At 44.2% G+C, this 72,089-nt stretch overlaps 1 long non-coding RNA gene and 1 pseudogene across 1 annotated transcript; both read left to right on the forward strand.

Moving 5' to 3' along the window:
- Positions 1-14,200: 14,200 nt before the first annotated feature.
- On the forward strand, positions 14,201-36,301 carry LOC134482397 (uncharacterized). Its single transcript, XR_010058437.1, has 5 exons — positions 14,201-14,361; positions 28,492-28,589; positions 29,852-29,944; positions 32,819-33,037; positions 34,092-36,301. It is a non-coding gene; the product is annotated as an uncharacterized LOC134482397 (long non-coding RNA).
- On the forward strand, positions 18,341-19,599 carry Rpl21-ps23 (ribosomal protein L21, pseudogene 23; annotated as a pseudogene).
- Positions 36,302-72,089: the final 35,788 nt, after the last annotated feature.

Consider the following 72,089-nt stretch of genomic DNA (forward strand, 5'->3'; position numbering starts at 1 on the left):
GGATCACTCTCTGTCATGTTCCACATTTGTGTTTGTACCGTTTAAAGTCTTCTCTGTTTTTTTTTTTTCTTCCACCACAAGTATGTGAACTCCGTCAAAGTGCAGACTTCAACTTTATCACGATTCTATCTCAGCCCATCCCCCAAACAGTGCCTGCCATACAGGACTAAATAAATAGCCATGGAAGGTATACACAAGTGATTAAGGCAAAGAGACACGAGATGTTTGTCCGACTCCATCTCCAGCCTGTGAAACAGGAGTAATTTATCAGCAGAGTGTGGCCATGTCGGCTTTGTCTCACGGTCTCGCTAACACATCAATTCATCTCCAGGCAACATCAACAGAACCCAGACCAAGAAAACCACTGAACTGAGAATGATGGACTGTTCCCAGATGTTTAATGTTCATATTTGCTTTGCGACTTGATAATTTATTTGCCCTTCCTTTTACTCTTGCAGAACAAAAGTTTTCAGGGAAGAAGTATTGTAACGCAAGAATGTCAGTTTTGAACATCCTTTACAATTACCTAGACAGTTTTGAAAGGAAGAAAACAGTTGCTGGATTTTGGTCACAGAGCACTGGAGAGTTCTGCTGACTTGGAACTGAAGAACTGAGGTAATCAATCAGAACCCACTGAGGAACCCTTGGAGGCCTTCTATGCTTTTCAGATAAGGATGCTGAGATGTACGATGCTTGAAACTTGTCCAGGATGCTGGATTCCAGTAATGTGGACCATAAACCCATTTACATCAAAACCGAAGAGTTTATTTTTCAACTCTTGTCAACACCGAGACTTGTATAAAATATTAGTCAGTTTAGTGAAGGAAAACTGGTGACTCATATGTTAGAATTACATTATCAATTATCATTATGAGTTTGTTAATTTGATTTCTTAGCTCCCCATATATGCTTACTGATTGTTCTTCCCTTTATAAATGTTTACCATTCTCTTTTGATGACGTACCTATTGTATTCATCTTTTAACTCTTAAATCATCATGGTTTTTCCTGTCTGTAAGGATTGTTATTATGTAGATGGTCATGTGCCTTCTACTTTGGCTTCTGATTGGGTTTTGATACTTTAATGAATAGATAAATAACCTTGATATATATATATATATATGTGTGTGTGTGTGTGTGTGTGTGTGTGTGTGTGCATGTGTTATGTGTATATGTATATGATGTATATACAAGTGAACTAGCTACAGAGGGAAGGTTTGAAATCCCCCTACTACAGATCAGAAGTGGCTGTTTGTATCATCATCTTTCATTTTTGTTGCGTGGGAGCATAGAGCAGCTCATCCTGAGGCTTCTTCTGCTATCAGATTATGTGGGGAAGGCTGGGTGAGGCAAGATGTCTCACCAGTATTGGTCCTACCTTTGGTTTCAGTTTACCACTTCAACCAGTCACGAGACTGCCTCATTTGTGGATCTTGCCTCACTGCTATTTCCTGACCATAGCGAGCAGAGGTAGAAGTTCCTGTGTTTACATTTTTGCTGGTGACCTGTTGTGCTCAAGTCAGATGACTGACATTTGCTCAGGTTTTCCTTTCTTTGAATCATTGTCTTGCAGGACTGTGTCCCGTAGAGCTCTCTGATGTAGGTCACTGTGTCACTACTTAGCTTAGCAGGAGCCCTGGACACCATACTCTTCTGGCTTCAAAGTTTGAGTCATGGCTATTCAGCTGCCTGCTAAGGGTCAGGGAATTGTGATCTGGATACGTTCTACTCTGCACGGCTGCTGTTTCCCCTCCAGGCTCAGATCTGAGCAGGGTGTGGCCCTTCCCTCATTGCTCCACATGCCACGTGTCAGGCTCAGACCCCACTTTTTCCAGTCTGGCTTAGAAATTTAGAAATGATGTCTTGTTTGATGAAAAGATAAACACGAGGAGACAAGTCCCTGAGTAAATAGAATCTCTTCCCTAGAACTTTAAGGGAATCTGGAGACCTGAGGTCAGAAGATGGTCAACCATTAGATGGGTGCATAAGGGCATTTTTCTCATTCTTTCTCTTCTGAAATCTACCCCAAACATTTCTCATTTAGACTAAGTTGAAGTTGTATTTTGAGATAATTAATAATGTGACTATCATTACTAAAACTAATATACTAATATGTATACAAAGGCCTAGATTAAGTCATTTGACTTTATACAGGTATCCAGTCACACCATTGTCTTTAGCCAGAGCTCTCTGTTGCCTGTCTGACATGCATCTACTTGGACTTGAATATTCTAGAAATATCTGCTTCATAACCCTAAAAGAAATATCCAATAGTCCCTTAATTAGATGGCTAATACCAGGAATGACAGGTAGTATCACTACAAAGAGGGGCATATGATGTTTCTGACTATGATGTCCCAGATCCTTTGTCTTGGATTGAGTCTTGCAGAAGCAGTGCCACCAGTGTGGGGACCAAAGACAGAGTCCCTGGAGCCAGAACACAGTACAAGCTTCTTTGTAGTGAACTGCACCATTTTCTTATGCCTAGTACTCTCAAGAGGGGTGTGGCCCTAGGGGAAAGGAAACAACAGATTAGATGAGGGTGCAATCATAACCAATCACAGTTGAAGCTGTGGGCTAACTATCCTGCCTCACTCACCCTAAATTAAGAAGCACCCAAGGAATTGAGACCTCCTTCTGCCTTTGGGAACCTTGCCTATGCTGCCCAAGAGAAAAAGTAGTACATTCTCTTCCCTATTCTGAGAAGTTCCTGTAAGATGTGCTCCTTGGTCAAAGTTGTGTAGTGAAGCAGGTATACGCTGGCTCTCTGGTGAGGGGTGACTTGGGGTGGATGAGGAGGAACATCTTCATGAATCAGTGAAGGCTCACAAATGCTATTAATACTTGTTTGGTTGAAAGGCCAGCCCGGACATGGGTAAGAGACTGGGTGGGGTGGGAAGATGACATCTGCCTCACATTCATCCTGGGGGTACAGTGTTTACCTGCTAGGTCAGAGAGTCCTGCCTCAGTGGTACCAAATGTCTGAGCCTCACAATGGATGTTAGGGCTCCAATTCTGTTCTTACCCCCCAACTTCATATGTTGACCCTCTAACGCCTGGAAGTTTGACTTTGAAGATATAAATAGTTGAGCTAAAGTAAGATCATGCTGAAGTAAGGTGGGTCCTTATTTAATATGTCTGACAAACAGGGGAAACTTGGACACTGAGGAAGAAGAGCAAATGGAAGTTGGAGTTAGGCTGCCGCAACTCAGGAAACTCAAAAGTTGGGAGCGACCCATCTACACCTTGATCTTAGTCTTTTAGACTTGCAAACATTGAAGTCTTTGGTGTTAAAATCACCCTGTTAGTGGTACTTCAGTATAGCAACCCTAGTAAAATAATACAAAGACTCGGGGACAGAGAATGATAAACAGTTGTTTGAAAGAAAGCATAACAGTTATCTTGTTCTTTAACTACACTTTTTTTTTTTTGTGGAATGAACTTTGTGTGAGATAGAAAACTATACAACTGTAGAGATCCAGTTTGACATGACTATAGTCATCTGGGTTGTAAAAGTCACTTAGCTTTACATCCCAAACCCTATAAAACTTTTCCCTGGGGTGCTGGGATCCTATCCAGATTCCCAACATACCTCTGTTAATTTCTTAATTAACTGCATTCTGTGAGTCTTGGATCTGCTCACATCTTTCTCTTGTCTTAATACCTTCTGTCTTGGGATCTTGTTCTCATATATCTGATTTTCCTTCCTTTTCCTTTTTCCTTTCCTTTCTTCTTTCTCTTCTTTTCTCTTCTTTTCTTTCTTTTTTGGAAACAAGCTCTCTCCAAGTTGTCCTAGCTGTTCTAGAATTTACTACATAGTCCAAGCTGTCCTCAAACTCAAAGATCAATCTGCCTCTGCCTCCTGGGTATGGGAATAAAGGTGTGTTCACCACCATGCTAGACCCATCTCTTTTTTTTTTCTTTTTAATTCAAATGTCTTCCTAACCAACAATATAGGTCAACAATATAGTGTCAAAAGGTTACTTCCCTCCCCCTGGTCCTCATGGGCTAGATCTCTTAGACCATCGAATACCTTTGAGTATGAAGGTCATTGCTCACGAACACAAAGAATATCAAGCCTTACCAAGAGGACTCAACACTGAAGTGGGAAGCATGCTCCTCAGAAGTCCTGCTGCCCTCGTGGTACTTGAGCTGACTCTTGCAGCTCTGGGAATCTCTTACCCCAAATTACTATCTCTATTTTAACCTCAAGGAATAAAATCTGTCTCCTATGCTCCTACAGCTATTTTTTTTCTCTATCCTTCTCTATCCAAGGGTTTCACTTTTTGCTTCAGCCCCATCAAAGATACGTCAACTAGATTGGCCTTTCCAAAACCAAACTGGCATCTTCTCCCTTGGCAGCACAAACTTCTCTGAAGCCAGTAACTAGGACAGCAAAGTTAAGTGTACATGAGAAGTAAACTAACCTTGACAGCAGATGATATAACTGCTCCAGTGGTTGTGTTTTCTTAAATTCCTCAGCCCCAGTGAGACTGGTCATGTAGCCTTATAAGTCTGTCTTTGGCCAGCAGGCTATGAGCAGATACTGCATGTTGCCTTGGCCCACAGAAGTAACTACAGTATTTTCTACCAGCTCCTCTTGCACATTTTTGTCTGCTGCAAGAAGAATATGTTCCAAAGAGAGCCCACTGCTTCAGCCTGTAATTTAAAATAGAGAGAGGGCAAGTAGAGTAGGCCCATAACCACAAAAGCGTAAAACTGGAATCTAAAGTCACAGCAAGGGTGAAGAGTGGTTGGTTTGCAAGTTATATGGAGGTCATTCTAGGGTTGTTTATTTAGAAATCCATGTCTTCTATTAGTTTGGTTTCTATTGCTGTGATAAAATGTCCTGGCTAAGGAAACTTATAGATGAAAGTGTTTATTTGGTCTTATGGTTCCACAGAGTTAGAGTCCATGGTGGTAGAATGAAGGCATGGTGAGAACTCACATCTTTAACCACAAGCAGGAAGCAGAGAGAGAGTGACTGGGAATAGAATGTGACTTTGAAATCTAATAGCCCTCACACAGTGACACCCTTCATCCAACAAGGCTAGACCTCCTAATCCTCCCAACAGCACCATAAACTGGAGGCCAAGTATTCAAATATCTAGGCCTATGAGGAGGGGCATTCATGCAAACCACCACAAGTAAGTAAGTAAAAGCAAGCTCCAAGTGACATTAAGGAGCTGCGGTGTGACCATGGAGAGGGAGCCCTTGGCAGAAAAACAGAAGTCAAAGCCATGAAATGGACACAGTCTTGGTATGCCCAAAGGACAGGAGACAGGTGAGAAAAGCTCTTGTGTAGAGAAAACACGAGTGCAGGAGAAATGAATGGAGAACTCCCTGGAGAATGGGAAAGCCACCATTGGCCTTTCAATAGTCAAGCCAAGAGGTTCATTCATATGTTTATGGCATTACTGGGGCAACTGTGAGTGAAATGGAGCCAGAGCTCCTGGAGAATAGACAGTGGATCTGGACAGGAGAGGGTGGTGTCTTGGACTGGGATTTTAGCAGTGATATTGGAAAGAAGCAACTTGGTTTGAAACATAGTTAGTCAAAGAGCAGGGTGATAGGTTGGATGTGGGGTTTGAAAGAGAGACTGTGTTGTCTAATGTCTACATTTGCAATTGTAAGCAGATGGTAAACAAACACTACTTACTGGAATAGGAAAGGACGAAGAAGGAACTCCTGGTTGGGGATTTAGCTCAGTGGTAGAGCCCTTGCCTAGCAAGCGTAAGGCCCTGGGTTCGGTCCTCAGCTCCGAGAGAAAAAAAAAAAAACTCCCTTTGCAGGGAGACATTTAAGCTTTGGTTGTGGTTACATTTGAGATATGCAAGAATCTAGATCAGATCTTGTCTTTTTTTTTTTTTTAACCAGGGACCACCCTCTGGAACTATAAAAAACCTCCCCAGGTAATCAGATCACATTTAGTCTAGGGTTCCCTCTTTGCCAGATAAGAGGATCTACCTCAGTGATGAGGAAAAGGAAGAGCCCACAGTCTGTAAAGCTAGGAGTACAAGATCTTACGGAGGGAGAGAGACCAGATGGAGCAGCATTGTGGGTGCCCTGGGTCTCCCAGGTACTATCATGATTAACGCCCAGACAAAGGAAGAGAAAAAGCTTCCAAGATCAGAAGAAAGCTGGTGCTGGGATGGATGGATGGATCCAACTCTGTTCTGCTAAGCAACTCATAGGGCCCTTATCTTGGTAGCTTTAAAAAAAACAAACAAACAAACAAACAAAGAAGCAAACACCCCCAAACCAAAAACAAACTGGATTAGTTAGGGTTTAACTGCTGTGAACAGACACCATGACCAAAGCAACTAATAAGGACAACATTTAATTGGGGCTGGCTTACAGGTTCAGAGGTTTAGTGCATTATCATCAAGGTGGGAACATGGCAGCATCCAGGCAGGCATGGTGCAGGAGGAGCTGAGAGTTCTACATCTTCATCTGAAGGTTGCAAGCAGAATACTGGCTTCCTGGCAGCTAGTATGAAGGTCTTAAAGCCACAGTGACTCACCTACTCCAACAAGGTTACACATACTCCAACGGGCCACACCTTCTAATAGTGCCACTCCCTGGACCAAGCATACGCAAACCACCACACAAACAAACAAACAAACCCAAAAATTCAGCACATTTCTCACTCAAGTTACCTGTGGGCTGCAGTATGGATACTGGCGTTCAACATTTCCTTCCTTCTGCCTAATAATAAAACGGGGCTTAACAGGATAGACTACAGGAGAGGAAGAAGAGGTGAGACTAATCATGTAAGGCTCCTAAGGACTTTCCAAAGCAGAGACATCTGTTTTTCCCCCACTCATTTTCCATGTCAAAGGCTAGAACGTGCCCCTCTCCACAAGGACAAGCACTGAGTAGCTGAAGCTGATACAAAACACAACAATATGGTGCTCCGGAAGGCTAGAAACAGTAACTCAAGAAACAGGCCATGTCAGCCCCACAGAAGACTGTTGAAAGGTTGAGATGCTGTCAAAGAGGTGACTAAGGCAGAGGTCCTGTGGCCTTTGGAGCTGCCAGTGTCAATGTGCGTTGTGTGTGCCCGAGTCACCCACTGGGGCTCTGTCGAGAGTCTGCTGCCTAAGAACAATTTTCCTACCTCTACTCACACAGTGGAGTCTGCTTATGTCTCAGAGGTTCTTGAGAGCCCAGTAATCCAATGTGTCTAGCTAGGAAAGCATGAGGTTACCTCACTCTTTATTTGCATGGGTATAATTGCATGCATGTTCTGTGAAGGAGTTTGAGCATACAGCAATGATTACAACTTGGGACAGAATTAGAGTTTTCTACAGACAAAGGGAAGCATTGAACAGTAAGCTTGCTCTGAGGAAGTCTCTGTGTCTCCAATTTGTCAGGTGATCCAGAGCCAGGCTTAGCACTTCCCTGGATCCAGCTCTGCTTGTGTGAGAGGACTAGGTACACGGAGGAGTTGGTGAAGTTTGGCACCAGTGATGGATGGTGTGAACTGTCACGCTGGCGCCATGTACCCTCCCCCTCTTTCTATCTGTGACAGAGGACAAAGACAGAAATCGTTTTGATGATGGGCAAAGGGAATCTGACAAACCTAAAGTTACCACCAGGTCCATATCTAGTCAGATATTTAAAAAATTTCTAAAGGATTTTTTTAATTTCATTTAATGTTTAATTTCATATGAATGTTCTGCCTACACATGTGCTTGTGTCCTATGTTCATGGCTGGTATTTGAGAGGTCAGAAGATGGCACTGGACTCCCTGGAACTGAAGTTATAGTTATGAACAGCCATGTGGGTGCTGGGAACCAAAGCTGAGCTCCCAGCAAGAACAGCGCATGCTCTTAACTGCTAAGCTCTCTCTACAGGCCCTAGTTGAATATCTGACTTATTTTATAGTCTAGAATATCAGGGTTGATAAGATAGTAAATGTATTTGAGGTTAACTAATTTTTAAGAACTGGTAAAGTTAGGCATGATAATTTGTATACACTTGGCCCAGGGAGTGGCACTATTTGGAGGCGTGGCCTTGTTGGAGTAGGTGTGGCCTTGTGGGAGGAAGTGAATCACTGCAGGCAGGCTTTAAGACCCTGATCAGCTGCCTGGAAGCCAGTCTTCTAACTGCCTTGGGAAAAGAGGTGGACCTCTCAGCTCCTCTATCCTCATGTCTGCCTGGATGCTGCCATGCTCCTGCCTTGATGATAATGACTGAACCTCTGAACCTGTAAACCAGCCACAATTAAATGTTGTCCTTATAAGAGTTGCCGTGGTCATGGTGTCTGTTCACAGCAGTAAAACCCTAAGGCATTGGGCATCTCGGTTTTATGTCGAGGAGCCATATAGGCCTAGAGACACGATATTCTTTGATTTTGTTTCCTACCCTTTAAAAGCATAAAAAAATATCCTTGGACTATACAAATAAATTGGCCATATTTAGTTTATAGGCTCCAGGTTGGAGCTCAGTGGGGAAGTCAGGGAAACACTCACTCATCAAATGATAACTTACAATGTCAATCCTTGGTGGTCAAAGATTTAATCAATCAGGCTTATATGATGAAATGTCAATGAGAACCACTAAATAACAGAGCCCATGAAGCCTCTGAGTGGACAAACACATCCATGTGGCATGTGTCAAAGTTACAAAGGCAGAAGCTCCTTGGGATCTTACCCTATGTACTTCTTTATTTTACTGTTCGGTTGTATCCTTTATAATGAATTATGATCCTAGTAACAGTATTTTCCTGAGGGCTGAGCAAGTTCCTGAAATGGGAGCATTTTACAAGTCCTAAAATGTGTATCTAAGTCAGAGAATAAGTGTAAAAAGCCTAAGAGGCGGTTTATGATTGACAGCTTAGATACGGTCAACCTGTAGGACTAAGACTAACTCTGAATCGTTAGTGGCAGAATTGATCTGAACAGTTGGAAAGGTAGGTACCCAGAAAACCAGAGGCTAATGAAGTCTACTCCATCTTTTACATGAGAATTAGCTGGATGTTAACTCTTCTCTCTTAGACAGGCCATCTCAAGTTTCCGATGCTCACGTTTGAAGGATCAGAACGGTGGCTTGCAATTTTATCCTACCCTTCCCTGCCACTCGCCAGAAATTCTAGTTGGTGAAAGTCCATCTCCAAATGTTACACTAGAAGTTCAGCATACTTCTCTGTGAGGACATAATACACACTGAGAAAAATAATAATTGGTAGTTTACCACTTAATTTTCATCCCTTCAAATCCATGTATTATAGCTATGTGTCATATATATATATATATGTATGTATATATATATATATATATATATATATATATATATATATATATATATATATATACACTATTCCGTTCAGGAAGCTAGCTGGTGGAGTCTATTTCATCTTCCTTATTGCTTTGATCAGCTCAGTCCTGGATGGATTGCAAACCGTACCTGACAAAACACAAACTTCATAAATCTATGCATCCATCACCCTGAAATTCAGCTAAGGATCCTTAATTATAACCCAAAGAACGCAACCTTCTGTGGAAAAGGCGCAATGCTTATTGGGAAGTATTGCATTCAACCAGGAGTTCTGCCAAACGACTCATTCTGTCCTTCCTTAAGCATCCAGCCACACTGAGCGTCTTATAGGTCTAAGCCCTGTCTGCCTGTGTGGCCAACACACCTCTTGATCCCGATCAGGACCTGTGCTCTGGATTACTACATGGACTGTGTCAGGTTTTATTTTTAAAAAATCACATCATAGTACAGCTCTTATTAGAGTGCAGTAAACTTTAAAACAGATTTTTATTTTTTCACACGAACTGTCAAGCCAGTCTCCTCATCTTATATTTATGTGATTGACTTATGAAAGTCTAAATATGGGATTCTGCACTTAGCCCAGTTGGCTTTTCGTTCGCAAGATTCAATGAACCATTTTAATTTGTCAAAAACATTTTGAATTTTTATTCAAATGTGCCAGGATAGGATATTTTGGGCAAAAATGCATTAGCTGATTGACAAAGACTTCAAGGTCTTTTTTTTTTTTTTTTTGGTTCTTTTTTTCGGAGCTGGGGACCGAGACTTCAAGGTCTTTGATATTTGATCAGTGTGTTCAAGACATTTTTCTTCAAATTCTCAACCTGTACCATGCAAACAACAGTTGCTGGCCACAGTGGTTCTCCAGGACTTGCAAGATGGCTAGTTTGAATCGAAGTGATCTAGGAGCATGAAAAACACACCAGACTTCAAAAACCGAGGATCAAAGTAGAAAACTATAAAAGACTTCATTAGTAACTTTCACAAATATTTATTACATATTGGATGTGGCACATATTACATGGTATGTTTTAAGTATATATGGTCAAATAAACAGGTTATTAACATAAAATCGTCTTCATCCATGTGCTTGCTAACACATGGCTGCTAAAGTTTATAGTACTCTGTGCTTGACATAATTACTTCTGTTGGACTGTGTTACTTTAGAAGTTCAAGAGGTCCTTAGCTCCCTTCTATTGTAATCTGATAATTACAGTAAGCCAAAATTTTTGATATGAGGCCCAGTATTTGGTGTATGGACAAAAAAAGGAATATTGAGCTGTTAAAAAGGACCATGATATTGATAACCGAAAGGGACAGAAAAACAAAAAGGGTCAACCAGGCAGGGAGAGGACTCTCAAACTGAACAGCGATGTCTGCCGTTCCTATATGCTACATTATGTTACTGCTGCTGATGTTTGAGCAGAATGAAAGTTTATCTCTGTGCTTTATACAGGTCTTTTCTCCCAAACCTATCCAAGAGGGGACGTCTATTGTCCTGATCCAGCTTGGTGGCTGCTTTGCTGAACCCACCATCCTGTCCCAGCAAAGGAAGAGAGAAGTCTCATTTTTTCTGTGCTTCCTATTTTCCTGTAGTAAATCCTGCCTCTCCCTGGCATCAGTAACAGGTACAGACCTCAGAACGTCTTCAGCTGAGGTCCTGCCATTCTGTATTTTCTAGTCTTCAAATGTCACTTGACATGCGGGGGCAGAAGCAACAATTTTAAAGACCACCACCTTCCTCCTCCTCCTCTTCCTCCTCTTCCTCTTCCTCCTCTTCCTCCTCCTCCTTTTCCTCCTCTTCCTCCTCCTCCTCTTCCTCCTCCTCCTCCTCCTCTTCCTCCTCCTCCTCTTCCTCCTCCTCCTCCTCCTCTTCCTCCTCCTCCTCTTCCTCCTCCTCCTCTTCCTCCTCCTCCTCTTCCTCCTCCTCCTCTTCCTCCTCCTCCTCCTCCTCTTCCTCCTCCTCCTCTTCCTCCTCCTCCTCTTCCTCCTCCTCCTCCTCCTCTTCCTCCTCCTCCTCTTCCTCCTCCTCCTCTTCCTCCTCCTCCTCTTCCTCCTCCTCCTCTTCCTCCTCTTCTCCTTTTCTTCCTTCCTTCCTTTCTTTCTTCTTTCTTCCTCCTCCTCTTTTCCTCATCTTATTCTTTTACCTTAGCAGTGTCCTTGACTCTACTCTAGAGAAGGAGTTCAGTCAGCTGTTAACAAGTTTAGGTTCTATATCCGTGTCTCAATAATCTGCTGATTGAAATATTTAGGAAAAAAATATAGAAAGTTCCAAAAGTACAACTCTGAATCCATTGCTTGCCAAACACCATGGCGAATTAATGCAAATGAAGTAAGTGATGTCCAGGCAACTCTTGGAGCTGCTCACTGTCATTACTTCACAGCTCCTTTCCCAGCTCCTTCATCACTCCTAGGAATGTCATTCATCTCACAGCTCACCCTTATGCTATGTCTGCCTCTAACAGTTGCTTTTTATTGTCTGGCTTTACCAGAAGAGGGATGAACAAACATCTACAGGCCCCAGCTAGAGCACCAATGGCAGACAAGAGAAATGATTACTCTAAAGTCCAACTTAACAAGCCACTGAGTTTATTGGGGTTGCAAACAAGAGTATGGGTGAGGGGTTACTTACAAGAACATGGATAACTCCAAGGCAAGTACATCATCAAAAAAAAAAAAAAAAACAAACCCCAATAAGGGTGAGGACTCAAGAAAACTACAACTCTGGAGCTCCTTGCAAGACTTGTAGGCAACTTGACAAGCCAGATTGTCCTGTCTCTAGTAACTCTTATCATTTATGTAGCTTTGGGGAGGCGCCTTATGAATCTTGTACATTTCAGGAATTTCCCAAGACTTATGAGTTGTTGACTTCATGAACCTTGTTAGTTTTGCTTATTTCCTGAGTATGTATCTATCTATCTATCTATCTATCTATCTATCTATCTATCTATCTATCTATCTATGGATTTTTCAAGAGAGGATTTCTCTGTCTAACCCTAGAACTCATTCCACTGACCAGGCTGGTTTTGAACTCACAGAGATCCACCTGTGTCTACTTCCCTCTCCTGTGTCTGCCTCCCGAGTGCTGGGCTTACTACTTCCTAAGTCTTAAGATGGAACTTTTCAGTTGAGAGGAAATTGCTATGTAACACCTATGCACTGAACAGGCACAGAGTGTCACTGTTTTCTAAACAATATAGTGTAAACTCCATGTCCATAGCGTAACATTCATAGTGTGTTAGTAAGTATAGTAATTATAAGTAATTAGACATGATTAAAAATATGTGGAAGGATGTGTAACTTACATACATACATACATACATAAAAACATACATACATACATACATACATACATACATACATACATACATACATACATATGTAGAGATGAAAATCTTCTATCTTACATAAGAAACTTGAGCATCTGAGGATGTGAGTACCTGCGTTGTTTCTAGAACCAAGTTCTGTGGATGAAAAGTGAGACCTGTGTACATTCCTAGGTCCTTTCACTGGGTTGGGGCCAGGTAGACATTCACCATCGATGAGAGTCCAGACTATACTTACTGAAGTTAACTAGCAGCCTCCACACCTCTAGGTTGAGTTTCTAAATTATGAAGGCAACCAGGCTGACTTTTACACAGATGGCTCCAGTGTTTCCTCTAACTGAATTCCAATGCAAATAGGTTTTGCCAAAGTGGGAGCTGAGAGTGTGACAGGGATTTCAATTGGCATCCTGAGGCTTTGACAGCCCCAGACATCTGTATTCAGTACTCGTGACGTTTCAAAAAAAAAAAAATGAATCCGGGTTGGAAGTCAGAGCATCTTAAATAAAACTCTGAAGCTGGAGTGTTCCTTGAAATTCGAAACAGTGAGTTTCTGTTTTTCAAGGTAACTGTGGCAAGTCACAGTCTCCAGGCCTGTGGTGTTTACTGCCGTATCTCTGGGCAGAGGCATACGGACACCATCAAATCATACAGGGATTGTTTATGACTTCTCTCGTCATCTGTGTCTTCTCCCCTTTAGGGCTTCCTGTTTACAAAGCCAGGAAGAAGTATATTCTCTAGACAGTGGAAGGATGTTGCCATAGTCTTTGTCAACCTGACACAAAATTTGACACACTTGGGAAGAGTAAATATCAACTGAGGAATTTCCTCTATCAGGTTGGCCTGTGGGTAAGTCTGTGGGGACATTTTCTTGGTTTCTCCTCAGTAAGGGAGAGGCCACCCCCACTGTGAATAGTGTCATCTCTGGGCAAGTGGGCCTGGGTTCTATTAGAAAGGGAGCAGAACAAGTTAAGGGGAGCAAGCCAGTGACCAGCATTTCCCTGTGATCTCTATTTCAGTTTCTGCCTCCAGGCTTCTGTCCTGCCCTGACTTCCCTCGGTGATGGACTGTACCCTATAAGTCAGATAAACCCTTTCTTCCTTTTGGTTATGTTATTTAGACAGACACAGTTGTATAGTACATATGTGTGTGCATGCATGTGCATGTGCTCATGTGTCTGCATGTTTGTTTCTGTGTGCATGTGCTCATATATACGTGTGTGTGTGTGTGTGTGTGTGTGTGTGTGTGTGTGTGTGTGATAATTTGATTTCCACAGAGGTATAAGAATTAGCTGAATGCAGAGGTTGCAAAAGGGAAATATTAAGGTCTTATGTTTGTTGCTAAGAGATGGAACTGGAAATGAAGGGGACAAAGAATAGAAGCAGAGAGCAAGTCTCATCCATATTCCAAGTTCATTTATAATTCACCTCTACTGCTCACCCACTAGAGTTATGAACCGTGATATCTAGTTAGTGTTAGCCCAAAGCCATGCATTTATTTCAGCTTACTTAAAACAGTGAAGTTAATCATTTACAATGCTGTTTTCCCAACTAATAAAAGGAAAAGAGAGCGCAGAAACAGCATGGGGTCTAATGACAAGCACAGATGACTCTAATGACAAGCACAGATGACTCTCGGGCCCAGCAATTGAAGGAAGTGGTGCCTGCCACTGCTAACAATACAAGGAAACCAGCTTATGCATGCTTGCGCTCTCTATGGCCAAAGAAGTCAGCACTGCACCATGTGCAGGGAAATCTGAGGTAGGAGAATGATGAAAGAATTCTTCCTTGCTTAAAAGCTATGGTCTCTACCGAATCTCCGTGAGCCACTTTCCCATTGCTATGGCGAATAACACAAGCTAAGTAACATATAAAAATCATCTATCTACCTCAGAGTTTTGGTGGCTGAAAACCTAAAAGCATGGTCCAGTTTGGGTATGTATCTCATAGTTGGTGGCAGCAAGGCAGAAGTGAGAGCATGGGTGCTCATAAGGGAGAGAGAAAGCGCAGCATGATCCTGTGGTCAGGCCTGGGCTTCTATTACGATTAGAGAATTCTAGTGAGAATTCAGTTGCCTCTCCAAACAGACACCATAAACCCCTGTGAAAGTAGCAACACTCAAAGCCAAAAGTACTTCCAGGAGCTCATCCCTCTGGAGGTCCTACCTCCTGCTAGTATTGTCAAGCAGGGGGCTAAGAACATGACAGTTTGGGGAACACACTTAAACCATGTCCAAACCATGGCAACACCCCATAGTCTCGACATTTATTTTAATGCTACAAAGTTTTCTTAACTTTAAAAACCTTTACTCATTTATGATTTCCTATAGGAATATGTTGTGTGTTGAACCTATTACTCATACCTACTCCTTCTTATTGTCCCTTTCAACATCCTTCCTCTCTGCCCTCTTTATCCCCTAGATAATTTTATTTCTATTTCATCTCTCTCTCTCTCTCTCTCTCTCTCTCTCTCTCTCTCTCTCTCTCTCACACACACACACACACACACACACACACACACACACACACACTTTTACAGGCTATCCAAAATCTAGGTACCACAGATAAGAGATAAACACATCTCCTTTTGAGCTTAGGATATGTAGGAGCCATGCATAGTGGTTCATGCTTAATCACAGCACTAGGGATGTGGATGCAGAAACCATGAGTTCAAGACCAGCCTGGACTATATAGCAAGACCCTTCCTTAAGGCAGGGGAAAAAAACTGTAGAAAAGTAACAGTGACCCAAACTCAACTGTAGTTTCATTTTATTTTTGTAAGGAAAATTGCACACAAAGATACTACTTAGGAAAAACTTGAGTTCGCTCACATTCCTGAGGTGGAATCTAGATAGCTTTTATAAACTCTAGTCTACTCTGGTTGCTGTTTTTGGCCTACTTTCCTTGCAAGCAAGAAAAGACTTTTGGAAGTCCCTCAGCCCATGCTGTTTTCTCTGCTTACCAATGTCTAATTCAGGAGACCAGTTTTAGCCACTCTGGACAGGTTCTTGAAGGAGGAGCCAGGTCTCCCATGTTCTGTAATGACCAGGTTTTATTGAGGCCCAAACTGGCCCCTGTTAAATTACTGTGTGCCTAGCCAGGATCCAGTTTCTCACTGACAGGGATCACAGTGTGAGTTGCTTATGAAGTCATAGGTTTGTTTGCCTCTTGGTTTGGAGTGGGCTTAGGACTGAAAGAAAGACCTTTTAGAAACGAGTGATTGACCGAAAGTTGACTCGCATCTTATTATAAATATGTTCAGTGGCTTTTTCTTTCCTACTGAACCTCTCATCTGATAAATGCAATCTAAAACAAATCAGGTAAAACTAACAAGCAAGCAAACAAACAAAATGGCTGGGCCCGATTCATTAGAACCAATCCCACCTCTTCTGTGTTTCCCTTCTCAGTTTTCCTTGCTTTGAGCCTAGTCTTCAGGGATGACTGAATTCATATCACCCTAAGAAAGCCTTTGCGTTGCTCTATAAGTTCCATAGTGTTGGTAATCTTTGAACCTGTGTAATGACAAAGACTGTCCTTCATCAACATCCAGTCATGTTCTTTGAGCCTTATTCTTGTCTGAGCTTCAACTATGGCCTCTAAAGACTTGTGTGTACTCTAGCCTAGTTTCTAACAGTTTAAAACCTTGTCTCAGAGATCCTGGACCCATTGCCTTAAAAATCTCAAGGCTACTAAACAAGCTTTCTGCTCATTCAATAGAAAAATGAAAAAACCAGGCCCATTCCCTAGTCTTTATAGGAGGCTGGGAACCTGTCTTCATTCAGCTCCAGCCAGCAAGCACACATAGGTTTGATGTGGCTAACCCTGCCATAGTTGTTGCATGAACCATAGGCTACAGCTTGGGTCTAGATTGTCCTCCAAGGTTCCTGACTTAAGGGCTTTCCCCCATGTTGATACCATTGGAAAGTGGACAACTTTAAGAGGTGAGACCTAGCAGGAGCTCTTAGGTCATCAGGGGTGACCTCCCTATAAGAGTCTGTGAGATAACTGTCCTGTTCCTCCTCCTCTTTTCTCCTTCCAGGCCCCAAGAAGATGGGTGGTGTTCTCACTCATTTTCCCCATAATACTCTGCCTTTGTATAGGTCTAAACGATAGGCCCAGTTCATCACAGACCAAAACTCTTGGCCATCTCTGTGCAACTCAGGTGAACTCAGCTCAACCTGGACTGTTTTCCTGCAGAAGTAGTTTATCACTGACTAAAATCTTCTTAGTACTTCAGTTGTGTCCAGCCTTAATTCTCTAGACAACATGACCTGGCTACTGTCCAAACCCATTGAGAATAGTGACTACATCTTATTCATTTCATTGTTTGCATGGTTATTTGTACATAGAAGTACATATGACTTCTCAACAACCAACTCCAGAGGGAATGGGACAGTGGCAAGACAGGGAGATAAAATTTATATAAACGACAACCTTTGTCTTTCCTGAAGCTGAAGTCATGGGACTGAGATATTCATTTGCACAAACTCAGGCTCACAGAGTCTTAGTTACTATTCTACTGCTATGAGAAGATACCATGACCCAAACAACTCTTATGAAAGAAAGAATTTGGTCAGTTTTACAGGGTTAGCCTGTGATCCCTGTGGCAAGGAACAAACAGGCATGGTGCTGGAGCAGTAAAGAAGAGCTTCACATCCTGATCTTCAGGGAAAGAAGGAGGGAGAAAAGGAGGGAAGGAGAGAGGGAGGAGAGAGAGAGAGAGAGAGAGAGAGAGAGAGAGAGAGAGAGACTAGGCCTGACACAGGGTTTTGAAACCTCAAAACCCAGCCCCAGTGATACACCTCCTCTAACAAGACCACATTTCCAATCCTTCCCAAATAGTTCCACTAACTGATAACCAAGCGTTCCAATATGGCAGCCATTTATGGAGGCCATTCTCATTCGAGTCATCAATTGTTGTATCAACTTTTTCTAGACATGTTCCTTTTAATAAATACTTAGATGAAATTAAATCTCTTTTATTTTATGTAAATGGATATTTTGTCTGGCATATGTCTGTCTACCACGTGTATGCCTGGTGCTGATCAGGCTAGAGGAGGGCCTCATTGGATTCCCTGGAACTGGAGTTACAGGTGGCTGTGAGCTTCAGTATGGAGCCATCTCTCCAGTCCCTTCCAGATTGGTCTTTGTAATCCATACCTGAGGTATTGGTAGTTCCTCTCCATGACAGTTGACAAGGGTCCTACAACTCTGTATCCTTGGTTCCTTGATTGTGCATATCCCACAAATGTACATCATACATAAGCAAATACTATACATGTACACACAAACACATGTTACACACATGCCCACACACCACACACCCACATTTAAATCTCTTCTCTGATTTAATTTTTTCTTCTTCTTCCTCTTCCTCTTCCTCTTCCTCTTCTTCCTCTTCTACTTCTTCTTCTTCTTCTTCTTCTTCTTCTTCTTCTTCTTCTTCTTCTTCTTCTTCTCCTCCTCCTCCTCCTCCTCCTCCTCCTCCTCCTCCTCCTCCTTCTCCTCCTCCTCTCCCCCTCCCCCTCCCCTTCCCCCTCCTCCTCCCTCTCCTCCTCCTCTTTCTCTTCTTCTTTACTTGCTCTTCTCTTGAATCATACAATTTTGTAAAACATTAAACAGTGCTTAGGTTCAAACCCACAGGGGTGGTATTTCCCAGGACCTACACATTTACAGAATTATTTATTATTTTTATTCATTCATGTATGTACAGGCGTATATATGTACACACATATGCAGAAGCCAGTGGTCAAACTTCCGTGTTTGCTCCTCTTTAGTCATCATCGGCCATGTTTTGTTGTTAAGACAAAACTCTCATTGACCTGGTGCCTCTAGTTTAAGTAGACATGCTGGTCAGCAAGTCACAAGGAGGTTCCTGACTCTGCCTACCTAGCTCTGAGATTACAAGCACATACCACCAAGCCACACTTTTTAATGTGGGTTCTGGGAATTGAACTTAGGTCCCATCTTCCCAGCCCCGAGAAGGAACTATTAAGGTGAGAACACTATGGTATTTTAATGAATGTCTAGAACTCCCATGATGTAGAGCGCACTGCCTTTTAAATTCCTACAAATTCATGAGCACCTGCCGTGCCAAGAAAAGAGAGACATTTTAGGAAGGGGTGCTCCATGGCACCATGCTCTAACAGCAACCTGGGCTGTCTGGGCCAACTCGGACAAGGGAGGCCTTTGAGAGCCCAGATGGGCGGACAATCGATGGCATCTTTACAGGGATGTAGCTGGAGTGAGTTTCAGTGAGCCCAGGACTTTTGTCCTCTGGCATCATTTCCCTTCTCGATGGGCTGTGGTTCAAGGCCTTTTTATTACACACACCTAAGCAACTTCTGCTTGTTCTCATTGTCTTCTTTTTTCTTTTATTAAATAAACTTGTCTTAAAGTAGAATTGTTGTAAACTTCCCCCACAACCCCACCATGATAATTTTAAAAACAGCTACCATGACTTCAAAATGCTCCTTATGGCTGCCCCAGGGCAGCCATCTTCCAGTAACTCGCCAAAATGACAAACACAAAAGGAAGGAAGAGAGGTACTCTGTATATGTTCTCTAGCCCTTTTAGGAGACATGGAGTCATTCCTTTTGCCACATACATGTGAATCTACAAGAAGGGTGATATTGTAGACATCAAGAGAATGGACACTGTTCAAAAAAGAATGCCCCATTATTGTTACCACAGCAAAACTGGAAGAGTCTACAATGTCACCCAGCATGCCCTGGGCATCATTGTAAACAAGCAAGTTAAAGGCAAGATTCTGGCCAAGAGGATCAATGTGCGGATTGAGCAGATCAAGCACTCAAAGAGCAGAGACAGCTTCCTGAAGCGGGTGAAGGAGAGTGATCAGAAGAAAAAGGAAGCCAAAGAGAAGGGCACCTGGGTTCAGCTGAAGCTCCAGTCTGAGCCACCCAGAGAAGCCCACTTTGTGAGGACTAACAGAAAGGAGCCTGAGCTGCTGGAGCCCATTCCATAGGAATTCATGGCCTAATGGACAAAAAGGAAATAAAGGACTGGGACTGCAAAGTGTTTTCCTTTAAAAAAAAAAATGCTCCTTATGGGCTGAATTTGTCCCTCTTCCCAACTCATATGTTGACATCCTAATTCCCAGTACTCAAGAATGCAATTAGTTGGAGAAGTCAAGGTCCCTTTGAAGAGGTAACTGATGCAAAATGAGCTCATATTCATGGGTCCTAATCCAAATATGACCTTATAAAGAGAGGTGGCCAGGACACAAATGCACACAGAAGGAAGACCTCATGAGAACACAGGGACAAGACGGACATCTGCAAGCCAAGGAGACAGACAGGCTCTTGAAGAAACAACCTTAAAAACAATAATATCATCTTGCTCAGACTTCAGGGCCTCAGAACTGAAAAACCTGTTCCTGTGGTTTAATCTGTCCAGCCTGTGGTATTTTGTTATGGCAGTTCTTGCAGCCTGATACATGTCTCTGAGAAAAAAAATTATTTTGTAGACACAAACTACTCCATGAATGGATATATTCAAAGCCAGGAGGATGAACTGGAGACTGCAAAAATGAGGCCTTTTTAGAGTCCTAGATGATGCTTTTGCTTTTTTGTTATATGTTTGTAAAACTGTTGTATAAAAAAGGTACCCTGGACTGGGTACATGACTCATCGGTAAAGTGTTGGTTGCATAAGTCTGAGGAACTGAATTCATATCCCCAGCACCCACATAAAAAGTTGGGTGTAGCAGCACGTGTCTGTCATCCTGGTACTGAGGCAGAGCCAGGGGCTTGCTGAACAACCAGGCCAGCCAAGCTGGTAAGTCCTAGATCCGGTGAAAGACCACATCTCAAAAAAGTAGGGTGGGAAGCCACGGACATCTGACAATGACCCCTATACACAAGAATACACATGCACACACATGGGTACATTCATGTGCACACATCTGGATATATAACACACAAAATACATGAAGGAGGAGGGGGGGAGGAGAGAAGAAGGAGGACCAACTATATGGTGAAGAAGTCACAAATCTACAATCCTAGCCCTTGGGAGGATGAGACAACCGGGTTGAAAGTTAATAACCATCCTGGGCTATATAGCAAGACCCTGTTCCATAAAAAAGAAAAACAATAAAGAAAAACAGTGTAATGATGCAACTGTCTATTACTGTGGAGCAGAAGTGTTTAATCCTGCCCTACTAAGGACAATTATGCTGGGAGATGTGCCGCCATGATTGCTGAGGTTTAGTATCCATCTCCAGAATCACTGGATAGCTGCCTGTGTTAGGCATCCGGCCCTCAGCCCAGGGACTTCTAATGAGTGCCTAGGGTTGGGAAAAAAATAGTTGGAAACCAGTTAATTAGAGAAAACTCTGACAATTAAATGTTTGCAAAGGGAGTCATTCTGTTTTATATTTCCAAAGATCCAACAGCACACGCCGCTGCCCATTGCTCTAGCACTGTGAATACACTTCTCACTCCAAGTATAGCTTCCTACCTCCTGCCCCTCGGTCACTGGGGAGCTGGTTGATAATGCCCTGTGGAGCGAGAACAGAAGCCACTTAGTGATGTCTTCGCTACTGATCAAGGCAAGTTACAAGTTTCAGGGCAATGCCTATGCGAAGAAGAAAGTCCATTTGGAGAGGGGCGCTTTGCAGCCCACATCCCCCTAATTAGCAACCCTGCCCTGTTGGCTTCCTTTGGTGGAGCTGGGGTGACAGCCAGTTCCCTGGAACTTGGCAGCCAGTGAAAGCCTATGGGTGCCAATTAGCTTGAGTTGCCTTCAACCCCGAGCTACTTAATGGTGGCTTTTTAATGTTTGTTGGTTTTTCATTAAAGATTGATCTGACTCTGTGGATTTCTAATGTCCTTTTATTTGGTAAATCAATCTTAGCCTGGCAGTGTCACATACACAGGAAGACCTTGGCTGGAAGTGACTTTTGAAACTCAGCTCTCAGTTGCAGAAGAGGGACGAAGGGAAGGATGAAGGTGAAATGGGAGGCGGGGCTCTCCTCCACAGTGTGGAACACCCAAAAGACCCCGAGTTCCAGCTGCAAGAGAGGGTGGCACTAGGTGATCTTACACAGCTGCAGCAAGGACAGCCATTGGAATTCTACCCTTTTCTATGTGGCGTTGCAGTGACTATTGTTAAGAAAGGAAAATGAGGAACAGATCAAGAGATTTGGCAACTGTACACTCAAGTTTCACTTCAACCTTGGTCTCTAGCAACCAGGATGGTAGAGACGTTAGTCAAAAGCGTTTACCTGGTCTCTTGAATATTCTGATTGGCTCAGCCAGGCAATCCGCCTAAACAATTGGATGAGGTCCCTCTGGGATATCTCCAGAGGATTCTCACCCCTGGCCGGGCTCCCACCTCTAATTTATCTTGTACGTAACAAGATATCCTGACAACAACTTTTGGCAGGAGCTAGTGAGGGAAGGACTTGTTAACAAGCCTGTCTGGTAACCTGCTCCCGGTGCAGCTGTTCTGTGCTCTATTAGAGCCAAGGGTGTTCAGCTGTGGAACCCTTGGCTACCTGGGGCTCATGATCCAAGGAGGAGAGACCCCTGTGAACGTGGCCAAGAGAAGAAAAATAGTATGATCCATAATCTCATCTACCAAAGTATGGCTCATTTTGAATATACATATATATGTATACACACACACACACACACACACACACACACACACACATATTTGGGCAACATTCAAAGCTGGAAGTTTAGGCACTCCACCCCAATAGGAGCAGCAAGTTTTTATATGTTCAATATGGGGGCAAACAGGAGGAATCTGATTGGCCACTCTGGGTTCTTGCCATAGGTGAATGGACTTGACATAGCATTTACCTTATTTGGATATGACCCAGTGTTATGTTCTCTCTTTTTTTAAAGATTTATTTATTTTATGTATATGAGTACACTGTAGATGCCTTCAGACACACCAGAAGAGGGCATCAGATCCCATTACAGATGATCGTGAGCCACCATGTGGTTGCTGGGAATTGAACTCAGGACCTCTGGAAGAGCAGGCAGTGCTCTTAACCACTGAGCCATCTCTGCAGCCCCCAATGTTATGTTCTTAATTATAGAGCTAACCAGTGGGTTTACTCTGTGTGACTAACTGAGGCTATTTAAAGCCAGTTATGAGGAATATTTTCAAGTAAGTTAGAGGTCGAATACACAGGAAGTCTTGTTGAGAAGCATTTACTCAGCTCACTGGGTGATCCTTGTTGTTTTTTTTTTTTCTCACGATTTTGTCATTCTAACTGGAGTGAAGTTATTTCCCACACAGTGTGTAGACATGTGCAACCACTTAAGACTCTGAAAGAGATAGAGTTTGACAGGGAGACTATGATGCTGACAGGAAGGTGATGGCAAGAGACATGAAATGCCCTCAACTCTGGAGCCCCACCAGCAAGGTCCCTGAAGCAAACCAACCACGGTCAGGTAAACCAAGCCAGTGGTCCTCGGTCTCCTTAATGTTGTGATTCTTTACCCCTTTTCCCCATGTCGTGCTGACCCTCAACCATAAACTTATTTTCATTGCGAATTCATAACTGCAATTTCCATTGTAATGAAAATGTGTGATACTCTGGGTATCTGTCATATGACTCCCGTGGAACGTTAACCTATGAAGGAGTCACGACCCACACGTTGAGAACACCTGCTTTAAGTGGGCTTTTCATGCGGCTCCTCTCTGGAATTTTAAAGGGATGCCTCTCTTTCCACACAAGAACCCATCATGCTGTCTTTGTTGCTAACCTACCCCAAGGCCTGATCACACCTGCCCAGAGATGACTCTCTCTCTCTCTCTCTCTCTCTCTCTCTCTCTCTCTCTCACTAAAGCTCATCCTAAAGTGTTAGCTTTCTTCTCTAAGAACTTGCTCTCCCACAAGAACTATATCACTTGTTGCCTAGACTCAGAAATCTCAGACCTGGATGAGGAAAGGGATCTGGAGATGAAAAACAAAGTCCCAAGGCTGTGGGGGTGGGGGTTGGAGATGGGGTGTCCTGTGGAAATACCCAAACTCCCTACCCTCCTCTCTAAACATGAGCTTGTGCGGGCCATTTAAGATTCAGACTGTAGATCCCGCATACTGTTGAAAAGTGAAGGCCGAGCTCTCTCTCACCTTCATGGGTTCAGAAGCTGAGGTCAAAGCTGAACAAGAGAGAGGTTGCTAACAGTTAGAGAGGATGCGGTTCGGTGTGCCAGCCTGACCCCGGCACCTCCTTCCTCATCTGTGAGACTTACTTTCTTAATCATCAGCTTCGCGAATCCAATCTCTTTGCACCGCTTCATCGTGCTGGGCATTCTCAACTGTGTGCAAGAACATTTGGTGGTAAATATCTGAGTGGGAGAAAGGTTTGGTCTTTTACAAGTTAATAAAGTGCCTTGTTAATTGGCTTTTAATTATCTCGTTTTAATTATCTCTCATGACCAATGCCGCAATGTTGCAGAATTCCAAAGGTTGCTCATATGTCTCAAGTCAGATGCTAGAACCCAGCCCTTCTACCTAAGTTGGATTCCAAGGCATCCTATGACTGTACAGAACTTGAGCCACAGTCACCCTGCTCTGTTCTTAGAAAGTGGTCAGGATGAGGCCCCAGCTCTTAGCTAATGTGGGCCCTGGGCCTGATGTACCAGAGCCCACCAGGTTGTATATGGAACCAACTCTGTAGCCTCAAAGGCTCCTGAGATGTTCCTCCACTTGGATGGTCATGAATAAAAGGGAGGATGCTGGGAAAATCGAGGAATTTTCAACGATCACTAAAGACTGCAGACACTACCTGTGCATTATAGTGGCTCACGTATTCGAGTACCTAAAATAAATAGAGAAAGGGCAGCCGTCACCCACAGGAGACATAGGGTATACAGTCTGTGGCATGGTCTCAGGGGAGCTGCATTCCATTCTGGTCACAAACTAAGTTTGGCTTTAGGTCACCTCCTTCTATGTTGTAAGTTCGGCCTAAAGGTTTTTTTCTGTGTCTAGTGAACCTCTTGGTATGAAAAGATTCCTGTAACTGGACTTGTAGCTGAATCCCAGTCAGTCACAAGTCAACTACTGGAGTCCAGTTCCAGTAGGAAGGAGCTAAGGCCAGTCAGCCTGGTCAGTGGCTCACTTTGTTTGCTGTCCTCCTTTGATATGCTGGGCAGGGCCCTTCTGGACCTCTCTTTGTCAGTGAGTACTATTGTCTAATTCTGGAACGGCAAATAAAACTAATTAAGATCTGTGAAATTAGATTTGCGGTAATTTTATCTTCTAATTATGCAGTCTCTTTAGCACTTAATTCTGTTCAGTCGAATAAGAGGGACCCAGCGTCATTCATGTGAGAGAAATTAAACCTGAAGAAACTAGGGACTTAGCCTCAAGGCTGAGCGCGGTTCGATTGTTGATAGAGCTGTGGTTAACACAAGGGCTAATGAGAGAGAGAGAGAGAGAGAGAGAGAGAGAGAGAGAGAGAGACAGAGAGAGAGAGACAGAGAGACAGAGACAGAGACAGAGACAGAGACAGAGACAGAGACAGAGACAGACAGAGACAAACAGAGACAGACAGAGACAGACAGAGAGACAGAGACAGACAGAGAGACAGAGACAGAGAGACAGAGAAAGAGACAGAGAGTGTGACAGAGTCAGAGACAGAATCATAGACAAAGAGACAGAAGAAGAATGCCTATGAGCAAAATGTTCTAGTGATCTAACCGAAGCCCCATCAGTCAAAACATCGATACCTTGAGAATTAGCAGCCATGCTGACTTTCAAAGAGGAGAAGACTACCTTCTACTTCCCTCAAGCTAATAGAGATTAGTCATGTGGATCCTCTTCCCCATGTCTACCAAGAACAGCATCCACTTTGAGCTCCTACACAGGGGAAGCCCTGAATGAAGGAAGAAATGACTTGTCTTATGGTTTCTACTGCTGTGATGAACCATCATAACCAAAAGCAAGTTGGGGAGGAAAAGGTTTATTTGGCTTACACTTCCACATCACTGTTCATCATCAAAGGAAGTCAGGACAGGAACTCAAACAGGGCAGGAACCTGGAGGCAGGAGCTGATGCAGAGGCCATGAAGGGGTGCTGCTTACTGGCTTGCTCTCGATGGCTTGCTCAGCTTGCTTCTTATAGAACCCAGGACCACCAGCCCAGGGGTGATGCTACCACCCTCAATGGTCTGCACCTTCCCCCATCAATAACTAATTAAGAAAATGCTCTACAACTAGATATTACAGAGGCGTTTTCTAGACTGAGGCTCTCTCCCCTCAGATGACTTTGACTTGTGTCAATTTGACATAAAATACCCAGCACACAATTGATTGTTTTAGGAAACTGTCTTAGCTATGGTTACTATGGCTGTGGTAGAACACCATGACTGAAGACACTGGGGGTGGAAAGGGCTTATTCAGCTTACACGGCCACAGCACTGTTCATTATGGAAAGAAGCCAGGGTAGCAATTCAAACACAGCAGGAACCTTGGAGGCAGGAGCTGATGCAGAAGCCATGGAGGGCCGCATGGAGGGCTTGCTTCCCCTGACTTGCTCAGCCTACTTTCTTACAGAACTCAGGACCACCAGCCTAGGGGCTGGTCCCACCCACAGTGGGCTGGGCCCTCCCCCAATGACCACTAAGAAAATGCCTTACCAGATCATATGGAGGTGTTTTCTCAATTGTTGTTCCTTCCTTTCAGGTAACTCCAATTTGTGTCAAATTGATAGGAAACTAGCCAGGATGGAAACCCTCTGACTCACTGACAGAGCTGGGACTTAGTGTAACTTTGAGGAACACAGAAGATATGGGCAGTTCATCCACACTGATGAACTTTTGGTGCTGATGCTGATGACATCGCTGCTCTTATTTATTGAGGGACTACTGGGTTCAGATGCCTCGCTAAATCTAATAAGAATGTTAGCTCACGAACGTCCACGCCTATCCTGTGAATGGGGTATTACAGGCTTTGCCTTCTACAGGAAGAAGCAGAGTTCACAGAACTCATGGCTTCTGTAAGGTCATTCAGCTGATCAACAGTGGTGCCCAGCCTGAGATGCTCACTCTGATATTTCTACCACACACACAGGCTGCCAAATCCTAAATCTCCCCGTGCTATAGAGAGAACCTATGAATGAGACTCAGACAGGAATGGGTTAAGAACTCATTTCAAAACTTACAGCTATATATGGTCTTGGACAATCGTGTGTGTGTGTGTGTGTGTGTGTGTGTGTGTGTGTGTGTGTGTGTGTGTGTAATCTCTGTTTGCCTGTAACTCTCTGTATAGGCCAGGCTGGCCTTGAACTGAGAGATCTGCCTGCCTCTGCCTCCTGAGTACTGGGATTATAGGCGTGCACCACCATGCCCAGCATATGCAATATAGTAAATTCACTCCCACTCCTAATGAAATACCGATAAGCAAAAGAAAAAAAAGAAACCATAACTAGCTGTGCACTTGCCCACTTCCCAAGGAGGATGACACATGGAGTCCCTGACATCAGGCAACTTCCTCCAACAAGGCTGCAGAGCAGGCCTGCCTTTGTGGGGCTTGCCATTCGGTGGCATTTAAAGTCACCCTGCATTAGAAAGTGTTAAACACTATTCAAAGACTTAGGCAGAGATGGACATGCACGAGGAAAAGTCTTCTCTGTGGAGGTGACATTTTAGTGAGGCCCCGGTGACAGGGCTTCTCCCTGTGGAGGAGGAGCAGCTACAATTCAGCTCTCATGAAGAGCACAAGACAGAGCAAGGCTTAAAGGAGTGGGCCAGAATGAGGTCAGGGGTTAGACTGGGAACTCCATCACACGGGCCTTACATTCGCAGTGTGTCAAGTGAGTTACAGGGTCAGATCATTAGCTGCCTCCCCTAGAAAGCTCTTGACAGCTCTGGGAAGTGCAGGGCAAGAGAGAAGGAGTCTAGCTACGAAGTTCTGCAAGTGGACAAGAAACGCTAACCACTAGGATTCCAAGTTTTGGTGGGGGTTGGCAGGGATAGGTGATGTTTTAGGAATGGGGTTCAGGAAAACACGGGGAAGCTATAATAACATGCTGTTTTACTTCCTCCAGTCCTGACGACGTGCCTTCCAAATGAAGCTGGTGTCTTTCCACTTAGGGACATATTGCATGGGAGAATGTGTTTCTGTAAGGGTCACTCTCAGCCTGAGCGATGTGCGTATTTAGAGGCACACGGGCTGAGCGCTGTCTGCTCCAGTGTGTTTACATTTCTTCTTAAGCACCTCTTCTCCTCTTACATTCCGATTAGCTCAATGTGGCTGCTTAGCAACTCCTCGGTCAGAAGGGTCATTCACTGTGTTAGGCTGTGTCTTCACTAGAGCACCTAGATTGCCTTTTGTCAAACGCGCCTGACCTCACGGGCTTCACGTGCACAATGGGAATGGTACCTCCTACCCTCGCCGCAGGGCTGACCTGAGGGTGCACACAGTGCAAGCACAGGGTTCCTGCTCCCTCACCAAAGGACCTCTGAGCGGTTTATAATGTGCTGTTCGTTCAAGGACTATTGTTTAAGCACAGACATTATTTCCATACTGTTCCAGATGTGACAGTGGCAACAGTGAATTAGATGCGGCTCCTGCCTTTGTGGGGCTGATATGCTAATTGGGAAGGAATGGGATGTGATGAGCAAAGAAATAATATAGCTTTAGCTTTCTTAGGACAAAAATAAAATAGCACTGTGGGCTGGAGAAGGGTGGGTGCTCCCAGACAGTCTCCACAGCATGGAGACACTGGCTCCGAGATCCAGGATTCTAGTGAATGCGATACTCTTGGTCCCAATATGGTAGCTGTTATACCCATTGTTGTTTCTAAATAAAATGGCCAGTGGGGAACCTTGAAAATGAGTATTTTAATTAACTGGATTTATTTATTTATTTATTGCCAAAGAATGCTAATTCTCAAAGTCTTTCTGTTTCAGCTGCTCATTACTTCTAATACACCATAGCCATGCCCCTGACAGAGTAATGGAGAAGGAAGAAAGTCTGGCAAGCCTGAAGCATCGTTTTAAGATCTAAGGTCATTATCTATATCCCAATACTGTGTTCCACATATTGATGTAGATGCAAACACGGTTTGGCCTGAGTTGGATTCTGGTGACAGTGTGATTAGAACAGATCACTGTGGTCTAGCAAGCACAAGAGGAGTCACTAAGCTCCTGATATTTTGGTCCTCTGTATTTGAGTGTTTTGTCTTTTCCTCTTGGTCTTTGTGTTAGGCTTTTATTATTATTGTTATTATTGTTATTGTTATCATTGTGTCAAACACTTGGTATAAAGCAGCTTAAATAGGGAAAGATTCCTGGTTACTTTGTGGTTTCGGAGGTTTTGGCTACCACTTAGCTATCACCAGTTGAGACTCAAGCTCTGATACATGAGTCTTTTGTGGATCACTTCATATAAAAATCACAACAAATGTCTTCACCCTGCTTGCAGATACAATACATACATTAATAGTTACCAAATCCATTGTCAAAGACATTTGCATTCAGGTTTTTAAAAGTGGTGCTTATGGACCAGAGAAGCAGATCAGAGATTAAGAGCGCTGGCTGCTCTTCCAGAGGACTTGGGTTCAATCCCAGCACCAACATGATGGCTCATAATCACCTGTAGCTCCAGTTCTGGGGGAGATGGTGCCCTCTTCAGCACTGAAGACACTGCACACACATGATGCACAGATATACATACAAAACACTCAAACACCACATAAAATAAAAACAAATCTTTTTTTAAACGTGTTTAATAACAGCTGTTTTCTACTACACTGTAACAAATTATTACACACTTGAAATGGCTTGAAACAACACAAATTAATGTCTTTGTGGACTCAGAGATCAGAAGTCTAAATGCATCTTGTTTAACTAAAGTCAAAGTTTCGGTGAGCTCTGTGTTCTTGGGAAGATCTCCTTTCCTGACCCATCCAGTTCCTCAAGGAACATGTTTCCTAGTGCACACCCATTCTTCTGCCTTCCAGAAGACTGGCACCTGAAAATCCCCACCCCAACTCCTGCTTTCATGACTGTCCCTCCTCGCCGGACTCTAACCCTCTCATCTGCCTCCTTCTTATAACAAGCTGGCATAGTTTGACTCTTAAGTGTGTCCCAAATATCCAGAAAGGAAAATCTTGTTCCCAGGGTAGTGCTGCGATGGTTTGCATATGCTTGGCCAAGGGAGTAGCACAAGGGGTAGCCTTGTTGGAGGAAGTGTGTCACTGTCGGGTGGGCTTGGAGACCTTCCTCCTAGCTGCCTGAGGATGCTCAGTCTGTTCCTGACTTTTTTCAGGTGAAGATATAGAACTCAGCTCCTCCTGCACCATGCCTGCCTGGATGCTGCCATACCCCAGCCTTGATGATAATGGACTGAACCTCTGAACCTGTAAGCCAGTCCCAACTAAATGTTGTCCTTTATGAAGCTCGCATTGGTCACGGTATCTGTTCACAGCAATAAGACCCTACCTAAGACAGGTGCTATTGGAAGGTGGTAAAATGTTTACAGACAGAACTTCCATGAGTGTTAATGTCACTGAGGAGTGTGTGCCCTTGAAGAAGATCCTGAGATTCTGGTGTCCTTGTCCCTCTTTAAACTAATCATGAGGGAAGCTCTGTTGCTCTGCCATGTACTTCTCTTATGATATGTTGCTTTGGCTCGGACCAAAAGCACAAACTTGAGCCTCTGAACCTGTGGCCGTAACATAACCTCTATGATGAAGACCTCAGGGGTTTGTTACAGTGACGAATAGCTCCTGTTCCCTGGTAGTTACATTGATCCCAGTCCAGCAGCCAATTTCCAGTCTTGTAATTTGATTGCCTTTGCCAGGTCCCTATGTCCTTTTGTTCTGTGAGATAGCATAGTCACCCGTTCCAGGGGTAAGAGGTAGTCATTTCTCACTGCCATTCAGGACACAGTATTTCCGGTCTATCGCAACTACTGCCTTCTGATTTGTCATTAGAAACCTTTACTTGTGCACCCAGATTGTATTATCACATGAGACCCATTGTAACCAGCTATCAAAGCAGGTTCAAAAGTCCCCCAGGGAATGGAGACGCTGTTTCTCAGTAGCCAACCTGAAATGAGAAGCTGATCTTCTGTCCTGAATCCCTTAAGCCTTAAAGCTGTTGGATCCTTCCTTAGTTTATGTATAGATGAAGCTGAAGGCATCTGGTGGCTGAATTATGGGGTGGGAGTCACACCATACCACAGCAGCGGACCTGCTGAGCACTAAGTCAAGACGGAATTTCTGTGCAGTTCCTAGGAAATCTGGACTTTCTCTGAGTCCAGGCCAACAAAGGCCGCCTGTCAGCTCTGCACTCACAAGCAAAGGCCTCCCCTTCCCCCCACCAAAAGGTGTTGCTTGCAGTACTGGCACATTGTGTGTGTGTGTGTGTGTGTGTGTGTGTGTGTGTGTGTGTGTGTGTGTGTGTGTGTGAACTGACCTTATTTTAGATTTTAGAATGGAAAAAAACCACCACTGGGTCTACTTTTAGATAAGAATGATCCTATGACTTGTTATTCAGGCCAAAAGTCTTTCCTCTCTTTTCTTATATAATCAAATCGAATACAGCTGAATTCTGAGACTAGGAAAGAGACAGCTGACTGCTAACGTCTCTGGCCAGCTCTCAAGGTTGGGATGAACTTTCTGTTTAGCCTTTGTTTCGTATAGAAATCTCTCGAATTCCCTCCTTTAATTACATGGGTCTCCAAGATTCTACTGTATCTATCCTTTGGAAATATTTACTTCTTGCAAACCCCCCTCGTCCCGGTGTTCTCACTCAGAGATTAATTTTCTTAACTCATTGACTTCATCGTTTGTGTTTATAATGGTCGGAGGTGTGGAGCCTGGTCTTATTGGGTTTATGAATTCCAACAGGAGACTGAAGTGCTTTTCAGTCTCAGAAGCAAGGTCTATTGAAGCTGAGCTCTTTGATGTTCGACTGCACAATGAAAACCTTGTAAGGGAGCGCAGGACCTGGGAGGGTGGACATTTAAGCTCACATCATGGACAAGAATGAGAGCATTGTTTGGGCCCCAGCAGAGGACAGGTGGCTCGCAGTGAAGTCCAGAGTCGTGGGGTACAGACGAGAGAAGGGTTTCTGGGGGTTTTTGTTCTAGTCTACATTAGCCCTGCACACTGTGGGGCAGGCCAATAGACACACAGTCTCTCCCAGCCTGTTTCCACCTGTGGTGAGATGAGAGATGAGCTCACTATACTTTTTAGCTGTTTCTGGCAGGGTCGAAGGCAAACTCAGAGCTTGCCACCATGAGTAAGCACGGCCTTTTTGCACTGGTGAAAAGCAAAGCATCCAGAACCAACCGACGTCATCAAACTGCCATGATTGAGCCTTACTGCCTGTGCCTCAGACAGAGGATAATCTACAGAGAACTAGGTTTCGAATGCTTTTTAGAATCACCAGGATGGGGGCTGGGGATTTAGCTCAGTGGTAGAGCGCTGATCTAGGAAGCGCAAGGCCCTGGGTTCGGTCCCCAGCTCCGAAAAAAAGAACCAAAAAAAAAAAAAAAAAAAAAAAAGAATCACCAGGATGTAAGAGAATTTGCTTTTGATCCGTGACCATTTCAGGACCTGTTAGCCGCTATAATCTACATAGAAATGAAGGCTCAGCATCCAGTTCTTCTAAAAGCTAAACACAGAAGCCCTGTAATTACAGAACTCACCTGTTATCCAAACCTGGAAGAAGACAAAACCTAAGCAGGATTCCCCGGTGACTCAGGAAGTTAAGGAAGAGCCAGGAAGAAAACCTACGTTTCCCTCTTTGCAGACCCTTCTTGCTATCATTCCACCTTAAACAATGCACACGTGTGCCCTCTTTCAGTGTCTGGCAACGTGCTGGTTGAGTGGGTGTCCACAGGGATCTGCCATCTTTGTGCAGAAGATAGAAAATCAATGACCAAGATCATTTAGGTGACTACAGTGCCACACAGAAAGCAAATCATAGTAACAGGATCAAAATTAATGGGAAACGGGAAAAGAGGTTTTCTTTCTTTCTTTCTTTCTTTCTTTCTTTCTTTCTTTCTTTCTTTCTTTCTTTTTCGTTGTTGTTGTTCTGGGGCTCAGACCCAGGACCCTGTGCATGCTAAGCATATGCTTGCTACTGTGCTATATTTCCAGCCCAAGGGGTGGGGGGTGGCATGAGATGGATGGAGAGCTGTTGTTTACTCTTAAGCCACTCAAGATTCTCCAGGAAACATTGTACAACACAACACATGTAGAAAATGCATTTTTCTAACCTATAGAACAATGGAAATTTTTGAAGTAACAACTGAATTGATGTCTGAATGAGGAGAAGAACCTAAACATAGATATTCAGGGAAGAGTCTTCCAAGCCGAAGAAAGAGCAAACATAGGAACCCAGAGACGGCAACAAGCAAAAGACAAGGCCTCCTGGAAACAGAATGTGGGACCAAGAGCCTGGCCTGTGATGAGATCAGAAACATTGGCAGAGTCCAAGAGAGGTAAGTTCTGTAAGTTATCATAAAGGGTTTGCTTTTATTTCATAGATAACAGGAAGCTATTCATTATAAAGGCTTAAAGAGGGGCTGGAGAGATGGCTCAGGGGTTAAAAGCACTGACTGCTCTTCCAGAGGTCCTGAGTTCAAATCCCAAGCAAGCACATGGTGGCTCACAACCATGTATAATGGAATCTGATGCCCTCTTCTGGTGTGTCTGAAGACAGCTAGAGTGTACTTATATAAATAAAATAAATAAATCTTTAAAAAAAACAAAAAAAGCTGGGCTGGAGAGATGGCTCAGTTGTTAAGAGCACCAACTGCTCTTCCAAAGGTCCTGAGTTCAAATCCCAGCAATCACATGGTGGCTTACAACCATCTGTAATAAGATCTGATGCCCTCTTCTGGTATGTCTGAAGTTAGCTACAATGTATATAATAAATAAATAAACCTTAAAAAAACAAAAACAAAACAAAAAAAAGCTTAAAGAGGGTAGTCATGGGATCCAGTACATTCCTAAAGCACTTTGTTAAGTGAGGAATGTTGGATAGAAAGACAAAAAGTAGGAACCTGTTGTGTGTCAGACATTTTTCTGGGAAGATACAACACACACATCTATTTATTTACCCCACACTTGAACCCACAACATGTCAAAGTATGGATACCACCAAAGCGTAACTTGGTGGTCCCAGGAAGTTTATTGAGGTTTCTTACTGAGATATGGGTCGGGGGTTACTTACAGGAGCAGATATTACTCAAAACCATCTATATCACCAAAGCCTACCCCAGCATAGGTGATAGCTAACAAAATCTTGGAACCCAAACCACACTTTACAGTCATCGCTCAGCTTAACTGCTTGTATACTCTTGAGCAAGGAGGGGCCTAGTGAATCTGATCCATTTCAGGGACTTCCTGAATCTGTTTTGAGTTGTTCACTTTCTCTCTTAAGGGAATTTCCATGAAGTATAGAGTGCTTTACATGCCTCTAACACATTCTGTTGTTTCGCCTCCTTGTGAACTTCCTGTCTGAAAATATCTTGCTGTTTCTCTTCCCTTTAGATCCTATGCCTGAAGAAGTTTCCCTCCAAGACGGAAGTCTTTAACCTTAGAGGAAACTGTTCCCAACAGGACCCTGGTTGGAGGCTGGTAGGTATCACAGGCGAGGACAGTAAAGGCACACAGCGGGTAAGAAGAGAGGAAGTTGCAGACAAACACAAAGGTCTAGAGTATACTTTAGAGTTATTGTGGCAGCATCTATTAGATTTATGGAATATAAATGGCAAAGAGAAGTCAAAGATGCTGCAAAGGCTTGGGGACTGTCTTAGTTGACGTTCTATTGTTATGAAGAGACATTATGACCATGGCAACTCTTATAAAGAAAAGCACTTAATTGGGGCCGGCTTACAGAGGTTTAGGCCATTGTCATCGAGGTGACATCCAGGCAGACATAGTGCTGGAGAGGTAGCTGAGAGTTCTACATCTGGATCTACAGACCATAGGTAGAGAGAGAGAGACACTTGGCTTGGCTTGAGTATTTGAAACCCTGAAGCCCATCCCCAGTTACACACTTCCTCCCACCTCCTAATCCCTGTCAAGTAGCACCACTTCATAATGACCAAAACATTCAGATCTATGAGCCATTGGGGGCCATTTCTAGTCAACTCACCACAGAGGCAAACAAGTACTTCTGTGGAATGGTGAGCGCAACGTTAGATGTAGCAAGTTTAGACTGCACAGATGACACGCGCTTCTTTAAATGCTTTCTAATCTGCCTCTACTTGTTTCCAGTTCCTTCCTGTTTGGGGAATCTGGAAACTCCAAATTCCTGCCTGTGATTCTTGGGCAAATACCTCACATTTTCTTTATGGTTGATGACAATGAAATATACTTGTCAAGATGCCTACCTTGGTTTGGGTTTTGTTGCCCATCTCGATGAAGAGACACCATAACCAAAGCGACTCTTAACAAAATTTAAAAATTTGCAAGTGGGTCTGGCTTCCAGTTTCAGAGGTTTAGCCCACTGTCATCGTGGTGGGACACATGGCAGCGTGCAGGCTGGAGGGGCCAAGAGTTTTAATATCTTAATCCTCAGACAGAAGAATGAGACTGCATGCCACACTAGGCATCACTTGAGCATAGGAGACCTCAGAGCCCACCCATACAGTAACCCACTTCCTCCCAGGTCATACCTAATCCAGCAAAGTCATGCCTTCTAATACCGCCCCTCTCTATGGGCCAAGCATTCAAACGCATGGGTCTATGGGAGCCATACCTATTCAAACCACCACAATGCCTGAGTCTCACTGGAGATGCCTCTCACTAGATCCTTGCATTTGTTTTCCTTTATGAAAACCACAGTGCATTTGCCTCACAGATGGAGACAGAGGGGATGAAGGAGACCCAGAAGCCACTGGGACATAATCTCTGACATGCAACCTTCAGCGAGCACTAGCAATCTTGAAGAGTCAGCACTGAGGCTTCTCTTTTACTAGGTTGAAGGAGGCAGTGGGTAAAGGAAGGGGTTGCATGAAAGGAGGAACTGGGAGTAAAGGAGGAAGCCTCTAAGTCTGGCTGCCAGGAGAGAGGAGGGGACCAGTATCTCCTAGCAATCTGATTAGAAAACCCACAGGAGCAGCTTAGATGACAAAGGAGTTGAGGGCATTTACTTAGGAGCCAGGAATCACAAGAAGAATGAATTCTCCCTTGACTTGATAAGGATGCAGCTTACACCTGCATGAAGAAGAGGTTCCCAGATAAACAGGTAAGAGAAGGCCTAGGCAGGAGGCAGGAAGTGGATATCAAGGACTAAACCAAGTGTGCACAGACTATACTTTGGATGTATTCTCAAAAGGACAAATTAAAGGCTTGATCCCCCTTGGGAGATGGTAGAGCCTGAAGGGAGGGCTTGGGTTACTATAGTGTGCCCTTAAAGGAGGTTGTATGATTCTGATCTGTTCTCTCTTTTCTCTAGATTAGAGATAAGTAAACGTATTGACATTTTTGCAAACTTGGAAAAGAGACAGCCCAAAACTATGAGCCAAAAGTAGGCCAAAACTATGAGTCAAAACAACTTTTCCCCCTTGTAAGTTTGTTATCTGAGGTGTTTTGTTGTAGTATAGGAAAGCTGTTGATTCAAATTAAAACAGCCTCCAAGCCTACAAATATTCAAGGCTGTATATAGCCTACTGTCCTATCCCCGGGTTCTGTGTTTGGATCCATGAAGCACAGAAGAATATTTTTTAAAAAATGTGTAGGGTTGGGGATTTAGCTCAGTGGTAGAGCATTTGCCTAGCAAGCGCAAGGCCCTGGGTTCGGTCCCCAGCTCGGAAAAAAAGAAAAGAAAAAAATGTGTCTATGCCAGACACATTCAAATATTTTTGTCATTATTTAATAAACAATATACTGTAAGGTCTATATTTATGGTATTTATGGTACACTAAGTATTCTAAATAATTTACAAATGAATTCAAAGATATTGGGCATTCACAAACAGGAAATGTGTGGATACCACATAGAAGCTGTAGAATGTAGTCCTCTGAAAGAAAGAGCCTCCATTTTTATCAGGCCAGCTTCCGGCTTGCAAGGGTCCATCACACTTGGGCCTTTGGACTGTTGAAACTCCCTTATAGACGGAGTTGAGAAGGGTCATTGGAGTCTCATAGGAGAACCGTGTTGCTACCCATCGTCAATTGTATGTAATTCCTTAACTGCATGTGGCCTCCAAGTCTTGGGAGGCATTAGGGTATATAGATGGGAGGGGCCAGGGAAGAGGTTACCCGAAGCAGACTCCAACTACAGGGGTGTAGGAAGCCATCATCCATACTGAGTACAGATCTGAAAGCATGGCTCCTGTCTGTGATCCCTGACTCTTGCTCTGTAAGTCAAATAAGCTCACTGTTTTCTCAGGGAGAACTTTGGTAGAACTGTATTTGGGGTTATCCTTGTGACTTATGAGGAGGGAGTAGCATTGTGTCTTCCCAGGGAAGGAATTCTCACGACAATGTTTTTGAGATAGGGTACTATTTTGTAACCCAAGCTGGCCTTGAACTCATGATCCTCCTGACCTAGTCTTTATAGTTTATACACCTACTCAGCTTCTGTGCTTCTATTTTATTTTTTTTAACAAGGGACTTGAGCTTCTGCAGAGTTAGGTATTTACAGAGGTATGTCCTGAAATCAATTCCCTTTGAATATTGAAGAATGACTGTGAGTGGAGCCTTTACACCATGAGCAGCTCTAGTACATTGTGAGACTGAAATTTAATCTTTGATCCCAGTAGGCAGCATAGAAAACAGCAAAGAGCCAACGCCGAAGTCAGAGAACTTGGGTTCGATTCTGACTGTGCCATTAACTAACTATGAACTTGGACATGAAGTACTCTGCATCCCTATTACCTCGGCTTCACCAAAGGATGGTCCTGAGGATAAAGAGGCTAATACATGTTAGGCCACTGAGTTTGCTCCTGAAACACATTAGGCTTTTGAAATACTGTTTCCCGGGGAGTCAGTGGATAAAGCCCCTCTCATGCAAGCATGAAGATCAGTGTTTGGATCCCCAGAATCCATTTAAAGTTCAGCAATGTGACAGACACCTGTTACTAGACTACCTAGACTATTGGGAACTGGTGAGAGAAGCCACCACTTGATATCAGCTTTGGGTTTCCACACACATACATACACAACACATAAGAACACATATGCATATGCACACACATACTCATGCTGCATGTGCATGTGTGTGTGTGTGTGCATGCGCGAGTGTACAGCAAAAGGGTAACCAAGTAGGGTGTTTTTTGCTAAACCTGGTGACCTAAATTCTATCCCTGTGACCCACAGAGTAGGAAAAGAGAGAATTGCTTTCCATGAGTTGCCCTCTGACCCCTACAGATGTGCCGCAGCACATGCATGCATGCATAATATTAACAATAAATAAGTGTAATAAGAAAAAATTTAAAAGCCTAATGAAAGAAGCATTTGAAGTACCATTTTCTGTAGATAGAGGGACAGGAAAGGAAGCAGGGTGTGTGTTGCACATGAGGCAGAGGAGGCCAAAGTTAACATGGACGACCCTCCTCATGTCCTCTTGGCCTTCTCAGCCATGCTGGGGAATCCACTGAGTCATCCTTCACCTACACTGGCAGAAGAGTGACACATCACATAGCATGTGAAAAAATGTAAGTACAGCAGCAATTGTCAGAATCTGTCGCACAGGAGAACTGCTGATTAATTCAGCAGACCAAGGCATGCGCAGATGGTGCGATCCCTTTGAACATGGCTGTGAAATTTCAGGAGCTCTATGGATTCGCAGCATTAGAAACACCCTACCTTAGAAACCCCAATGCCTGACATCTGCCACCCCCTCCCTCAGCCTGCGCCATCTTCTCTCCTGAGGAAAGAAGGATTCGAATTATTCTAAAATGCAATAGGTTGAATTGTTAATCCAGGAAAGGAAGCAAACCCATTCGAATGAACAACTGTTCACAAGGAATTTGCTGGCTGCTGCCGGGCGAGAAAAGATGCCAAGCGAAAGCCAGAGAAACCACGCCAATGACACTTGCCAGCTCAATTATTTCGTCCTTACTCAGCCAAGTAATTGATCATCTGGCCTGGTGGGTGTGAGTGGAAAAGGAATGATTCCTCCCCAGGCTGATCTAGCATCATGAGCCGTTTCATTACTGTGGCTCGAAGAATAACAGAACAGGCAGAGCCAATAATTGGAGCTTTGTGTGTCCAGCCCTAACTCCCTCGGGTCATGAACATGGGATGGCCATCCACACGGGATCAGAAGAGAGACTATCCTAGGTGACCGTCAGCCTTCTTGCTGAAATCTGTCTCCAAAAATCTGCTGCTTTAAATCTTCACATGCTTAATGTGAACCGCAGAGGCAACTTTGTGCTTGACAAAAACAAAAAACAAAAACAAAAACAAAATCAAAACAAACAAACAAAAAACCTGGGTGGTAAATTTCCCCACTCTTGTTAGCAGAAGTAAGGCATGTTGATGACAGCGATCACTGTTAAGAAGCACATCGGTACAGGATTGATCGAGCCCCTTGGCTCAGTTTTTTCTATGACCTTGATAGCTAAATGGTTATTTAATGAAGGATTTGGTAGGGCCGTTGCTTCATAAGTGAGTGGCATAGGAAAAGTCTCCTTTAGATACCCGTCTCCACCGTGGAGTGCTGAGCATTCCCGATCAGCTAGTTGAAATGATTGATCGGTGCAGTGCGGGGATATAGGATTACAGACTAACCTGAACAAAAAGGTGGATCGTCCATCGAATTATCACCGTACAGGCCAACGAAGCCCAGACGTTCAAGTCTGTTTCTGTTCGAAATTGCTCTACACTTAACATAAACAGTACCGAAAGACTTATGGACATAGACATCGTATCTGTTAGGGAAAAGCCTTTATAAGAACATCTGATGCTGAGAAGCATCAGACCGCTTGGCATGCTGGGTATTTGCATGGACTCTTATCGGACAGCTGACAACTGATGACTGGGCTCGGTCTGGCTTTGGTGACAATTCGGAACTCCTGACGTATTGTCAACACATGGCTTTCTTCTGACAGTAGATAGTACAATGTATTGTTCACCAAGACTCACCCACTAAGTATAGAGAAGCACGGTGTGTGGGTGTTTAAAACCAAAAAGGACCTGTAATGACTTCCGGGTCCAATGACTTCCGGGTCCAATGACTTCCGGGTCCAACACTGAGAGTTAAAATTAAACCCATTCCCTGGGTCATACAATTAGGGGCAGAACATGAAATCCGGGTTTCTGAACTCAGCATTACTTTCACTTGACATCAGAATAAATGTGTGCCTTGTGGGGTACACACACGTGTGAATTGCCTATTTTGTCTCGTTTTGTAAATATTGGCAGACATATTCAACTTGTTTTCCTGGGCATCCTCCTGGTCAAGTTCCCAGTTCACATTCCAGGTTGGAGTCAAGAAGTCAAGCAATTTTGACGTGTCTGCAAGGCAATCCGGCCATGTCTCCAGAGTGTCCTGGTGGCCATGAGGACACTGAAGAATCACTGGCTTGTGACTCGAAAGCTTGGAGAGCTTTGGCAAGAAGGTGTCTCGGTGTGGGACAAGCAAGACAAACATAGTCTTAAATTGTGTGTGTGTATGACAAGGTGTATGTGAGAGAGGGAAAGGGGAGGGAAAGGGGAAAGGGAGGGAGGAAGTGGGAGGAGAGAGAGAGAGAGAGAGAGAGAGAGAGAGAGAGAGAGAGGGAGGGAGAGGGAGGGAGAGAGAGAGAGGTGGAAGGACATGCAGAGGCAGGCAACTCTATGGAGTTGGTCCCTCCTTCTATTTTTACTTGGGCTCTGGGCCTTGAACTCAGGTCCCCAGGCTTGCACAGCAAACCCCTTTACTCACTGAGCCATCTTGCTGGCTTCAAGATTCATTCTTTACCCGGAAAAATGCCAGGAAAGTGGTGAGTGTGCTCATTAACTACCCAGCAAGCCTCTCCTGAGTATGAAGCATGTGGGTGTACTATACCTCTCCTGAAAAGGCTTGTCAGAGATGTGGATGGGGTAGGAGAGGGATCAGAGAACTGGTACTATGCTCAGAATACATCTGTTGCCTTTGAGCTCACAGTAGGTACTCTGGAAGGTCAAGGTGGTGGTCAAGGCACCTAACCCCAGAGGTGGAGGGTAGGTGAAGTCAGCTTCCCTTGTGTTTTCAATTATAAGTCAGAAAAGTGGAAAACCAATTCATCTACTTCTTAGAATTTCTTAGCAACTTCCAGGTAAGTTCTCTGTACACACTAGACACATATTCAATATTTGTTGAGAAATGGATGATAAATTTGTAAGAACAATGAATAGCACTTATTGGGACACCTTGCCTGCCTCTGTCTCCTGGGAACTGAGATTGGAAGCTTTGCAAGTGAGAGCTATAACCTCTCTGCTACATCCCATTCCCTCTTTACCTGAACTTCTCATGTGAGTGCGAGCTAAATGTGGCTAGTTTTATGAACAACAAGCAAAATTCCTAAGGCCCCTTTCTCCATGGGGATTCCAGTCTTGTCTGGAGCTCCCTAAAGTAAATGGCTGAGATGAAGGATGTCGGGGAAGGTGTGGTAATCCTAGAGCAGGTGACCAAGAAGAGACCATTAAACTATGTCTGGAGGAGAGGGGCCCATTACGAGGAGAACGCCTTGCTGTCTTTGGCAACTCTTCCCGTCCCGTTTCCCGTCCGTCTTTGCTTCTGTCGTTCATGATAACCCAGGACGGGCTAACAGCTGCCAGTAAGTATTGAAAACACTTGTGTGTGAAGTAATTTATCTTCTCTTTGCAGAACACGGAGATGTTGCTCCCAGGGGATTGGGTTTCCTGGGTGGTAAACACATGCGCTCTATGACGGTTATTTAGTTTGTTCTTCATTGCTAGTTGGAAAGTACTAATGAAAACCTACTAAGTGCAAAGTACTAATGAAAACCTACTAAGTGCAAAGGAGGAGCATTGGGGTAAAAAAAAAGTGCACAATGCACCACCTCTTCTGCCTCCGGAAATGTATGGGAGATACGGGTTATGCTGCAATTACAAGCAGCCCCAGGATTTCGGTGGCATAATATGACCATAGTTTGTTTCTCATACACATGACTAATTAGGATTGTCTCGCTGTGAAGAGACACTGTAACCACAGCAACTCCTATAAAGGGAAACATTTAATTGGGGCTGGCTTGCAGGTTCAGAAGTTTAGCCCATCATCATCATGGCAGGAAGCATGGAGATACACAAACAGACATGGTGCTGGAGAAAGAGTAGAGAGTTCCACATCTGGATGTGGAGGCAGAAAGGAGAGAGAGAGAGAGAGAGAGAGAGAGAGAGAGAGAGAGAGAGAGAGAGAGACCAGGCCAGGCTGACTTGAGCATCTGCAACCTCACAGCCCACCTCCAGTGCCACAGTTTGTTCTACAAAGCCACACCTCTTAATGATGCCACTCCTTGGTGACCAAGCATTCAAACATGTGACCACTCCTATCTAAACTACCACAAGGGCCATATGCAGACCTTGAGGTAGGACAACAGTAGAGGGGGTCAGAGCTTCAGACCAGCACCGTCATGACAGAGCCTTAAAAGGAGGTGGCAGGTCCCCTTTAAGTTCCAGAGAGGAGCTCCATTAAGGTATAAGCAGAAGAGTGACATCTGCTATAGACGACGTGCTGTGGAAGTCCGAAGGAGGAAACCTGAGGACTCCCCTGAACACAGGGAGTGCCTGACGTTTATTGGTTTTGGAGGGCCGATGAGAAGCTCTACACCACATGAGGTGGTCTGTTTGACTGTGGCATGCATGGAGCCAGAGACTAGAGGGGACCATAATTTCATCTGATAGCTGCTAAGAGGAGGGGCTGCAAGCCCACACCACACAAAGCTTTGAACTCCCTATCAGAGCAGAGGAGGAGATCTGCTGTAGGTGGTTATGGCTGCTTTTAAGGATTGAAAAGGGTGTTTCACTGTATCTGTGCTTTAACAATTACACAGTTTGGGCTTTGTTTTAAGATTTCTTTTTATTTATGTGAGTACACTTTCTTTAGACACACCAGAAGAGGGCATCAGATCCCATTACAGATGGTTGTGAGCCACCATGTGACTGCTGAGAATTGAACTCAGGACCTCTGGAAGAGCAGTCAGTGCTTTTAACCACTGAGCCATCTCTCCGGCCCCTGGAATTTTTATTTTATTTTATTTTATTTTATTTTATTTTGTAAGCAGTGGGATACTGTGCAAGCTTTAAATAGGTAGTAACATCATCAGACTGGGATTTTATATGTTTATGTGTTTATATGTGTTTGATGTTTGCTTCCATATTGAAGTGTACTATGTGTGTTGTGTGTCCTTGGAGGTCAGTAAGGTCGTTAGTCTCTCTGCACCTGGAGGTATAGACAGTTGTGAGGTTGTGAACCAAACTTGGGTCCTCAGTAAGAGCAGCAAATGTCCTGAACCACTGAACTATCTCTCCAGCCCTGGACTGGGGGTTTTCAAAAGAATTATTTTCTTTTCTATGTATCTGTTGGTTGAAGTTGGTGGAAGCTTAATGGCTCATAATTCGAAAGGTTATTGTTTTGTGAGATGCACCTCTTTCTTTACAAGAACTCAGACCTCTTTGCATTCGAAGGAGAAGCTCATTGATCCCCAGTTTCCATAGGAACGGCACAGATGATCCTGTATGACCCACATTATGGACCTGAGGAAATGACCTGCTGGCAGCACAAGGGACCTGCAAGAGGAGTCCCTGGTTGCATCATATGTCAGTCAGCCTTACAGAGAATTCTGTCCCAGTGCTACCAGGAGAACCTCAGCAGCATCCTCGCTCCAAGGTGTCACTCAATATGCTCAAATAAGACAGCAGGGACCACAGCAGCAACTTGTGAGAGTTGTCCCCAGCGCCTGTGGAGTCCAATGTCAGCTGCTTCTGACCAACTAATGCCCAGGTCGTTAAGTAGTAGCAAACAGATAAATATCCTGCTTCCTGTGGATAATGAATCCTATTGCTGCCCTCAGCTCCCACCCACCCAACCCCCTTTCATTTATTTGAGGCAGGGTCTCACAATCTAATCCTCAAATTCACATTCACAGTTCTAACTTGTTTGAGAAGCTATGGTGATTTTAAAGAGAAAGGCCCATACGTTTTAATGCACAATCCCCAGTCAGAGGAATTGTTATAGAAGGATTAGGAGCTGTGGTCTCATTGGAGGAGGTGTGTTCCTAAGAATTGGCTTTGAAGTTTCAGAAGCCCAAGCCAGGCCCAGTCTTGATCTCTCTCTGTCTGCAACCTGCCAACTTAGATTCGAGCTCTCAGCTCCTTCTCCAGCAGGGCACCTGCCTGCCTGACACCATGCTCCCAGCCAGGATGGTAATGGAATAACCCTCCGATAGAAACAGCAAACAAGCCCCCAGTGAAATGCTTTCTTCTGTAAGTTGCCTTGATCCTGGAGTCAACTCAAATCAATGCGCTGTACTCATGAAAACCTTGCCCTGGTCAGTGCTAGGTTTAAGGGTGATCCAGTTTCAGTCAGTAAGACAAGACCTGCAGCTTTCTGGGTACAGGGTGGGGGTGGAACTTGAAAATGTTTCCTGGACTTAGAAGAGCAGCTGGGCCAGCATTTGGTCCCCTTTACACTAGTCACCATTTTGTTCCTGTGCTTGGGATGGACACCTTAAAAGAGAGGAGGTGGATTTGGCCTCATAGATCCCATAATTGTCATCCTGGTCCTGTCACCCTGGGGCCCCCGTGTTTCACAGCACCTAGTGGCAGATGTGTGTGATTGAGGAGGTCTGTTTGCATTATGACAGCCAGGCAGCAAAGACAGGGGAGGGGCTAATATCCCACTGTGCCCTTGGAGCAAACACCTACAATGGCTTCTCCTTTCTTCCATAGGGCACCACCTCTAAAAACTCCCACCTTTCCCTAGAGCCAGAGGCTGGCAACCAAGCCATTGGCATTTGGGCCCTTGGAATGGTATCTAAAACCTCAACCATGGCAACAACTGTCTTAATTAGGGTTCTGTTGCTGTGAAGAGACACAATAACCATGACAACTCTTATAAAGAAAACATTTCATTGAGGCTGGCTTATAATATAGAGGTTTAGTCAGTTATCATCATGATAGGAAGCATGGTGGCAGGGAGGCAGACACGATGTTAGAGAAGGAGCCAGGAGTTTACATCTCAATTTGCAGGCAGAGAGAAGGGGGTGGGGGGACTGGCTTCAGCATTTGAAACCTCAAACCCTACTTACCCCTCAGTGAAATACTTCCTCTCACAAGGCCAGACCTATTCCAACAAGGCAGTGCCCCTCCCTGTAGGCCTAAGGGAGTCATTTTCTTTTAAGTCATCACACCCTCCAGATGTTGCCTGTCAGCATAGAGTGCTGGTGACATTTGTGGCTACCTTTCCTGCTTGGGGAGCCGGGCAAAGCTGTGCAAGAACTCTGGAGGTGATGGGGACAGAAAATAAGAGGAACAATAATTTTGATAACATTACAAAGTCACCAACTTGGCCAGCCTAGACTCCTTCTATACCAGAATCTCCTCTGTGTAATGATTCTTTTTCATATATATTATATATATAATATATATATACTTTTTAAAAAAGATGTATTTATATGAGTACACTGTCACTTTCTTCAGACACACCAGAAGAGGGCATCAAATCCTGTTACAGATGGTTATGAGCCACCATGTGGTTGCTAGGAATTGAACTCAGGACCTCTGGAAGAGCAGTCAGTGCTCTTAACCACTGAGCCATCTCCCCAGCCCGTAATGATCCTTATTCATATCTTAGAACTCCCGACTCTAACACGGGGAATCAGTGTTTCTGGAGTTGTGCAAAGAAGGTTCTAGAAAACAGGCCATGAGCATCAGACTGCTCACACAAAGAAGAGTATGGAAGGGGTCGGGAAGGGTGATGCATGAGCTTGGCCTCCCCTAAAAAATAAGCTGATGTTTGCCGTCAGCCTCGCCTGCTGCAACATTTCCCCAGCAGCTGTAGCCACCTCACTCAGAGTCTCTCTCAGTTTGGGCTGTCCTTATTCAGAATATGCATTCTTGCAAGGTATCATGAGGATGCAGAGTAATGCAGGCTAAATCATCCAACACAGTGCTTACTGACCCACTGTGAGATGGGCCTCCCAGCCAGGACGGCTTTTTATCTTAACATGAGCAGTGATCCACAGACAATTTCTCCCTTGGCAGCTTCACTGCAGCACAGAGCCTCCGGCCCACTTAGCCCGAGTTGCTACTTTACACCACAAATGCAGTTGTGTTACAAGGAAGTCATTAATTCAAGCCTGACACACAAATCTCTTACATGTGAGAGTTCACACGGGTCAGGAACTTTCCTGAGCCCCAACCTGCCGCCCCGCTTTCTCAGATGATGTTCCGATCAACAAATTCAGGAAACCAGGTCTACAGGAGTCATGTTAATTGAGTGTCGTGCTGCTTACAAACACTCCTCATTAATTTTTTTTTTCATAGCTACTTGTTAAGCTCCAGTTTGGAAGAAGGAGAATAAAAAACCCTGGAATGTTCTTCTTCAGAATGATAATTGCTCATTAGAACTCTATTTTGTTATAATTGTACGATTCATTATGCTGAACACTTCATCAGAAGCATTGTAAAAATTCTGACGACTTGAATATGCTGCGCTGAATACGGAAATGGATCCGATTTACAGCCTCCTTACATCTTAAGGGCAGTTTCTAATTAACAGACATCAGGGATGCCAAGAAAGTGAGAGTCTCCATATTTTATTCTGGGGGTCATTATTGGAGATATGTTTTATAAAAATGCAACATTATTTTGAAATAGGACTCTTTCTTTAGAACAGGGCGTGGGGAGGGTGGCCCATAAATGTGAAGTTGTCACAATGAGGCCACATCTGTCTTTACAAATTCAAGTGGCTCAGAATTATCTGCAATTAATACTAAACCAAATCTTTTTATAGTTCTGGTACAGACTTTGGGGGTAAAGATAGCAGAATGAACATTTTCATTTATCCCCCTTTCCTCTTGAAATCTGACTGGAATGACAGCTCCGGGCACTTAAGTGGGGTAGGGATTCAGGAGCAACAGAACTAAGGCAAAGAAACTTTTGAAAGTTAGAAGCAGAAGAGCAAGAGAATCAGCTCTGTACACCCAAAGGATTCTTAAGGCCACAGAGGTAAAAGTAAGAGTCAGGGTCCAGTGCAGACTCAGCCCTCACTGCTGATGGCTCCAGGGGTCAATGTGAGGCTGTAAATAGGTCAGCTGGGACAGTGTTTAAGAGTCTCAGCACTCAGGAGGAAGAGGCAGGTGGATCTCTGTGAGTTCGAGGCCAGCCTGGTCTACAAAGTGAGTCCAGAACAGTTGGGGCTACCAAGAGAAACTCTGATGGAAAACCAGGAAATGAAAAAAGAAATTTTGGGGTTTACAGGTGTCCTTCCTAAAACACCCTGCTAGCTGAGGATTTGATTCTTGTCTGCTTCTGCATAGGTTGGGAGTTACTTAACCTGCAGAAGGTTTCTAGAGAGGCAGGAGAGAAGTCTAGACTGGGATAATCTAAAGATGGTCAAAGGACACTCACCTAAAACAAGGGGATCAACTGGATGATCGCGTAGTAAATGGTAAGATCTTTCCAAGTTCACGGAGGCTACCAGAATTCTAGCAGCAAAGGTTCAAGTCTATGTATGAGATTGAGAGACCCGTCATGGAGGAATATGGCCAACTCATGAAAAAATAGCTGGAAATGTTCTGAGAGTCTTCCAACAGCTGAGTAGAGAGTTAGTCCCTCCAGGAATGATCTTCTAACTCCTCACACCATCAGGTCAGTTGCTAAAATGCAAACTCTTACATTTTGCTCCAAATGAGTAGAATCGAAGGTACTACAGGGTAGGGCCTGACACTTTAGCTCGACAAATCTCAAGAACGCACGAAGATTTAAAAATCACTAGGTTTTCTGTTTATTTGTTTGTTTCGTTATTGTTTTGGGTTTTTTCCCACCCAAGTCCACTCAGAGCACAAACTTTCTCTTCCTCTTGAATGTAAGCAATTAGGGGGAAGCAATATCACAAGAATCACGAACTAAAATGAAAAGTCAAACTCTTAGAGGAGAAAGGGTGCTACATAAGAAAAAAATGAGACTTGGACAAAAACAAAAAAAACAAAAAAGCAAAAAAACAAAAAACAAAACAACAAAAAACCAAAAAAAAAAAAAAACACATCAATACAGACAAGAGAAGCCAGAGAAGGAAAATAGAAAGGAGGGCTGTAGCCTTAGCTTCAAAAAATGATTGAAAACCACCAGGAGTGTAAGCATTGAAATCACAAAACTTCCAGATCAAAGTGGTTGGGGGAGAAGATCTTAATGATAAAAGTGAGAGAGAGATGTTGGGCGTTGGGGGCGGATCTCTGAGTTTGAGGCTAACCTGGCCTACAGAGTGAATTCCAGACAGCTAGGGTGACACCGAGAAATCCTGTCTTGAAAAAACAAAAAACTAACAAAGAAGTAAGTGATGTCTCCCAATGCTAACAAACATGGATTCCCAGATTGAAAGAGCCACGCCCCATGCGTCCCCCACAACAATGGCTGCCAATGGCTGTCCATCTAGACATATCCATCTCAGATTCATAACTCAGAGTAAATCAAGAGAGTGCTGCAAACGCCTAGAAAGAAAAGAGCACCAAGGATGTAGAACCAGAATGGTTAAACTTCTCAGGAGCCACAGCCTTAAGGAAGTGATTTCAATCAAATGTGGACACACAGAGAACAAGGAAGTGTGAGGAAAAAGACATTTAATGTACACCAAGCCTCCAAGATTCTGAGGTCAAGAGGTCAAATTCTTTAATAAGAGTTGGAGTACATTATTATAGTACCGCAGAGGCATGGCCAAAGAACACCAACCAAATACTTGGTGATGACTTCTGTCTTAATTAGGATTTCCATTGTCGTGAAGAGACACCATGACCAAGGCGACTCTTAGAAAAGACAACATTTAATTGGGGCTGGCTTACAGGTTCAGAGGTTCAGTCCATTATCATCAAGTTGGAGTGAGGCAGTGTCAAGGCAGGCATGATGCTGGAGGAGCTGAGAATTATTCCTGCTTCTTGTTCCAAAGGCAAACAGGAGAAGACTAATTCCCATGTGGCTAGGAGGAGGATCTCACAAGGCCACACCTCTAAGAGTGCCACTCCCTGAACCAAGCATATTCAAACCACCATATCACCCACACACGTTCTCATCTCCCCTCAGCTGTGCTTCACCCTATGACTTAAGAACCTTTCTAAATACAATTTCTGTAGTGATGTCAATAAAAATAGCTCCCACTGGTTCACATGTTTAAATCCTTGGTACCCAGTTGGTGGTACTGTTTGGGAGGATTATAGGCATGGCCTTGTGAGAGGAGGTATGTTACTGGAGGCTGGCTTTGAGGTTTCAAAAATCTATGCAATTTCAAGTTCTCTCTCTGTTGGTATCAGGGACCGCTTTTGCCTCCAGCATTGGTGTCACCTGCAGGCGACAGGGACCTGGCTATACATTCCCAGCATACATTTGGTTTAGTTCCCACCTTTACCTGGGAGTAGTCATGTCACAGTTTAAAGAAAAGGCAGACCCTTCCTGCCCTCGTTCTCTTTTTCTTTTCTCTCTCACCACCTTCTATCTCTACATGGAACTGTATTGGTCTGGTGTGGTCTCTCCAGGTGCGAGCTGCAATTCTATCACACACACCCCCACCTCTCCCTGCCTTATGCTTGTTGCCTCAAAACATGTGCTCTCTTCTGTGGCTCCAGTGCCTGCCTCCCTTCTGCCCTCTCCGTGATAGTCATGGACTCTAATCTTGCAGAACCATGGGCTCCCATCTAATTTTTTCTTTTGTAGGTTGCCTTGGTCATGGTGTTTTGTCACAGCAAGAGAAATGTCACTGAGACAAGTTCCTTCAGCTCTTTGCTCTGCCCACCATGCCTCTCAGCATTATCTCCTGGCACCCTCCTCAGGTGGCATTCACACCTACCCTATCATGTGTTTGTTAGCCTTGACACTACGGTACGAACTGTGCTTTCATGAGGACAGTCACACTGTCACACCGGTGCTCCCCATTCAGCCGATGTGACTAGCAATAAGAATTGCCACATCTGCCTTCCCATTTCTGCCCTCCAGGCTGCAGTTCCTGCTGTTGTAGTTCTTCTGATCTTTGAACCTTCCATCTCCTCTTACAAGACTTACTCACAGCACCGAAATTGTCTTTGCGTATGTCAGGTTCTTGAGGTCTACTTTAGTATCTAACGAGGGTATTGGCAAAGGAAAGGTGCCCACTATGAGCTTGTTGGATGAATGAGCGTGAAATAATTCTCTAATAGGGCATTCTAAAAACCACTTTCTTTCTTTTTTTTTTTTTTTAAGATTTATTTAGGGGTTGGGGATTTAGCTCAGTGGTAGAGCACTTGCCTAGCAAGCGCAAGGCCCTGGGTTCAGTCCCCAGCTCAGAAAAAAAAGAAAAAAAAAGATTTGTTTATTCTATATAAGTACACTGTCGCTGTCTTCAGACACACCAGAAGAGGGCATCAGATCTCATTACAGATGGTTGTGAGCCACCATGTGGTTGCTGAGAATTGAACTCAGGACCTCTGGAAGAGCAGTCAGTGCTCTTAACCACTTAGCCATCTCTCCAGCCCCTAAAAACCACTTTGTTATGGTTGTCAGAATTTCTTTCATTAGTACCTGAGTGTATGAGACAGTAGGCCAGGGTTTTGTGAAGTTTAGACAACTGATGTTGTGAATATGGCAGCAGAAAGCCTAGGAAGATAATCAAGGAAAGCAGACACAAACCTTGGATATTTTTTTAATGTCAAGAGCATAATGATATACAGAATAAGGCAGTAAACCCGGGTGTTGGCAAGCAGGTCCCCAATTTGAAGATGGGAAACAGATGGTTGGTTCAATAAACGCAGCACCTTAATTTTAAGTTTTCTTATTCAATTTCATAAACAGTTTTAAAATAATTTCCGACTTCTGCTGTATCTACCTAACTCAGTTAACACTACTCTCAAATACCAGGGTTACTCTTACAAGAATTGATGACTCCTTGATTTCTGTGGCTATACTGCAACAACAGGGAGCAAAAAAGGGCTGGGGTTTGGATACCCCACAACTCAATATGCTGGTCCCCCTTAAATAAACCTATTCCCATAAAGCCCAAATCCGTAGTTACTGTGGATCAGTGTCCTAGACACTGTGTGGCATCCTGTATACACTCTAGTCAGATGAGCATTGATGTGTACATTGTCCCCGCTCAACTCTTAAAGTTCTTTAGTGTATCACTTGTTCACAAGGATCTTTCGAGTGCCTTCAGTAGCCACATCTAGATTTCTGAAATCTAAAAGGTTCTATCCAGGAATGACCCACTGTCCTCGCGTGTTCTGTTAAAAGAGGAGTCATCCATCTCAGAGAAGGTTGCATACAAGGGTATAAGGGAGATCATATTCCCAGGCATGACTCTTCTTGAGAGAAAGGGCAGAGACAGCCATGATATACCCAAAACAAAACAAGTGAGGAACAGGAGATCTCTAACTTGTCTACAGACTTAATGGTCAGGGAAGGAGATCCCAGTGTCACAGGTATGCTGGAGTTGGGTTCATGGATGACCCCCAAAAACAAATGGCTTAGACTCACTGGTGCTATTTGGAATTCTAGAACATTTAAAGACATGTCCTTCCGTGGAAGGGTATTAAGAGTCTTACTTTTGCTTCCCAGCCACCATAAGGTGGCTAGGCCTCCTCTACCACATGTTCAGCATGATGGAAGGCCAAAAGGAACCCCAAACACGAATGGAAACTTAGGTGACTCTGCCCTAGAAACTGAATTGGGGTTCTAAACAGAAACATGTTAATCTTTGTACTGAAGGCTTGTCTCCTTGGCAGGCTCCGTACGCACTTTCGAGCTTAAGCAAAACTTCTGTTCTCAGTATGGCTTCATCTGGGCCTTCTCTAGAATTTCCACAAAGCAACCATTACACATTGAGTAGCTGACTCTACAAATACACAGTAGAAAGACTCCCCCCAATTCATTAACTATTCAGGTTTCCCTGGGTATATCTGCATTCCTGCTACTCTGTGGGAAATACCCTCCCCACCCCACCCCACCACCCCGCTTTCTTAGAGGAAGATAGCAGATGCTTCGAAACTCACCCTGATGGCTGCAAAGTCAAAGTGTGGGGGCACCAGAGCCTTGCAGGCATGAGTAGGTATTTTTAGAGCTACCATGTCCAATAACTTAACATCCGAGGAGGAAGAAGACAGATAGCCGCTAAGCCTGTGCACTTAGTGGACCAATGCCAACTCCAGGCCTCGAAGGACTGCGCTCTTAGATGCTTCATTTGGATTGCTCTAATATTGACATGGCCTTGGAAACGTGGAAACTGAGCCTCTTCAAAGACTGAGGAGAAAAGAGGAGTTTAGAAGAACGTTTACATGAAGCTTTCCCTTGGGCCCCAGCTGCCCAACTGAATTAGCATCAAACCCTTGCCCGGCAATACGGTTGTGAGAGTTGGTTTTCCTGGCCCCACACAATGACCACAGTCAATATGGATGCCGCTTGGTTTTCATCTGGAAGAAATTTACATTTGATCCCACTCCTCTGCTTGACTGGATCACACTGAGGCCCACATACTTGGGCCCACATACAAATGCCTCCACTGTTCTTTCCCCTGGTGACTTGGCCATAAAAATTCCCTCCCTCAACATTTCTTCCCTCCCATGAAAACCTCAATTTTTGAGTTCAAACTTGAATCCATAAGGAGTTTGGAGGAAAAGCCTGAGTGATAAAAATTTATATTCAAAAGTAAAAAAACAGATGGTGAATCCCTAGTTTGTTTGTTTGTATGTGTGTTGTTTTAATACAAGGACAGTCATTCTAGTTGGGCATTTTGAGGATATAAAGGTTAGATGAGGCCAGCAAAATATCTTCAGCCAAGCTTCATGACCTGTGTGAGCTCCCTGGAACCCACATGATGGAAAGAGGGAACTGATTCCCTCAAATTGTCTTCTGATCTGCATACACACACACACACACACACACACACACACACACACACACACACAAATATACATAAAAATTAATAATAATCTTTTGTGTTTTCTTTTGTTTTGAGACAGGCTCTTTCTGTCTAGCCCTGGCTGTCCTGGAATTCACCATATAGACCAGGCTAGCCCAAACTCACAAAAATGCGCCTGCCTCTGCCTCCTGAGTGCTGAAATCAAAGGCAAGACATCAAAATCAAGGTGCCATACCTTGATGCTTCATTTTAAAATTAACTGGTTAATTGTGCAAAATGCTTCACTAGAAGGGAGAACAATGAAGAAGGTGTACCTTGTAAAAGGCCTCCTGGCCTTGTGTCCTTCACTGTGCCGGGAAGGAAAGGTCTAGTAGCAGGAATGATTGCATCTTGGAACAGCATTATTAATCTTCAAATGGCCCCTCCAGAATGTCTATAAAAATGGTAGTATTGTATTGTCCCTATGGGCTTTGGTAGACTACTGTTCTTAAGCCTGACACAGGGTTATCTCTGTCCCAGTCAGTGTCACAGATGAAGTACAGGCTGTTAATATGTGTTGTGAAATTTTGAGTAAGGACTTCCTTGAAGGACAGCGTAGGCTGCAGTGTCATGAATATGTCTGTCATCTCTAGCTACAGCCATCATAATTAGCCGCTGTGCCTACTGGCATTGGGTCCGTGCAAGTTCGGTCTGCTTAACAGATTGTGAAACCAGTAGTTGCTCAGACCTTGAGACTGAGTACCTCAGTGTGGTGCTGGAGACCTGCGAGGTTTCTAGAATCACCTCATTGATGATGGAAGTTTGGAAATACTGGTTCTATTATCAGTGAAGGGGATCGGCAGCAGCAGAGTACGTTAGCTTGGTGACAAGAAGGAAGGTCAGATGGGCAAAAGGCAATAATCTTCCTTCTTCCTTGTCCTGATCTGGGCCACTGCCAGAAAGGGCTGCTCAAATTTGGGGTAGGTCACATCAATTAAGGCAATCAAGACAATTCCTCAACCGAAGGTCTCTGTTTAGGTGATTCAAAACTCTGGCGAGCGGTTATCTGAAACCATCCAGCACATGGCCCTACCACTTCCTGTTGAGCTGTTGGCAGCTAAGAGATTTGGGGAGAGGGGGAGGTAGCATCCCATCATGTACCCACTGGTAAGCCCTCTTGGCTCCAGTGGATAGTTACAAACCCTCCATCACACAGATGATCCCATTTCTACTGTGGGACACAAAACAAAAGGTGATGAATGTGGAAAGAGTCTAAGAGTAGACTGGGCAGAGAAGGGGATGGCAGGAAAGAATAGAAGATGTGAGGGGGGCAGGGAATGATGAGAATGAATTACATGCACACCAAGAATTGCCAAAGAACACAACTTATCAATAAAACAATAGAATATTTCTGTCCGAGATGTTCCTTGCGGCAACATTGCTGGTGACAGCAGAGATGATTTACCAATGGAAGCATATGGCTTCACTGCTCAAGTAACTCTGTGGAATAATCCAGGCCAAATCTGTGCTGCCGTGACCCTCTGATGGATTGCCACAGAGGCGCCACAGCTTGCAAGCTGGCTGAGCTGAAAAAAGGAGATGCATCACCGTTCCGCTAAGAAGCTGGGAACTGGCCCTACATTTTGGAAATCTGGAACAATCATTGATATGATATCAAGGCTAGCTCAGATATACCATGAGCTTCTATGACTACCCTCTGGGTCATTCTAATGTTCATGATATTAGACGCACATTTCTGTGTGTGGTGGGAAAGCTACAGACAAGAAATCTATCAGAGCTGGCAAGGTCATCTTTTGTCTATCAAAGTCCAGAACCCAAAGGCGTCTTTTCCCTAGGACCTGCCACCCTAGGCTGATGAGTGGAGGGAGAAAGATCCTGAACCATCAGTCAAATACAGTGGTAGCAGTATGCTGTTAAATCTCCAGAAAGGATAGCGAATGCTTTCTGGACCTTGAGAGTGTGTGTGTGTGTGTGTGTGTGTGTGTGTGTGTGTGTGTGTGTGTGTGTATGTACATGTCTTGCCATTTTAAGTTATTAGCCTTTAAAATCAGTCCCTTTTAACAAAAACAACTTTGCCAAAAATCTGCTGCAGAATTCCAAGACTCATTATGACAAGTTTAATGAAAAAAAAAGTTGACAAATGTTCACATTCAGAGTCACCATGGGAACTTTGAAGTGGACATACAAGAAAGGAACTGCCAATGTTACAGATTCATGGTCTCCCCCGTTTTACTGCCTGAACTGGGCCTTTCTGGACCTCAGTATTCTCAGGAATACTCCCTACCCAGCTCTCCTATCTTCCCATTTTTTTTCTACAGCCAGTGTTGATTAGGAGCCTTGTGGCTGTGAGTTGAAGGAGAGCTCCTTTAGGGTGGAGTTCTGACGTGTGAGTACCACACGTGAGGATGTATTGATATCTTCCTATGTGCTGCTACTGTGCTGAACATTTCACGTGTCTATTGGAGCATCCAATGTGCCCATCATTGCTGAATGCTACTCATTCATTCACCGAATGCATTTTCTGTTACCTGTCAGCTATTGTTTTAACTACTTTTCAATCATTCATTCAGGGAGATCTTGTGGAATTCCTCCTGTGTGCTCAATGCTTTTTGGTCCATTATTAATTTATTTATCGTTCAACAGGCATTTACTGTGAGTTCCCTGCATGTCATGCAGACTTAGGCTCTGGAGATACAGCATGAGCCAATCAGATACTCTATCATTATGGAAGTGGTGCTCCATCCGAGGTTGCCAGGTAATACATTCTTTTAAAAATAGCCTATAGTATATCAAATGTGATTAAGTTTATGGAGAAAATGAAAGTAGATGAAGGGTAAAGAATGCTGGAATTTTATTTGTTTTTGTTTATTATTTACATATATTTATTTATTTGTTTGTTGAGTCGGGGTTCTCACTGTGTAGCTCAGACTGGCCTGGAGTTCACTAAGTAGCCCCAGCTGGTCTCGAACTCACAGTCTTCCTGACTCAGCCTCTCAAGTGCTGGGATCATAGTCATGCTCTCCTTGCCTGGCTAACATTGCTGTGTTTAGGCATCACTGGTGAAGTGTCATTTGAGCAGAGACCTGGAAGAAATCAACGTTCGAGCAAGGGCAAAGTCAGGGACAGGAAATGGTTTGCACAAACATGCTGAAGTGTGGGCACACTGTGAGCACCTGAGAAAGAACAATGGAGGAGGGAGGGTGTTATGTGACCAAGAAGCCAAGTAGAGCCTAAGAACAGTACAGGTAAGAGAGAGATGTGGGGGAGGGGGGCATGGAAGATTCTGGAAGAACACAGGCTTTCATTCTGCATTAGATGAGGAAGACACACGAGAGAATTGTGACCATAGGAATTAAACATTTCAAAAGCATCCTCTAGTGATGAACATGTTAATTATCTTGATTCAGTAATTTCACAATGCAACTATATATACACACATATATATGAATATGCATCGATTGTGAGATTGTATCAACCCCATAAATAAATGCAATTTATACGTTATTGTTTGCCAACAAAAATTTTAACTGTTCTCTTCTTGATGAGACTATAAGATTTATCAAGTCTATAGACTATACGACAGCAGATAGATACCTGAGGACCAGTTAAATAGCCATTGAACTGTTATAGGCAAGAGGAGGTGATGGTGTCTCTTGCCTTAAATTGCATCAGAGGAGATCTGATCATACTCTGAAGATCCAAAGTGGCTGATAGGTTGGATAGGGTAACATGAGAGGCAGATGGAAGCCAAAGATGGACTCAAGGATATTGCTGAACGTTGAGAGGAAGAGGGTTGACATGTTCTTAGACAGGAAAGCTGCCTGAGGAGCCACTTAGGTAAAGAGGTGAAGCGAGAGTTCAGGACATTATTAAGGCTGCAATGCTTCTGACCTGTCTGAGTAAAGAACTTGAGGTAGACATGGGTCAGGCTGTAGGTCCTGGGAGAATCCAAGCTAGGAATACAGGTGGGGATAACCTTTAATGTTGCACAACCAAAAGATGAACTGAGTTTTGAGTGTGGTCGGAGGCATGGCAGCATTAAGCTCTGAGCTGTGCTACTGTTTAGAAAATGAGGAGATATCAAGAACAAAGATGGAATGGAAACACTAAAAACTTGTTCTGGAAGCCAAGTGCCATGGTCAACTCAGATGTCCCCGTGTTGAGAACTTAACCCTAAATCCATGTATCAGTGGAATTTGAAAGTGGGGTCCTTGGGAGGTAGTCAGTGGTAGATGAAGTCATGAGGGGGATGGGGAGAGAGAGAAAGAGAGAGAGAGAGAGAGAGAAAGAGAGAGAGAGAGAGAGAGAGAGAGAGAGAGAGAGAGAGAGAGAGAGATCTCAGTGGTACTGTTGGTCTACAACATCAAGTGGCCCCTAAAGCACAGTTGGCTGGCTCGACATGTAATACTCTCTACTGTGTGTGCACTGGGTTATAACATGTAATGCTCTCTGCCATTCCCCATGTGTTAGGCAGGCCATGGTGCTGGGGTTATTCAACCTCTAGAACCACAAGCAAAATAAACCCCCATTCTTCAGAAACTTCCAAACTGTGGAGTTGTGCTATTCAATAACTGCAGCAGAATGAGTAGTGTTCCAGAAAGAGGGGACAGCAACCATGCCAAATGTCATGGACCAAACTCTCAGGAACCTTAACAGGCACTGAGGGGGAAGATTGGTTATGGCACGTTGGGAAAGACACAATGTACAGCCTTCATTCTGAGGGCTGCTTGACAGGTGAACCAATTGAGACACGGGAAGGACTGAATGCCACTGGAATCACATGATTCCTGTCCTGTTGTTCCCTTGTAGGTTATCTTTCCCAAACAAAGATACAAAGAGCTACTGGCAGGAACCTGCAATGGCCTTAATGTTCCCATGGGAGAATACCAGGTAGCCCTGTCACAGTCAACGCAGCCTTTATTCCTGGGCTTCCCAGGACTCAGGACAAGGTGGGACAGTGCAGTATACTCGTGGTCACTTACTTTTGGGAGATGGACACTAGCTGGACAATTCTTTGCCTGCGCCCATGTCCTAGTTAGAGTTTTACTGTTGTGAACAGACACCATGACCAAGGCAACTCTAAGAACAATATATAATTGAGGCTGGCTTACAGGTTCAGAGGTTCTGGCCATTATCATGAAGGAAGGAACATGGCTGAATCCAGGCAGGCATGATGCAGGAGCTAAGAGTTCTACATCTTCATCTGAAGGCTGATAGCAGAATACTGGCTTCCAGGCAGCTAGGAGGAGGGTCTTAAAGCCCAAACACCCACAGTGACACACCTATTCCAATAGGGCCACAACTTCTGATAGTGCTACTCCCTAGGCCAAGCATATACAAACCATCACAGCCCCTCAATCCAGACTTCTTGTCCTGGGGTCAGTGAGTTCTCCCTGTGTTAGATCCATTTGGGAATCTGAAAAATTTAAGCTCTAACATTGCTATGGTAAGCACACGTGTGATAGATAACCTTGGTTGTCCACTTGACTGTACCTAGAATCAGCTAAAACCCAAGCTGCTAGGTACTCCTGTGAGGGAATTTTCTAGATCAGATTCTTTGAAACAGAAAGATCTATTCTAAATCCTGGCCACACCCTCTGATGGCAGCTCACCTAGAAGGGGACAGAACAAAGGAACTTTGCATTTTGCTTTTTTGCCGTCAGTCTTGAGGGGCGACTTTGTCTATCGTGCTGCTGCTATGTAGAATTCAGTTTCTTCAGGGTTCCAGCATAGATGAAAGAACGTCAGCAGCCCTCCAGGGGTCCCCCAGGACTCCAGCACCAGATTCAGGTTGCTCAGACATCCAGCCGCATGGACTGAGCAGCTACCGCATTCTGCACCCTTCTGTCATGAGGTAGCCATTGTTGGACGACTCAGACCCACATCCTGTAAACCAGTCTAATAAACCCCATTTTATGTGTTTATCCAGCCTATTGGCTCCGTTCCTTTAGAAAACACTGGTTAATAAGACACACATGTCACTGCACTTACAAAGAACACTAAGAGTGCACACTCACATAAGTCATGGTCCTCAGATGATGGAATGGGTCAGTGTGCCACGTTGGTGAGATGCTGGTGCAGTGATAAGGTGTAAGCTTGCGGTACAGATGTTGTAGACCCGTGGTCCTCAACCTGTGAGACGTGATCCTTTGGGGAGGGTCAACGGACCCCTTCATGGAGGATGCATCTCAGACATTTACATTCTAGTTTATAACAGTAGCAAAATTACAGTTATGAATCAGCAATAAAAATAATCTTATGGTGTGGAGGGGGTCACGGCATCATGAGGAGTTGTATTAAAGGGTTGTGGTATTAGGAAGGTTGAGAGCCACTGGTGTAGAGAAAATGTCAGTGCTTTCTGCTGGACTTTGTTTGGAATCCAAAACGACTGTAAAAATTACAGTCTTATAAGTCCTCTTTACCTCTGGCTAAGGAGCCATCAGCAGTTGATAGCTGCTGGGAGAGGAATTAAGAATATTAAGAATGTTGCTCCTGGTAAGTTGACCACACTTCGCTGGAGGACCACATATCCAAGAATATTTGGGCAACACAAATTGGACTTGATGCGTGTGGGGGTTGGGGGAGACAAAATTGGCTAGGTAGGGAAGTGGGGAGTGGATGCGGGAGGAGCTGGGGCAGGGTGAATGTGAACAAAACACACTGTAAGATATTCTCAAAGAACTGCTTTTTCAAAGAGAAAAGCTAGACAAAAGAAACAGAGTCCTTTGGGAGTCACAAGGGTATTCTCTTCACAATTCAGCCTTAGTGATCTGCTCTCTGCTCATCCCTCACACGCACGACGTAAGTGTCTTGCTTTCTTCCCCTCCACCTCTTGCAAGAAAAGCTTTTCAGAAAAGGAACTCGTAGAGCTTGAAGTCCTGGGCTCGATTCCCCAGCACAGCATAAGCCAGGCACAGGCCTATAATTCTAGGACCCTTTGTGTAAAGGAAGGAAGGTCAGAAGTTCAAGGCCATTCTCAGTTACCCAGTGCACTCCAGTCTACAGATGACGTCATCTCAAAATAACAACAAGAAGCCAGACTGAGGCAGTTGATCACTCCCGCCAATGTTTCTCTCCTCTGTTCTCATCTAAGAACTCAAAGTCCAGCTACTCCTCTGTGGAGGATCTCAGCCCCATCTGAGCATCCTAAACCAGAGCTCTGTAAACCCCAGTTTGCAGAAGAGCCCTTCACTCTTCCTGCCCTCTGCAGCTGAGCCAATTCAACTGACAGAGGCTGGGACAGACAGTTGGACTTGCCCTCCATCACGGAGCTAATTCTAGGAAAGATCAGTCCTCCTCGCCCTCAAGAAATTCACATTTGCCGCTATGCACCCTCAGATGACTGACTTCTCTATGCAGAAGCCATAAATGAATGAAGGAGAGGGATTCAAGTCGCCAGCATCAAAGGGGTGAGCAGGAAACCTGTGGCAGTTTAAGGGACTGAGGAGCTGGTCTCCGAAAGTTAAGAGAAGGGAGAACTTGCCTAGACCTCTAAGAAAATGTAAATCTGATCAGATCTAAACAGCTGAACTGGGGACTGGTTTGCAGAGACCTGGGGAGGCCCAGCCCTCTATTCCTTACAGCCATGCTTGGCAAATCAGTGCTTCCAGGGAAACTGCTGGAAGGTAGCGTCTATTCCTGATGCTTAGAATTCCTTAATTCTTCTAAAAAGACCTTCTATGGTGGGCATAAAGATTTGGATGTGGTGACTTACATATCTGTAATTCAAGAAATGGCCATGTATCAGTCACAGGCACTAAAGCTTCTGTTGAACGGATGCAGGTTGTCTGTGATAAACTAAGATGCTGTAATAAATTTGAGCAAAGCCCTACATCTTCTAGCTGGTATATTGGGCTAAAATTAATGAATTTCATTATAATCATTTATTTGTTTTGCTTTGGTTGTTTTTTTTTTTAAATCAGTTGGGACAATACGGCAGCTGCTCAACACAATAGCATCTCACTTGAAAAAGACTTGTGAGCTTCTACATTACAAATTCAGTAAGAGCCAAATAGTTGATACTGAGACTGTTTTAATAGATTTCTCCATTCACACGAGACACCATTACCCTGTATTCTTAAGTGTTCATATTAGTCACCTTCGTGTCTCTGCGACCAAATTACTTTCCGTAGACCACTTAAAAGCGGGGGAGTTTGTTTTGGCTCCTGGATTCAGTCCATTGGAAGGAAAAGTACAATACACCAGAGCTTTTCACACGATGGTGGCTAGGAAGCAGAATTCAACAGGAAGTGGCCAAACACAATACCACCGAGGACCTATTTCCGGTGACCTCCTCCATTCTTCAGAATAAATCTTCAATAAAGGTTCAGGAACGGCTCCAGAAACATCCAAAGCAATGTCACCAATGGGGGACCAAGTGCTCAAAAATGAGCCAGTGAGGAACCCTTCAGATCCAGATCACAGCAAGGCTTAAACCTTACCCGAGCACTGTACCTAACTCTGACTCCTCACAGCCGAAAGAAACAGTAGCAAAGGAGACCAGGTTCCTGGGGCACAAAGTGGGTTGGTTGAAGTCTAAAGACTGTAACATACTATCCCTTAAGATGACTCTGAGTGATACCTAGGATGACAGGGAATGGTAACATGACACACTGAATCTTATGGCCTTAAGATGTATCTACAGTGTATCACCAGAAAAGCCAGGATACTCTAAAATGGAGTTTCCAGCATGGGACTTCCTGGTCCCCTCACCCAGGCAGGACTTGGGGTATGTGGTAATATGGACAATGGCCCCCACAGACTCACACACTTGAACAAATAGTTCCTGGTTGTTTGAATGTTTAGGGAGGTTGTGGACCCTTTAGGAGGGGGAACCTTTCTGGAGAAAGGATGTCACTGAGAGCAAGCTCTGATTGCTCATAACCACACCCCACTTCTGTTGCTCCCTTTGGTTGAAGATGCCATCTCTCAGTTTCCTAGCCCGGCTGTGTGATACCATATCAGCCCTGTCATCATGGACTCTTGCCCTCTGGAACTGTAAGCTTAAATAAACTCTTTCTTCCATAAATTGCTTTTGGCCATGGTGTTTTATCACACCAACAGCAAAGCAGCTAATATCGTGTCTTCCTGAAAACGCTCTAGCAATGTTTATCCTCCATAAAAAGAATCATCCTTTCCCTCAGATTGCCCCCAACCCAAATCAAATCATCATTTTCTCATCAGAAATGTTTCGTAACTTCATCAGTGGTTTTGGTCAACTGCTTCAAATCATCAAAAAGAGTTTGATATTGATAAGTGCAATAAATAAGTAAATAGATATTCCTTCCATTTGGGCGATAATTTCTCTGCATGCACTCAAACTGGTTTATTCTCCTTGCTTACAGATTTTTGAAGCTCTTAGCCAAGCTGTATCTCATTCAATATGTATACTTATACCCATTTTAAAAAAAAACCTTATTAAGTGTTTTGTTCTGTCTTAGTGGCACTAGGATAATTGTGCCACTCGAAATAAGAGGTTAGGGCTAGCAAGGTGGCTCAGTGGGTGCTTGATCCCAAGTCTGACAACCTAAATTTGTTCCTTGGAAGCCATGTAGTAGGAGAGAACTGATACCTACAAGTTGTCTTCTGACCTCCGCATGCACACCATGGTACTGTGCAGCATTCCCTCTCTCTCTCTCTCTCTCTCTCTCTCTCTCTCTCTCTCTCTCTCACACACACACACACACACACACACACACACACACAGTGTAATCATCACATTTAAAGTGAGGTTGTTACTGCTGTTAGCTGCTGCCGGATGCTGGATTCTTTTATTTCACCTTTGCCTCTAAACTTTGCCAGGAAGGAAGGATGCTCCTGCTTCCATTTGGGAAGTCATCTTCTTTGAAGTTTGGGGGGATCTGCTCTCCACAGCATCTCCACACTAATGATGAAGGTGTTGGGACCCAAGTGCCATCTGGATCGAGGGCTGGGAAACTTCCATGAGAAGTAGAGACCTGGGAACAGATGGTTCTACTCTCTTTTGCATGACAACCCTGGTGGTGACTACCGGGGAAAGCAAACCGTACAGGACTCTTAAACTTTATCCTCGTTCAGCAGGTTTTGCCAAGGGCTTTGTTTGCTGTGATGGCTGCTTGGAAACTCAGACCTTGTCTTACTATATCTTTACCACCTAAGCGCTATGTTCCTTGTAGGCATTTTGGTGTCACCTGTTTCATCTTGAAAACGATTTTTTTCCTCAGGAGAGGGGAGAATTGGAACAAAAGACAGACTTGACTGTTTCTCTCATTAGCTGTGTGACTTCAGGTCATTTGCACCATTCCGTTTTACGAAGTTCAATTCTTTATGTTGAAAAGTCTTGCTTTGAAAAAAAACAGCTGTATATAGGAGTAGGGACGTAGCTCAGTAGGCAGAGTGCTTCTCATATGCAGGAAGCCCAGGTTCTACTCAAAGTCCTGTGGAAAGGAGTAAGTATGGCAGCACAAGTCTGTAACTCCAGCACATGGTGGTGGAGACAGTGACTAGAAGTCCCAGGCAAGAGATCAGAACATCAGAAGATCTGCTACCCAGAAAGTTTAAGGCCAGCCTGGGCTAATGAAACCATGACTTACAAAAGAGAGGGAGAAGGGATGGGGAGGAAGAGGAAAAGGAGAAGGAGGAGAAGGAGAAGGAGAAGAGAAGGAAGGAAGAGAAAGAGAAATATATGCAGTTTTGAGTGTCTGTACCATCTCAGATCCCCTTATATATATTTTTCCTATCCATGGATTCAGCTAAAGGCACTTTCCTTCTCTCTTTCCCTGCTTCCCTTTCCTATTTCTCTTCCTGCCTCCCCTTCTCCTTCCCCCCTCAGTCTCAAGTCCTCCCCTCCCTTCTTCCACCCTCAGTCCCTCCCCCTCTCTCTACCTCTCTTTATTCCTCCCTTCTTTCCACTCTTCCTCCCTTTCTCTCTCACTTCCTTCCTCCCTTTCTTCCTTTCTTCTTTCTTTTCTTCCTCTCTTTATTTAAAGGTCTCTCCACACTCACTTCACAGTCCTGACTCCGTGTTTCAGATTACATCCTGGACTTCCTCAGCCCTCAATTCCCAACCCTGTCATCCTGCGATTCCCATACACCTCAGCTAAGAGCTCAGGTATGAACCCCCTCTGCCATCTACCCCACAATCTCAGGTCATTTACTCCTGTCCTGGCCTTTTCCTGACATTCTTTCCCAGATGATACACATTACCTCACAAAGACGGAAGACCAGCGAGTGACCCTCAATGCCAGCCTGGACGTCAGGGTCCTTTAAGACAGTGAGGAGCCTGCCTCTGTACAACTCTATCATTATGAAATAGTTTCTTTCCAAAAACATGTCTACTGTTTCTAAGACAGTATAAAATTTAAAAACATTTTAGGGAAAAATAATGGAGGTACCCTTGGATTTTAAAAGTATTGAAATGTTTCCTAAGAAGAAAAGGGAAATGGCCTACAGCCATGGTCTGCTCTGATCTTGGAAGCTAAGCAGGTTCAAGGTGACTGGGACTTGAGTGGAGAAAGAAAGGTGTATCTGAGAACTGGGGAGAGGCAGTTGTGTCTTAAAATGCTTTCTACTGCCCGCCCACTGGGCAGCAGCCGCTTCTTGGTATGGATCATTGGATGGCCTGTGCCTGGTAGGACAAAGAGGAAGACTGCTCTTCCTCCCCCCATGCTCTCTATCCCAAACCCTTCTGTCAGCATACTCTTCACCAGCCCATGGTGACTTTCGGACCATACTTCCGGAACTCTAGTCACTTTTAATTTGAATGGCCAATAGAACCCAAAGGAAATCTTTGCTCTAACATCTAGCATAAAGTTTCCTTCCTCTCCCTTCTGTCAGCCAACTCCAGTCAGATGTTCTCCATCTTTCTGCCCCTGCCTTTGCATACTCTCTCAGCTGAGTATTCCATCAAGGTCTGGCCTTGTTCTGCTAAGTCTCTCTCTCTCTCTCTCTCTCTCTCTCTCTCTCTCTCTCTCTCTCTCTCTCTCTCTCTGCTTGTATACACATACAGGACATTTCTTATGGGATCACATTTTAGATCCGTCCACCATTCTCCCTCTCTGTACGTGACTTCCGATTCACAGCCTTTACAAACATGTATATCCCTCGTGAGGACATATCCCCACCAGAAGCCAGAAGTGGTACAATTTTAGGTGACCTCTTAAGGATGCTGCCCAACTCTGCCTGCCTATAGTTGTCCTCGATGCTCTGTTCCCTCTGTGAGACCTTTTAGCTGCAATTCTTTCCAAACTTGGGAACGGAAGCATGCTTCTTCCACCGCTGTCTTCTGAACTCTCCCACCTCCAGGAGAGGGAGGACATTCATACCACCCAGGAGGAGTTCTCCAGTGGCCCTGTTATTTGTGTATCACAGCCAACCTCTGGTGAGCATGTGAGATGCCAGCTTTCCCTTTCAGAAGTCAATGCCTGTCTGGAGAGAACCTTCTTCACCTGTCCAAGCAGAAATAGGTGGGGTTCAGAGAGAGGGAAGGTGAGAAAAGCATAGTTCTGCACGTTTGAAAAAAAAAAAAAACCCTTCCATTTCCTCTGAAAGCCACATGCCTCTTATGCATGGATGGTTTCTCTCTAAACCTCTCTCTATAGCACCATTCTGTCTGGATTTCAGGGGACTATGGCCAGGCCATCCTGTTAGAATGCGGAAGATACTTTCCATTATCCACGAACAAAAGGACATTTTGTTTCTTGTTTCTCTAGCTCCGCTCAGTGGGTTCTAAGACTGACTTGACAAGATGCAGTTACAAAGATGAACAGAAACAACTCTGCCCCTCCAAAGTGTCTGAGTTCCTGGAAGAAGCAGAAGCTAACCAGAAGGCAATGGAAGGGCATGATTCGAATTCAAGTCTGGATCCCAGGTGCTGGGCTTGCAATTGTAACTTAGCCATTTACTCCTTGTCTGCCTCTGGGCAAAGTTAAATTAGGTCTCTGCACCTTTCCTTCTTCATCCCTAATGAAGGTAGTCATATTATCCAGGGTTCATGGCTGCCAAGAGTTTGTTCAAATGTAAGTGCTAACAATGGAGCCCTACACACAGCCAGGAGTCCATGCAGGCTGCTGGCTGAAACTGACCTGCAGCTTCACTTTCTTTTCCAGTTTCCTCCTATAGGCATGTGGTCTTCTCCGTCTAGCACTCATTCATATCCTTGTAGCATCTTCCTTCAAAAGATGACCTTGGGTCATCTTTAAAGACCAGCCCCTTTAATTTTTGAAGACCCTCCCCTTCAGTGTTTATAGACCCACTCCTTTCACTTTTGTAGACCCTTTAATGTTTATAGACCCGCATCTTTCACCTTTTTCTATTAATTAATTTATTTATTCATTTTACATCTTGATTGCAGCCCCCCCAGTCTGTCCCTACCCTGATCACTCCCCCTCACCCCTCCACCTCCTTACTACTCCCATTCCCTTCACCTCTGAGAAGGGGGAGGTCTCCCTTGAGTACCAACCCTCCCTGATAGATACCTCAAGTCACTGCAGGTCTAGATACATCTTCTCCCTAGGTCAGACGAGACAGCAGCTCATTTAGGGGAGTAGGAGGCACAGGCAGACAACAGAGTTAGGGTGAGGGAATGCACACAAAGACCAAGCTGCATATCTGCTACATATGGAGGGGGGCTAGGTCCAGCCCTTGTATGCTCTTTGGTTGGTAGGTCAGTCTCTGGGAGCCCCCAAGGGTTCAGGCTAATTGACTCTCTTGGTCTTTTTGTGGAGTCCCTATCCCCTGTGGGTCCCTCAATCCTTCCCCCAACTCTTCCACAAAACTCCCCAAGCTCCATCTAATGTTTGGCTGTAGGTCTCTGCATCAGTTTCAGTCAGCTGCTACATGGAGTCTCTCACAGGACAGTTATGATATGCTCATTAATAGCATTAGAGATTGGTTTTTGCCCATGGGATAGATCTTAAGTTGGGCCAATGATTGGTTGACCATTCCCTCAGTCTCTGTGACATCTCTGTCCTTGCACTTCTTGCAGGAAGAACAAATTTTCCGGCCAAAGGTTTTGTGGATGAGTCATCTTCATTTGCATTTCCCTGATGACTAAGAGTGGTGGACACTTCTTTAATTGCTTCTCAGCCATTAGAGATTGCTCTGTTGAGAATTCTCTGTTTAGCTCTGTTCCCCAGGTTTTTAATTGGTTTATTTGGCTCGTTGATGTTTAATTTCCTGAGTTCTTTATATATTTTGAATACTAATCCTCTATTGGATGTAAGGATAGTGAAGATCTTTTCCCATTCTGTAGGTTGCCATTTTGTCCTAATGATGGTGTCTTTAGCCTTGTAGACGCTTTTCAGTTTTATATGGTCCCATTTATTAATTGTTGATCTTAGTGCCTGAGCTATTGGTAATCTGTTGAGTAATTTGTCTCCTGTGCCAATGTGTTCAAGAACCAAGGATCAGCCTTGGCTTGGAGAGGCATTCTGAGAGAACAGATGTTTGAGAGCTGTGAAATAAATGACTCAAAGTCAAATCAGGGGTCAAAGCTAATGTGTTCTGCTTGAGACAGCTTTCCCAATTTCTCTCTCTCTCTCTCTCTCTCTCTCTCTCTCTCTCTCTCTCTCTCTCTCTCTCTCTCTCCCCCACCCCCATGTGTTCTGCTTTCTTGAGACAGCTTTGCCTTGCTATTCTAAAAACTCATTTTTGCAGACCAAAAAGCCCAGTCTTTTATTTTACATATCAATTCAATTTTTACTCCAGGTTCCCTTTTGATTATCCTATGAATCAGGCCTTAGGTCCCCCTTTGGGATGGCATGACATGGTTCCTGCCCCTGGAACAGAGCCAGCAGGGTATGGGCCTCCACAATGTGGTCATGAGGCTTGTTTGTATAATCATGTACATATTTTCATGTTTCTCCTTTGAGGAATGTCCTCTCTGCCAAGGTTAATGACTCCAGGATAGTCAGAGACAGCATGAGTCTGGGAGGCCAGGACATGTCAATGTCTCAGCAAAATGGTAGAATGCTGTGACCTTCAGGACAGTCTTTAAGGCTGTGGGAAAGAACACTGAAAACTTGTGTTTGAAAATATATAATTTCTTAACTATACAAAATATAAGGATGTAATTTGGATCATATAAGGTGCTCAGCTGCATTATGAGCCAGCTTGTTCGAAAGATGCTAAGGAAGGAGATAAAGAGATTTGGGGAGGGATGATCACAGGAGATCCCACCCAGATAACATTTTGTTTATGCTTACAAAAAAGGCAGGTAGATTCTTGAGTTCAAGGTTAGCCTGGGACAGAGCTAATTTAGGTCCAGGCAAGGTCAGAATGATAATTTCATGGCGGGGCCCCACCCAGCTCTCTTATTGTCTATGCTTATGTTTGCTGTTTTTTTCCTAAGAATCTAGGGGCCGAGGTCATGGGAGAATAATCAAAAAGGAACCTTGGGTAAAGATTGAATTTTATGGCAGGAGAGGGGTTGCTACAACATGAGGAACTGTATGACAAGGTCACAGCCTTAGGAAGGTTGAGAACCTCTGCCCTATAGATTTGTCTACACTCAATGCTATGGAGGCCTCTTCTCAATTAAGACTCGGTCATTCAGGTATTCCTAGCTTGTGTCAAGTTGACATAAAAACTACTCAGCACACCAGCCTCCAAAACTACGAGTCAAAATACATTTTTTGAGTAAATTGCCCAGGGTCAGATTGTCTGCTACTGCAACCAAAACCAAAGGAGCAGCCACCTTCCGCTTTGATGTCTCCCTGTGGGTCTATCTGAAATGCATGCTTCACCTTTTGATCATCTTTCCTAAAATAAAGACAGCATATGGAAACATGCCCGGTGGTCCCCCCCACCTCCCGGTTCTCATGTTAAGTCTAGAACAGATACCCTCATACCACTTTCTCTCTCCTTTCAAACACACTTTCGAGTAAAACTGATCAGATCTTTAACATATACAGAGTTCTGGGTGCTCGCCAACGAAAAAGGACTCTCCAATATTGCCTAACTCTTATGGCGGTTTCCTAAGTAGTAACTGTGAGGGGAGAGTACAATCATTTTCTATGCAGTTTAGATAAGGTTTTAGATTCAAAGTCAGGAAGCAACTCGGAAGGAAGTGTCTGAACACCCTTGGGGGCCTGTTACAGGTGGCCCAGTACTTTTTCTGTCACCCATCTTCAGAGTTGAACAGAAGAACGTAGGAATTTATTACTAGGGGAAGCAGCTTGGTAAGGGTTAATTGACGAGATGGGCAAGAACTGGGTGTTCTCACTACTTTCTCTTACTACTCCGTCTGGGGGGGAGCATGGAAAGGGTAGCTCAGGGTAGCTCATTTCAAACCAGGGAAGGGAGATTTCAGAGACTATTCAGAGAGCTTTGCCTGAGTGCATGTGTTTGCATGTGCATGCATGAGATTGCATAAGTGTGTGTGTGTGTGTGTGTGTGTGTGTTTGCATGCATGTTCATGCACATGATCATGCATGGGTATTTTGTGTGTGTACCTGTGCTTTTGTATGTATACATGCATGTGCATGCACATGAGCATGCATGGGTGTTTGTGTGTATGTTATGTGTATGTATGCATGCACACACATGTATGTATGTATATATGCATGCATGTGCATGCACATGAGCATGCATGGGTGTTTTATGTGTGTGTGTGTGTATGCATGCATGTGCATTCAGGGGTGCTTGTGTGGGTGTTTGCTGGCATGCATATGCACATTAGCATACATAGCTGTGTGTGTGTGTGTGTGTGTGTGTGTGTGTGTGTGTGTGTAACTGGCACCTGCCTTACATTTACCCCAGGAAAGAGTGTTATTGCCAGGAGTAGAGCAATGACAAAGGCACCTGATGTAGGGCACCCCTGGAGCCCACAAATATGCTGTGTACCAGAAAGAATCAGCGTGCCACCAACTGGCATGATGACAGCCAGGCGTGCACTGTCTTTCACACTCCCTTTCTTCCTCTCACCCTTTTCCAGTTCTGGAAGATCCAGAAGTGGGTAGGCATGCAGTGAAGTTAGTAGCGAACCCAGCTATGACCCCCCTACCCCAGCACTGGTTCCTTGGCATAGACTGGGCCCAATGTGTTAGGACAGAAGGGGTTTAAATTGCATGATGAATCTGAGTTTCGAATTGAGCTGGACATTTTTATTGTGTGATAAATGAGGCTATTGGTTAATTTTGTAGGACCTGCCTGGGAATTCATCCAGGACCCAAGAAGCAGCATTGGACTTCGCACAGAAAAAAAAATAATAATTGCTTTTTGCTTGTACTGTATTGGGTCCAACTCAGTTAATGAAGCAGAGACTCAGTAATAAGACACAGAGCCCATAACCTCCCTCAAAGGGCTGGAGACTCCTGATGCTGTTTTGAGACAATCTTATTATGTAGCCCAAGCTAATCTTGAACTCGTAACCTTCTGCTCTGGCTTCCAATTAACTGGGATGCTGTGGCTGTACCACCATGCCTAGTTAACACATAGGAAACTTGTATTCCTTCACACAGTTTAACGAAGTTCTCTCCAAGCCCTATGCCTCTTGCTTCTGCGTTTTTCAACAGTACAGCCTACAGTGGTCTAGAACCCAGGGTTGACCTGCCTCAGCCTCTCCAGTGTTGGGAATATAGGCTCCCATAGAGCTGGAAAGGCTGGGGCAAATGGGGGTAAGGAAGGGATGAGGGGGAGAAATGGGGAAGTAATAAAGGTCTGGTGAGGCAGGAGGTCTGAGAAGTGAGTACTCTAGGTAGGGTTGCCAGACCCAACAAAGAGGAGTGCCCCATAGCCAGCTCGACTTTGCCTTTTCCAGCCACCTTTCTGCAGAGCTCTGTTGGGAGAAAGGGGGGGGGGGTAAATCTACCTGTAACATTTGCTGTTCTATCTAGTCGAGTCATCAAAAACAAAGAGAAGGAAACTGAGAATAAAGTTGTACCCATGAATCCTAGAGGGCGAAGCTCTGACTGTGCTAAAATGGACCAATTCTAGTCACCAAGAAATTCAGCTACGTCAAAAAATATTGCTTGCTTTGGTGATGAGAAGTCACAAGAGATGGCAAATTTATATTTCTTGCTTTAAGATGTGGGCCTACACCAGGATGGTTGAGCGATTAAGGCCCTGGCCTTTTTTTTTTTTTTTTTTAACGTGGCTTATATATAATAGTGGGAAGCATATTAAAAAGCAGGAGCATTCAGTCTTTAACTTTTGAACCAAATAATCAGGGTGAATTTATTCTTCGTGCAACACATAATTTTAACCGTTTATTATGCAAAGCTGACAATTCAATTTAAATAGCGAGAGTCTGTTTGTTTGGCACAATTAATTTTAATGATATTTACTGTTTGCTGGATCTCCTGAAAGGCAGAGGAGAGCATCTTGCAAAATTTGCTCAAGTTATTTTCAAACCACGTTTGGACCCTTGCTAGCCTAGAAGAGCCTAGAATCCATCAGGCTTTGGGAAGCTGAGAGACACGGGGTGGTAAGGTGCGGGTGGCACTTTCATATCAAGAGTCATGTACAAAAGGAAGCCCCTCCCCCTGTCACTTCCTGGATCCCATCACCAACACCTCCCAGCTGTAATTATGGAAAGCCAGCACCAGCTATGTCCTTAAGGCAAAATAACAAGCCTTATTTCCCCAGCATCCGGAAGGGTCTTCATTATCCACTGCGTCCCCCATCTCAGGCAAGCTCTGAGCACCCTGAGAAATGATGCTGAAGGCACTCTGGTAACAGGGATGAATAAATCAATAACAACTCCGAAAAGCAAATGCATACTGCTGCAGGGAAAGAGAAGGGAGATGTATCCGGGGCAGCTAAACAGAAACCGGAACCGGAAGCCCAAACAGATAGCGGGATTTTCACAAGATGGATGACACAGGCAGAGGTGTTCCTGAGACCTGGACCACAAAGCTACATTTTGAGTTAACCTTAACATCCAGTTTCAGAGCTCACATTCTGATTTATTTTGAAATAGAGTTTTCTGAAACCCAGGGCACATCGTTCATTGCCATCCGTTCCTGAAATTTTACGATCTTGCATGGAAAACAAAGAAACCCAAAAACACTAAAAACAAAACTTGATTGCTCCTGAAATTCCACATTGGGAGTCCCAAGCCGCTGGCTTCTCACAACTCCAAGGTCTTCATTTAGAGTCAGGGGTGGTCTCTCTGTAGTGGCTTTGACCAGCCTTTTCAGCTGCTCTTTCCTTCTCTGGTTCTCCAGCCCTTCTAAAACAGGGCAGTCTGTGAGGTTGGAAGAGCATGCCTTTCTTTTCACCCACACGGCTTCCTTAGGAAGCAGATACACCTTCAGTGAGCTCAGGGCCAGAGGTCCTGCACTGGTAAATCAGCATCAGCAAAAGCACAAGAGCCATCGCTTCCGTTACAATGGCACACAGATCTGACCATGTGAAAACCTAGGGTGGGAGGCCTGTAGTTGGGAAAAACAAACAAAAACAAAACAAAGAAATCACCCAAACTGCTGAATTGTGCTTTCTGGGAAAGAACACTCGCCGACTGACCATGACCTGCGCATGCGCATACTGTGCTCCCCTCCAGACTCTAGAAGTCGTTCATAGTCATCTTCACCCAAGCGG

This window comes from Rattus norvegicus, chromosome 16 (assembly GCF_036323735.1).
Source record: "Rattus norvegicus strain BN/NHsdMcwi chromosome 16, GRCr8, whole genome shotgun sequence".
NCBI classification, from domain to species: Eukaryota; Metazoa; Chordata; class Mammalia; order Rodentia; family Muridae; genus Rattus; species Rattus norvegicus.